The 66,095-nt window shown below is 35.5% G+C and overlaps 1 long non-coding RNA gene across 1 annotated transcript; it reads right to left on the bottom strand.

The window, feature by feature from the left end:
- Positions 1 to 5,371: 5,371 nt before the first annotated feature.
- Positions 5,372 to 26,732, bottom strand: LOC143251517 (uncharacterized). Its single transcript, XR_013028617.1, has 4 exons — positions 26,513 to 26,732; positions 13,118 to 13,152; positions 9,961 to 9,985; positions 5,372 to 5,446 (listed from the first exon to the last, which is right to left on the bottom strand). It is a non-coding gene; the product is annotated as an uncharacterized LOC143251517 (long non-coding RNA).
- Positions 26,733 to 66,095: the final 39,363 nt, after the last annotated feature.

Here is a 66,095-nt window from a genome sequence, read left to right as displayed (position 1 = left end):
AACATGAAACTTTTGGACTAACTGATGTCAGGTTATGTCTACACAATCACCAAATTTTAATCATCAGTTAGAAACAAATATTTTTTTTATTCTAAGTTTCGATTGCTGATAAATCACCGTTTTGAGAAAAATCAGAATGCTACTTTATATGCTGACAGCTGGCTAGAATTTAGTCCTCAGTTTTTGTCAATAGAAAGTCCAGTTTACGTTACCAGGTCGAATTAATTAACTTTTCTTTTTAATTACTTTCACGTTGTATTAATTAAAGCTTATTTTCATTATGTTCAGCTATACATATCTAAAATCTTTAAAAAATATAAACATGTCGTTAATGTGTTTTGATTTCTTCTCTTAACACACTCCACGAAAAGACGTTTCTCTGAGTCCACAATTTCTCCAAGCCCGTTCCCAGGCTGTGGTTTCGCTAGATAGTAGATAGGGACAGTGGAAATCTCGTTAATCCATTCATTAATGGATTTAAATGGCAATTTCATTTAAATACAAAATTATTAGCCTAATATTAATAACCTTTCAAGTTGCTCTGGGGCCTATTAGGCCCCACTCAACAGGAGTGTTAAATGCTGTAGTAGGCTTAACAAAATTCACTTCAAAATTAACGTCTACCGCAACTGAACTGAATGTTGGTATGGCAGCGTTCGGTTCCCCTCTAGAATTAAACTCACAATTTACGTGGTTTTAATTTGCTTTCTCGAGTCACCCTGTTGTTTGTTAAAATCCTGCCCCTACTTTTAATCTCTAATTATTCATTAAGCCTATTCATTTAATGTCTTATTTCCCTTTCTAATTAACAATCCATTTAGGCACCAGCCTTTCCCAGATCACATATAAAAAGGTGTTTAAAAAAGTTAAGTTTCACGTTTATTAAGACCCTAAACACACCATAGATTTTATTTTTTTAATTTCGCGCAAAGCTACACGAGGGCTATCTGCGCTAGCCTAATTAAGCACTGTAAGACTAGAGGGAAGGCAGCTAGTCATCACCACCCATCGCAAACTCTTGGGCTAGTCTTTTAACAAGGAATAGTGGGATTGACCGTCACATTATAACGCCACCACGGCTTAAAGGACAAACATGTTGTGTACGACGGGAATTCGAACCCGCGACCCTCAGATTACGAGTCAAGTGCCTTAACCACCCGGCCATGCCGAATACCATAGAAGGTGCTACTAAAATCATTCACCATATATATCTAACTTGTTTTATCGGGGTAAAATGACGAACCACGGAACAAAAAAATAGTCATTAAGAATGATTTCACGGTGAAATCACCTTCATATGAAGATGAAATGGGGTTAGTAGAAAATTTGATGTCTAGTGTGTGAAACTTTGAGAAATTACGTAAAAATAACTCAAATTAAAGATGAAAAAACCAGCACAAGTCTATTTAAATTGTTCTAGTTCTTACTGTTATACAAAATTCAACCTTTCATAAACTGTAAAAATTCACTCCGTCTTACTTTCTAATGTTATGAATGGGCCGTGGTTGCCGTCTGCAATTCAAAATTATTTGTGATTTACTTAAGATCTGTGTTAAAAACTGATATCACGGCTAATTTTCGTCTGACAACGTTTCGAACATAAGTACCATTACACACGGAACTAACAGTGACAATCACAGTGGAATGTACTTTAAAAGTTAAAGATTATCCTAATAAATAAATCTAGAAGATATCAGCCCACTATCCACTTGTTTCATCACCTGCTCAGTGTTTTATTCGTCTAGAACTAATTGGATCCAAAGAAGTCACGTTTTTTCTCTTTCCTTTAGTTATATAGACGTCATATTTCTAACACAACCGCAGACTGAAGTAAATACATATTGATTTTCATCACTACCACGTGCCTACTGACGTCATTATCTTTATAAAACCCAGTACTCCTCTAAATCCGTTCGAAGTTCATTCGAACGCGAAAATAAATGCAATTGAAACACGCTTAACAAAATAGTTACTGGCATAGAACTCGAAACAAACTACTTTGAAAAGTTTTGTCACTATTCACTTTCACCAAAGCCAACACATATCTGACGTCACACAAAATGTCATAAAAGCGCCACCTTGCAGACAAGAATGAAAACTACTTACATTTTTTTTATAAACTTGAGCAATATGTCTGATCAATTTTTCCGTTCAGATTAGGGTAAGCAGGCTAAACACAAAATGACCTTAAATGTCAGTACTAAAATCCTTGATATCTCACCACAAGATGGCTTACGATTGTTTGTTTGTTTTTGAATTTCGCACAAAGCAACTCGAGGGGTTATCTGTGCTAGCCGTCCCTAATTTAGCAGTGTAAGACTAGGGGAAGGCAGCTAGTCATCACTGCCCACCGCAAACTCTTGGACTACTCTTTTACCAACGAATTGTGGGATTGACTGTCACATTATAACGCCCCCACGGCTGAAAGTGGCGAGCATGTTTGGCGCAATAACGAGTCGCTCGCTGTAACACGCTTGGCCATGCCGGGTCAGACTTACGATGTATATAAAATAAGTTTCCATGTTATACGTACAACTTACACAATACTACGTCACGTTTGCATCCAGTATTATCGACATTCTCAAAGTATCTTCCAGTCCATCCTCTGGGTTTAGGTTTACTTACTATAGAACAGTTTAAAATGTTTCTACTTCGTCTAAACAGAGTTCAGATACGAGCTTAAGTAATTACCAGACAAACAATATCAGCACGCGACGTAGTTCGTTTACCTTCAATAATAGACTAGTACAGAAATTCACGACAAACAAAGTAAACACATTAAGAAGCTGTCATTGAACGACCTGCAGGATAACTGTTTTGTTTTTCCCCTGTTTATACAGCAAGTTTTACAAGTTCGAAAATAAGTGAATGTACCAGTCTTGTCCACGTGCATTCAATACAGCGAATAAAGATTAATTGCGAAACACCAAATACTTTAGATTAACGTAATTCTGCTATGACTCGCCTACTGTTACTGACATTACTTGAAAAAGAAAACCAAAACACAGGGTGCTTGGAGTCGAAATGTTAAACATTTGCTCTAGGTGCAATATATAATGTTTAAATGTAGTTCCAGTTTTTATATCACTATGATATTTAACAACACCGTGCCTTACTACAATTTTCACATGGTTACGATTCAATGTTTCTCCAGCGCAGTGTGTGAGGTAAAATAGCTAAATGGTGTAGATATTAGGTACTAAACACTGTGAAGTGGCTACAGATGTAGACGTGAAATACGAAACAGTTTGTGAAGCAAACTGGAAGAAAAAAATTAGGAACGGAGTACATATGAACTTCAGTTGTCTATAGAAGGAATTTTCATCTAAGCATTTTGGGTATTATTGGTAATTTCGTACAAACTTTCATTACATATAAACAGAAACTAAGTATATTCAGGTAATGAGGATATTAAATGATTTGTCCGACCAATTAACGATGAACAGTTATGGCTTGTAAACGTGTAAGCAAGCACGTGGCTGAAATTATCAGCGGTGTGAATCAATACGATTGGCTGTTTGTTTGCTGCTAAGAGCAAAGAAACACGATTTCGACCGTTACGACAAATGTCATCGTCTCTTAACGACATTTAGTTTAAATTTACACAACTATGCTCATGTAAGATTTGACGTCACTTCTAGTTTTTAATAGTTTTGGTTGTAGTACTTGTATTACACTTTCGAAGTATATAAAAAATTTAAGACTTATTTTATCATGCTAAGAAATGCCACGACATTTTAGAATTCAATCATTGACGCAACAACAAAAAGATGTCACCCACTCACTTCATGTTAAAAGTGATTTGGGTCCTTACATCTATCTTCCTATAACAACAGTTACGATTCTCACTGACTGGACAAACTTCCTTTCAGTTTAGTTGTATGTTGCACACCTTGATACTAATCTTTTATGTTTGTCAGGCCCTTCGAATTTCCTCGTAATTACTTATGTCACGCGTTCTAGTACGTTCTTTGTTTGCTTTTTTTTTGTTCTTTTCTAGAGATGAAATTCCACCGATACTAGTACCGGGACTTATTTGAGCTCCTATGTCGTTTTTTATATGCACACGTAGACTGCTTTTCTTTTGCAAAACAGGTCCATTTCACCCAGCTGGGTACTTCGACTCGTTTCCTTTGGGGAAGCTTTCACCCTTGCTTCTGCCTATTCGCCACTTTCATATTTTCCGAAAAAACAACGTATTCATAACATGTAGCAGTTACCAATCGTCACTACCAACAAGGTTACCATTACGCAATATATTCTGAATAAAAATGAGGTCCCTCTAGTCTCACGCTGCTAAATTAGGGACGGCTAGCGCAGATACCCCTCGTGTAGCTTTACGCAAAATTCAAAAACAAGGAAACAAAAAACGAGGTCCACTCATAAAAGTCAAGTATGCCATACTGAAAACTTGTAACTGCATAAAAATACAACTACCCACTGTACTGTAATACCACAGAGTTGAGAACTGTGAACTTCAAAGTGCCAGACCAATCGTAAAAAGTGTAATTTAATGGTCTGAATAGTGTGTTAGGGAAGTGTCCTAGAACTTCCTGAAACAAGAGTTTTAAACCTGCATGGCCAAACTAACTTGTAATCTGTTACAAGTCTCCTTGTTGTAGCCTTCAATATGTGACATGTGTTTTATGGCTTCTATCAAATTACACCAGTCTTAACTTGTTGTCTGTTTGTCACCTTGTCTTTTCAACTGACACAGTTCGTATGGTTTCCACAAGCCTTATGGCCTAGTTACCCGCAGTAGCAACCTTAACAAACCAGTTGCACAAAGTAAATATCCCACACAAGGAAGTAAAGTATTTTAAAAATCCTGTAACATTATGCAGCCATTCAATAGCATGTAGAGGGCGTTACGTAAACTTGTGTTTTTCAGTTTGTTACTGCGTCTTCTGAAAATGCTATGATAGAAAATTCCTAATTTTATCTCCAATCTGGTTTTCAAAGCCATCGCATATTAAACACAAATTTTATTGGAATATCTCCTAATTAAACATGCAGATTTTCCATCAATTAAAAAACAAACAAACAATGAAACATTTAATACTCTCGTGTGAAAGGTTTCCAAGTAAGTTCTGTACAAGTATTGTTATCTAAAACAGAAAACTTTCACAAAATTTAAAAAAATATATTAAGTAATCTAAAATTATCTTGTGTCGTATGTTTACATGAAACGTCAGTTTAAACACAGATTTTAAAGTACTTTTCTAATTTAAAGAGAAATGTTGAACAAATTTACTGTTAGAAAATAAAGTTAAATATTTTAGTAAATCATAATACGTAAGTACTAACACAGAACTTATTGCTTATCCCAACTAAACCTATTCAAAGGAAAATCAATAAATGTTTATATTACCTGTAGCCACTTGTAGAAGTCTGATCATACTTGCAATGATTAAACTGGGATTTACTGTTGGTTTCACTGTTAGTCCTGTTGAAACGAAATAATGTAACTTATAATCATTTTGCACAGTAGGCAAAGTAAAGTTTGGTATAAACTTTTGGTAAAGTTACTATAAAACTAAAACTAAACCAGTATTATGGAAGTATTGGAAGAGATGCAGTTTCTATTGTTTTTTTAACATACTTTACTTTCATTGGGGAAGTTCGTAAAATGTAACTCTTTGTTGTTGTTGTTTTACATATTTCAACTTTATGTTCTAACAGACACAATCCGTCGTATTTTTCGAAATTAGTTTGAATTGGAACTCCATTTTAGTTTATTTTAAAATTTAATGCAAGCTTGATACTGTATTTATCTTGATCGGAGATTATTCTATATCTACACAACAGTAACTCAAGTAAAATGAGCCACTACACTGCTTAACGCCCCCTACAATTCCGTACCCGTTCATACTCTCGTCCCGAAGACACGTGCCCAATAACGATCAGTTGCTAACTCTCTCTTTGTTAACCTGCAGATGACCTAGGAAGGTTGAAACGTTGTTCTTTGCTAATCAATAAATGTGTTAATACCCATACCAGCCGTTCTGAGATGCATTTTTATTTCAAGTGGGTTTCTCATCACCAAGAGCCACTACACGCTTAGAGATTACGTTAACCCTAACCTTTAAACAAACTAAATCCCAATACATTCAAATTTCTCCTTGAAGAACATCTGAAGGTATTAAATATTTATAAAACCCTTATGACCATTAATTAAAACTGCTTAATTAAAGTCATCTCTCCCCTATAAATCTTTCACAAAAGCAGTTTTCAAAAAAAAAGAAGTAAAATATCACTAATTCATTACATATAATTTCTAAACACACATTCTGTTTCTTTACTATTGAAAACGAACAACAGGCATTGGCATTTTAAGTACAAAAGTACTATACTGCATGCATACAACTCGCATGTAAGGATATTACTCTACAAAAATCAATGAACCCATACACAGTTTATATATACCTAGCTATACTGAGGAAGAGTCTACAATATATTAGCACTCCCACGAAAAGTGGGGCCTATTAGGCCCCACTTTTCGTAGGAGTGTTAGATAAGTGCCATAAGCAGGACTTTTGGCCTCGTGTATATCTACAGATTAACTCTGTTAAGGAATTCACCCTCTAGCCCAAGTTACTCAAAACATACAGTTGTCATGTACATAAAATAGAACGAATCTAAATGTTATAAGCGTTACATTACCCAAAAGAGTTGTTGAAATGTGAATGTCTAACGTAAGCTTAAAGCTCAAATGTCAAAACTGTTTACGTTTTTAAAAATGAACTAATGAAAATTTTATGAAAAGGTATCCAACACCACATACAGCTAAACATAAAAAATTAAAGTTATAACAGTACTAAAATTTTTCATAAACTATTAAAATATTTTAGCTGAAATTAAAACTCAAGATTTGTTCGTTAATTTTCATTTTAAAATTTTAGAAAAATAAAATACATCTACATTATTTTATTTGTTGCTATTTATTAAGACTTGTGATAACTCTAAACTATATTACTCTACAAAAAAAAATTGTTTTGGAAAGAAAACTTTAAATTAATTGCTGCTTTCCTGGAAAAGTAATTAAAGTTCGTTGTTTTGTTTTTTTAATGTACACACGAATATACTTCATAAGAAATTGTGAAATGCTAAAAGTACTTCACATCATGATAAGCCTAAAACCGAAACAAATGTCAACGCTTGGAGCCTGGTATGATGCATCGAATTTGCAAAATCACTGCAATCCTAGGCTATATAAATCATAATTTAGGCCTAAACGTATGTCAAAATAGTAATAATTCTTATTACTTGATAAAACTGTATATGGTTAATTACTAAAAAGGACAGAGCAATATTAAAATTATTATTTTCAATTCAGTTAACGGATTAAATAAATTTAAACTTAAGTTGCCCCCCCCCCCAGTGGCACAGCGGAACGTCTGCGGACTCAGATCACTGGAAACCGGGTTTCGATACCCGTGGTGAGAAAGAGCACAGATACCCCATTGTATAATTTTGTGCTTAATTGTAAACAAACAAAAAAATGATGTTACAGTCTGAATCAAGGTAGTAAATTGTTTACGTGGAAGTCTGATCTCAACCAATAGCGCAAAATTATTTTTATTCCATGTAATTTATTATTTATTTATTCACAAATTAATGTTTAAACGTAAAAAACAACAACAAAAAAACTAACTGAATAAACGATAACACAATCCTCATCGTATCACGAAACGACGTCAAATATTTTGAATATTACTACCTCTGTCACCTATTAGGTATTTCATAAACTATTCTAATTTATTGTAAAAGAGTCCCAAATAATTGCAAATTTCGTGATGACGAGAAACCCACTTAAAGTAAAATATATCGGGACGGCCGGTATAGGTATTAACACTTTTACTAATAAGTGTTAATACCCATATCAGCCGTCTTGAAACACACAATTGCAAGTTTGTTTCAAGTGAAAGACAAAGCTGCACGATGGACTTGCTACCTGTGCTCTGCCCACCAGTGGTATCGAAACCACAGGGTGGAAAGTTCCAAACGAAATTTTGATCACCAATAAATAATAATTGTTCTTTGTCCTATTCCCCCTTGTTGTATTACACGTTCTTAACGCAGGTAAGGCCACTGAAAATACGTGATTGAGTTTCTTACTATACAATTTGTGGCTTGAAATTCAAAATAATTTGACTATTTTTTTCTCCTGAAATTAAAGTATTAACTTTCATAAAAAGAAAAACAATACGCAAGACTTCTGTCTACGATTACAGAAATCCCAATGAAACCCTACGAAGCTGAAAACACGTTTAAAAGAATCAGGAGATCCACGCAAGTTTCCAGGCACGTTTTCAGGTGCGAAACTTTCTGCGGTATGCCCAACACAGGAATCAAGGCCTTATTTGTAGCTTTTATAAGCCTTAAGGCTCATCGCCGAGTTACGAGGGCGGGCGTTTCTGAGAGCAACATTTGTGTTATATACATTTATCTGACTTGTGATAAAACACGCGCTCGTGCAAAGCAGTAGTTGGCATCAAAATAAGTGATATTTAATATTTAGTAGATTTTTTTTTATAAATTAAGGTTATTTTCTCCATACTTCCTTGCTATCTAAATGTTAATTGTTTTATCGCTAGAAAATATGAATTTTCTGTCTGCTGTTGACTGATACAGCAACATATCCAGGATACAAAATACTTTTCAGGCCAAAGCGATTGCTGCTTTAAATTTTCAAACCACTAAAACAGATTGAAACTAAAATATATGCACAGATAAAAGCCCAAAGCCACTGAATTTCCGTTATATTAAATATTAATGGGCACAATAATCAATACCTACTTAAGGCCGTGCACGGCCTAATGGTTAGAGCTCTCATTTCGCAATCTTCGAGTCACAGGTTTGAATCGCTTAATAAAACATGATCGTCCTTTCAGCTATAGGTGTGTTATAATGTAACAATTAATTGCACATTTCACTCAGAAATAATACCCCGAAAGTTGGCGGTGGGTGATGTTGATTAGTTACCTTCCTTCATGCATAATAAAGCCGACTCGTCTACTATAATAAGTCAATTTCAATATCTGAGAAGATTACAAGTTTATGGATATTAAACGTCATTATGGATTTTTGTTGTCCTCGTCTGGATATTCCGCCCACGAAAGTGAATATAAAAAAAAACAGTTACAGTGACCATGTCATTTAGTGACTTAAGACGCTTGAAAACAGATTAATTTGTGTTTTCTTGTAAATCGATGTACTTGCCGTTCACCCATGAAGATCGCGTTGTAAGTCGTGTCAGCAACTTGTTCAAACGAACGAGCAAGTACGTTTGTAACATATTATTAAACCATAATGTATCGTACCGGTGAGAATCGTTAGCTCAATATTTTAATTTTCACAGTTTTCGGACTAACTGTAGACATAATAATACATTTAGGGAGGCTAAGAATGATAAACATGATCCATAACAAATCATTTTTAATTAGAACATTTGAAACAAGTTCAACACCGTTGACTGCTGTAATTTGAAATAAAAGCGAATGTTATTACAATAGCACGTTCGTACGTTTTTCATATCAATAAAATATTTTGATTGTTGCTTCTATAGTTCTGTGTAAACCTCTTCTGATTCCAGAACAATATTATATTATCCCAGATTAAGACCTAGGCTTATTTCTTAGTTCCTTTTGCAAGCATATTTACTAACCCTATCTTTCAGTAATACTAAAACGACCTCTACCCAAAGTGTCAGAACATTTGACAAAACATTCCATACACTACGCTTTTTAACTTTTAACCAAACAATTATCCAAGAATTTATTGAAAATCTGTACAAGTCCTTAGCTCATTTCCAGAAAATTGGAAACATTTTTTTTTTAGAAATACTAAATCTATTACCAAAATCTCAACAAATCATTTATTTGACTTTTGTTATGTAACGTAAAATCTATCACATGTAACACTATAAAAATCCACTTGGTCACTTCATATTGTACTTACCCAGAACCATCCATTACTGAGATGACTGAAAATGAGAGAAAAAACTTATTAGGCCGAAATAAATATTTTTCATGAGGTCTTTTAGTTCATATGTGACACAGCTATAAAAACTCTAAATCTTACGCGCATTGCAAGGGTTTGCATAATCTAATTTAGTAAATTCTGCCAAGTTTGTGTTACTTGAAATATATTTGTTAAAACAGGGGTTTGGGGTGAAGAAATCGTGCTTAAACTAATTAAAACTAAGTCGTAATCCTGGTATACATACTTTACTATTCAGGGTAACTTGTATTCAAGATTCAGTGATGTCGAAAAAACACTTGTAGAGAAATATACATGTAAAAACGGCTCGTTTGGGTCGAGAAAATTGTTTACGTTGTTCAGTCTATACTATGTAAAAACTACACTGACAAACACCACACCAACATTATTTATAAAATACAATGTGATAACTGCCACGACTTCTATATTGGAGAAACAAGTAGAAAAATGGAAACCAGATTTAAAGAACATAAAAAGTCACCTTCACACGTTTTCGAAGTCAAATAAACACAACATAACCATAGAAAACACTCAAATACTAAATAAAGAAATAAACATAAACAAACGCAAAATTAAAGAAGCCTTACTTATACAACTTAAGCCCCAAATAAACCAATACAAAGGAACACCTTTATATCTATATTAAAATATAATATAATGAATGGTAATAAAAAAAATAATATAAAATTGTATATTCATCATCTAAGCCCGCCCTCTACATTCCGACACTCATTACACAATCCCTTTCAAACATGTGGTCAGCTTTCGGTCAGTTACCTCTCTCTTTCTTTGTGAACCTGACGATGACCGAAGAAGGTCGAAACGTTGTTCACTCCTCTACGTAAAAAATTGTCTCAACCCAAACGAGCCGTTTTTACATACATGTGTACAAAATGTTTCCAATATATATATATATTTTGAGATGATGTTTTTTTACAAAAATATCCATAGACAGACGGGGGTGCTAGGGGGCTTTAGTACTCCCCTCCCCCGAAATTTCAGAAAATAAAATTTTTTATAGGTTTTGTTCTTCATTGCCAAAATTGATTTTAATTGCAATATGTTCCCCGCTAAGACAGCGGTAAGTCCACGAACTTACAGTACTAAAATTAGGGGTTTGATTCCCCTCGGTGGACACAGCAGATAGCCAAATATAGATTCGCTATAAGAAAACGCTTAAACACTTTGTAATATGGCGTTTGCTGACAGTCTTTCACATGATAATAGTTGAATATACCTGATTTTAATCACTTCTGATGCAATAAGTCAATTGGATCGCAATCTTTTGCACTCAATAAGCCTGTCCAGCCGTTTTTCTATCACTCAGTTTACCAGCGACTGGTAACAACAATATTTGTTTGTTTTGAAATTAAGCACAAAACCACGCAATGGGCTACCTGTGCTCTGCCCACCACGGGTATCGTAACCTGGTTCCTAGCAGTGCGAGCCTGCAGACATACCGCTGTGCTACTGGTGAGCGGCAACAGTCAGTCTTATATATATATATATATATTTCTAATCTTCTTGTGTGAGACTAGCGAATTGGAGGTTAAGACTGACAGACGATGTATCCCCACCGCAATGTGGGTCCTACTTACGCAGTCACCTCCAAAACCTAGGATCATTTTATAATCCCACATTGTAGTTTGTACCCTATGATCTTTTTTTTTTTAAATGCAACATATTTTGTTTAATTTTAATGTGTTTTATTTCGGCTTAAAAATTTATGGTTATAATATACATATAACATTATCGCATCTCAGAGTTTCTATTTCTTGTTTGTAAAATTACCAAAGAGAACAACATGTTCAGGTCTAGATTTCAAATTTAAGTTACCGTAACTCAACAAAAATCTAACCGGTTACGGGAAAATTAGTCTCGGATAGTACAAAATATATCCGTTCACAAACCATGTGTGCGTTGTGCTCTTAAAACCTGCTATCTTTTAAACATAATTCGTGGCTATAAAATCTTACTTGTTTATATATATAATAAATATCTTTTTAAAATACTCGCTGTGTAAAATCATTAGTTTTTGTGGGTTATTTTTAGATTTAATCAAATAAAACGGGTACAACTCAAGCCCACAAACTAAACCAACATCTGTGTGAATCCGAAAAATGTTCTTTCATCTGTTTTACCAATTATAACGGATGACACGCTAAACAAAATGTTTCATATAATATAAATACAACACACTTCTCTCGTTAAAAAAACGTTTTGAAAAATGTAATCAATCATACTACTACTTACATATTTTTCCCGCCATCTGCAAACTTCAATAATAATAAAGAAAACAATTTGTTTTATCCGCAAACTGTTGAGATGCTGCAAGCTTACGTTCTGACTCTTATCTGTTAGCGTAGCAACAAGTACGAAATCTGCGACAAACCGGGAGCTACGTCATACATGAAGAATACCAGTACAGGGGAGTTTGGTTTCAGACAATGCTTCATTACGTTTCACTCAATCTCCGCGTCATCGCAAACATCAATATTTGACGTTGGGTTTTATATTTCTTTTTCTCTTTCGTTTATTTAAAGTTGTTGTACAGGGAATTTCATTTTAACTTTAGTTAGTTTGTTTGCTTTGGATATCTGTACAAAGTTGCACGAGCTATCTACTCTAGCAGTCCTTTATTTTAAACTGATAACCTGACCGAATTAAAACAGTACAGCAAACTCAAAAGTCTTAAGAGGTCATCATTAGTAATATAACGTTGTTTTTTTTTTATCAACATCTTAAAACAGATGCAAATTAATGAAATAAAAGTAGTTTATAGCCATTTTAACCAAATAATATTTTTATTAACTCTCAGGAATACATACAAAAGTAACGTTAAATAAGATGGAACCATTACTACACGATGGAAAAAATATACCATGTTGAGAATCTATCGCCATATTAGACCAAAGTGACCCACTCGAAACAGTGGAGGCAGCAAAGCATGGGTATTATTACATGAGGATGAAGAAGTATTAGACCAAAGGGACCCAATCATGAAAATAACACCAGTGGAGGTAAAAAGACAATGTTATTAATTTGAATTTAAAAACTAAAATGACAGATGAACATTACCAAAGACGACACATAATAAACAACCAAAAATAATTACCTCCTTCCATGGAGCCTTATCACCGATCTTCATACCTGAAAAAAAAAATAAAAAAATCATATAAATAAAATACGTTTATAAAACAAGTAAAAAAATCCAGTTCCTCAGATAAATGCAACGCCAAAAATTTAAAAAAACTTTACAATTTTTAATACATCGAACAAATATTGAACTCTACATCGATAAAAACGGATTTATTCTCAAACTTCTATTTTTGAAAGCCAAAATTACTCAACAAATTACTATAATTGTGCGTATGCATAAAAATCAGACCAAAAACGAGTTATTTACATGTTCCACGTCAAGGAAGTTAATGTCGTCTATTCACGACTAAATTATGGTTTTCGTACGTAAATCCTGCAAGTCTCCAATTAGTTATTATCACACAAATGCAAACTGTAAACAGCAGCGTTGGTAACAAATAAAATAGTATGAATCTCTGTTTACTAATAACAAGCTCATTAGCAGCCCCTTGCGGTAATATGGGTTATTTATATTCGTACACACATTATTCCAATGCTTTCACAAACAAAATGAGCATTGTACTTCATTTCAAGTTTTAATACTGATACAAAAGGAAGAATCATGTGCACATTACACGTGACCGTCTCACGTATTTCATCACATCTAGCCTGAGCACTGTTCTATTTTAAACGAGTTTCCTTAGCTCCCAAGCAGTTTGGAATGGCTCAGCAAATTTCCTTCAGTGGAAAATTATCTGTCTATTTATTTAGGTATTGAAAAATAAAAGCTCTAACATGAAACGTTTCTTTTCCTACACGCAGTTATAACGTGGAATTCCACACGAATATAGCCATGTTCCATGGTCTTTATCTCCTTATTGGCTCTATGGATGACAGTATTCAGGGTTTCGTTGTTTGTTTGTTCTTTTAAATAATCTCTTATTTATTTTAGATCGTATCATTATTATGACCTATTATTTCATGTTTCATGAACTCAGTAGTTGCCGGATGTATCAAATGTCTTAAATTAATTTAATAAATATTAATTGTTGGAGATTCCGAAACAATGAAAGATCGAATAACGTAATCTTCGTCTTGGATATAAATTTGTGCTTGGCGCACGATGTATGTGCTAAAATTATTTGACTACTATAACACTGCTTAGGGAAAATATATAAATAATACAGACTGGAATAAATTTTCGACCTCTCGCGTACTAAGTATGTACTGTACCACACAAGCCAAAGATAAGAAGAGTTAAGTTTTAAACAGATATATATTTTAAATTGTGTTGTTGTTGTTGTGAAACAAAAAACCTACTAAGTGGAATATCGAGCATGTTGTATTTAAATTTAAAATAAGTGTAAAAAAGAAGGACTGCATAAGAAATTAACCTGCATACACTACAGTTTTTACATAACAATCTTGTCCTTCTGGATTATCGTAACCTTTGACTAAAATATCGATAAAGTGAAGTTATAATTTCTTTTTTTAATTATAGTATCAAGACGCGTAAAAATAATTTGCTTTTGTTTGTCCCTATTTCACGTATTCTTCCCTTCCACAATTGTATCAATTTTTTTTTCCCAAGTATTAACAAAGCGTGCGCCATAAAACACCAAACCAACCAACCACTACCTTCAACAAAAGAAACCAATTATAGCAATATTCAGATTCTGTTTTCCCCGCGAACAAGCACGAACCTTACGATCTAAACACGCGTATGTGCGCACTTTCTTTCAACGTATGTAAACAAACTCAACTTCAGTAGGCGTTTTGTACAAAAACGTATTAAAAGCTTACAAAAGTGCAACGTTAGATAAAATAAAAACATTACGTTTACTTACTGTATTAAGTATAGTTTAGTTAGGGCTAAATTTTACCAAAGCAAAAAATGTACACAAGTTGCAATGTTAACTCTTTATCAAATATAGGCTCTACTTAATAAATGCTTTAAGTAATATTAGGCCTAAGACAATTGGAATTACATATTTCAGTATGTGATTAGACTTCGTTTTGTATTATTCTGGAAATCCTGTATTTAAAGAAGTATTATTACGATAAAGATAAGTAATGTTTCGGGGATCTACGTTATTATGTTTATTTCTTAGCAAACGAAGCATATTTAAACCGTGGGCCTAACTGTTTTTTCAATACATGTTTATGTATAGTGGGTTTCTCGTCATCATGGGCTATATAATCATGTGCTAAACATTATGACTATTAAAGGAAAAAAAAAATCAGAATTTAAGTCCCATTTATTTTCACGAAATGTGTCTTAAAGGCTTCAAAATAATGTTAAAACCTAAAAATAATATACTTAAAAATATTATCTATTCTTAAATAAATCTAGGGATGATGTAGCCTCTTTCAAGACGAATTGGATAAAGTGAATAATTAGATTTATTAAATGTATAATTTGACTATTTTTGCTAATTTGTATCGTGTTTTTCGCCCTCATATAATATATTATTTCAAAAATAATGCCAATGCTAATATATATGGAAATATTCTGGAATCGTTCACATTTTAAAGTAAATTAGATACATTAATTTTAAATCATTTTAAATTTGTAATAACTATTTTGAAATTTGGGGCAAAGTTGCTGGTGGATTTTATGAGGCATAGCTAATTGATATTGTGCCTTATTAGAAAACATTAATTATTGTACTTGTATACATTAGGAGGAGCACGCGCAAGTGGTGTAATACAGTTATCATATATACAAGTAAATACGCTTTATGTGAAGTATTAGGCCAGATGAAACTTCAGCACAGCTATACTTTCTGGTCGAAACACAGTACTGAGACAGCTCTGTTTGTTGAAACATGTTTTAATTTTACGGTAATTGTGCATATACCAGCATGGGCGCCCACAAAAATATTTTAGGAGTGGGTATAAAGTATATATCGAATCAGCTTTTACAGTGCAATTAAATAACGTGTTATATATGCTTAAATGCAAATAAGTTTACAGTTTTAATTTAAAAAAAAAACAAACGAGAAATACTTAATTTAACTACTATGTTAAGTCCACTTTACTACTAACACGTGCAATTTATTCGTAAAATATAAGGTCGAAACGTTGTTCTCTCCTTATCAGTAAAAGTGTTAATACCCATACGAGCCGTTCTGACATACACTACATAGGTTTGTAAGCACATGGGAGCAACATTCTACGACTTCTTTCCCCTAACAAATATTATATGGGGGATCATTAGAAGTAAACTTAATATATCAAATACAATTCAATGCTACTTAACAACTAAAGTTTCAGGATTATACAAAGATGTGTGATGGATAGAAAGTATTATGTGTTCGTATCTCATTGGTCTACACGATACGTGTCTAGACACGCAAGTTTTACCAATGGTTTGTTACAAAGTTCGACAGTCTTGTCAGTAATTTATTACCTATATTACTAGCATTTCTTATGCAGGTACTTAACAATTAAGTCTTTTCATATTCTCTTGTTTGGTCAACAAATTGGCGGGTGGAAAGAGAAGTAAAATGCAAAAGTTAATATCTGTTTTGTTATTGTTAATTTGTTCCGTTACTTTGATTGTAATGTTTTTGATAAAATAAATGAATACATGTACCACTCAGTATGGCTCAGCGATTCGTCTGCGGACTTACAACGCTAAAAATCGGGTTTCGATACCCGTGGTGGAAAGAGCACAGATAGCCCACTGAGTAGCTTTGTGCTTAATTCAAAACAGCAAAAACAACTCTTAACATATCGCTATATCGCCACACCTTTGAAAAATATACAAAATACTAATTCTAATATTTATATGAAATATATAGAAATAACACCGAACTGTCTGCATAAAATGGTTTATATCAAATATATAGAAATAACACCGAACTATCTACATAAAATGGTTCATATCAAATATATAGAAACAACACCGAACTGTTTACATAAAATGGTTTATATCAAATATATAGAAACAACACCGAACTGTTTACATAAAATGGTTTATATCAAATATACAGAAACAACACCGAACTGTTTACATGAAATAGCCGAGCAAGTATTTATGAACTAACAGATCAGACGGATGGCAGCTGATCAACAGCACCCACAGTTAGTTCTTGAGGTACTTCTGTCTAAGTGAAAAGTAAGGTCATTATCATTACGTAACCACAATCTTAAATATTAAAAAAACAAAACAATTTTCGACGATAAAATGACGCGTACTCTGGACAAGGTCAGGTGCGCAAAATACTAGGCCAGGGTCGGCCATAACTTTTGTAAAGTATATAGTTAAACTATATACATAGCACTGGGTTTTTATGTTATGACGGGTACTGAATATTCAATAAAAAGTAATTTATGAATAATGATAATAAAAAGTAAACTACTGTTTCGGTGGTTACGAAACCTACATTTTTAGATTTTTTATTTAACCAGTAAATTTCTGTTTTAGTGGTTACGTAACAGTCAGTTTTATGATTTCTGAGTCTGATTTCAGGAGGATGAATTTATATAAATTTTGAGTAAGGAAATTATTAGAGAACACCGGCATTTGGAACCAAAGTTAAGTTTGAGAAAATTGTTTAAAACATTATACCAAACATCAATTTGACCATCATTCTGCTGAACTGCAAAAACTTGCAACAAGAAAGTTCCGATGTTTATTAAATTGTACTTATAAATTACTATTTTACAAAACGTTTATAATCCATCTATCAATCTCAGAAGATAAACACATTATATTGAATAATTACAAATTCTCAAATAATAAGTTATTAATAAACGTCAGTAATTATATATATCACATTGGGAAACAAATTTTTAAACTGATATTGTGTTTCAAGCAGTATAGTAAAATTAAAGCAACTACTAAGGTAACACAAGTACTGGATATAGAAAAAACGCAACTGTAACACGATATATTGCTGTATTCCAACATAAGGAAATAATAGTAATACTTAAATAAAACTAGAGCTGAGAAAAAGGTGATTGAATGTGACACCCAGACTAAATTTTTTTTTAGTATTTGTTGTTTGTTTTTTTTGGAATTTCGCACAAAGCTACTTGAGGGCTATCTGTGCTAGCCGTCCCTAATTTAGTAGTGTAAGACTACAGGGAAGGCAGCTAGTCATCACCACCCACCACCAACTCTTGGGCTACTCTTTTACTGATGGTACTGACCATCACATAATAACACCCCCATGGCTGAAATGGCGAGTATGTTTGGTATGATAGGAATTCGAACCTCTGACCTTCAGATTACGAGTCAAGTGCAATTAATTTTGTGCCTTTTAGTTATTTTTTATAACATTAAATTTTAAAAACCTGTAAGCTTTGCAGAGAATCAATTTCAAAGATCCTGTCAGAGTCCTCAGGCAAACCAGTGACCCATGGCCTGAAAAGTGCAGCTCCCCCCTCAAAACAAGTATTCTGAAGAAAATATAGCAAATTGAAAAAAAAAAAATTAGTTTGAAAATGCACCACCAATCATTTTAAACCAATAAACTCATGTACAAGCTAAAGGCTATACAAAATAAAAATAATAAAAGTGAAAAATTGTCACTTTCCAAAATATTTCTAGAAGACACTAGAAAAGTTAGTTTGGTAATTGGCATCAATATGCAAGTTAGTTTATTAACCACAAAATTCTAATACATAAGGTTTAGTGTGGCTAGTTGTTAGCACACCGAACTCTAGATTGGAAGATCCAATTTTAAGTCAGGATACACTCAAAAGAGTGCAATAAAAATGGATAACTTCAGATTTTATGCACTTTACAGTATCATACAAGTTTCTACATCTTAAAATGTCTCCCGCGTGGACGATCAAGGAGTAAAGACAATGCGAATGAGCCCCTCCATTTCATGAAAAAAACCAATCCCATAACAGCTTTCTTCTCATGAATCAATTAGAAATTGCGAGATGAAAAGAATACCGAAATCCACAGCACTCATACACCAAAGCACCTACTCAAGTAAGTGTTGCACACAGATAATTCCAAGCAATAACAGTTATGAAGCACATATAGTGTATTATTTTTACATCATAGTGAAAAATATACCAAGTTCATTAGGAACTGAATTAAAGGTTTTGGTATTGTATATTATTTTGTCACTAAGATAATGTTCATTTTTTTCTTTTTTAATAATATTTGTGTTGTGTCCACTATTCTTGCAATTTCTGTGGGTAGCCAAATAACAAAGAAAATCATAAACTAGCTTCCAGAACAATAAAAGAAGTAACTTTCTTTTAGAGATGAAGAAGACAGACAGCAGAATGAATTGTAAGAACATCTCCACTGTTTGTATTGTTGTATCTACTTTATCTTTTCACATTGTATACTTTCTTTTCATCTACCATCTGAAAGTTTGTCTTCAGCCATTTACTATCTTTGCCATCCTATTTCTTTTACATCAATTTGCTTTCCAGCGATGCACTGTTTAGTGCCAGTGTTTTGTTTTGGTAAGGTTAAGTGCTATTTTGAATCAATACCCTTATTGACATAAGGGTGATATATCTTATTGATATATATATATCTTATATATCTATATATCTTATTGACATCTTTGTGATATATCACAAAGAATACATGAGGAAAATTTGTTTGAAAATGTAAAAATTAAAGGTAGGAATTTCTTTGAATACATTAAGTGAAAACAAAGTGTTAGGATGAATGTACATCCCTTCAAGGAATGACGAAGATAGGTAGGTAGGTATTTCATGTTTATTGACAAAAAGCTACTAGGCTATTTGTGCCAAGCAAGATGTAGTATATTATAATGGAATATGGAAATTACGGTAAAAATACATAAAATATGTAAAATTAAGATCCACCAGGAAGACTAAAGCATTAAGTTCAATCTTGCTGTCAGTCACCGGTGTAAAAGAAATCATGATAAAACAGTGTGTAGTCCAATAAAAACCTTAAGTTAAAAAGACCAATGGCTCTTAAAAAATGTAAAAACTTAAGCGAGGTGGCCAGTATCACCTATTACATTGGCAAATGTCAAGGGCAAACCTACCTTAAAAATATGTTTAAAATGGTGTCATTGTTCTTGGTTGTAATGATGGCATGACAATAAAATACGTATGATTGTGACCTGGGTGCCACAGACAACACATAGGTACATCAGTACCAGATAAAAGGAAGTGGTGAGTTAAAAACCTGTAACCAAGTGTAACCTGGCCAAAACAACTTCTTCCCTTTGATCTTTACAGAAACAAGATGACCAAAGAGCTAAAGAAGGCTTGATTTGAAAAAAGGTATTATTTGGTTGCTCACTCCAGGTCGACTGCCAACTGGTGTATAGTCAGGTTTTAATAAGTGGACCATAGTCCATGTACGGAACAGGGACGATGGTGATAGAACCAGAGCAGATTGACTTTGCCATTCTGTCAGCTAGCTCATTTCCACGAATATCAACCATGGCTTGGTATCCAAAAAACTGGACAGAGATAGATGATATAGAGAGATGGGCCAGTTTATCTAAAATATTGATAAAAACAGGATCGTAACTAACATAGAATGATGTCAGGGCCAACAGAGCTGAGTGAATCAATATGATTCAGGGCAAGAGAAATAGCACACAATTCAGTAGTGAACACAGAAACTGTAGAGGGGATTCTGTGTGCAACAACCAAACTGTAACAAAAAATGGTAGAACCAACAGAGTCACCTGATTTTGAACCATCTATATATAAAGGAATGGATGGATTGTTTGAAAGATGTTCAGCAAATAAAGAGTGATATTTCGAATCAGGAACACCGCCTTCCTCAGATGACTCAAAGATATGTCACAGTTCAGAGACTGAACTGTTGATACTACTATGCTATTCAAAGATAGATCCAATTTTTCTGATTGTGCCCGAATACGAAGGCTAAAAGGAACAATGGTAGGTTTTCTATTATAGAAAAGTGTGGCCCACTAAGGATGGAAAGCACAACCCCAAGTAAGATGCTGTGGTAAAGAGCGAAGTTTAGTAGCATACATAAGAGACAGTTGCAAATGGCAAATATACAGAGATGGTTCATGGGACTCCACATACAAACTTTGGACTGGAAAAGTACAAAGGCCCCAGTGCAAAGCCAAAGCCTTTGATGATGGATAGGATCCAGCATTTTCAGTGCTAAGGTTCTGGCAAAACCATAAACCCATAGTCAAATTTGGAACGGATAAAGGCACAATAAATTTTAAGCATGGAGTATTGATCCGCTCCCCAAGAGGTGGAAGAGAGGGCACAGAGGATGTTCAGTGCTTATATACATTTGACACGAAGTTGCTCGGTATGGGAAAACAAAGTTTAATTTACAGTCAAATATGAGACGTAAGAACTTTGCCTCAGGAACAACAGGAAGTACATCATCATCAATACAAAATTCTGGATCCAGATGAATATCCCATAGGTGGCAGAAATGTACACACACAGTTTTAGGGAGAGAAAGTTGAAAACCATTTGCTGTGATCCACTTAAGTACACGATTAATCGCAGTTTGTAGCTGCTCCTCAATAAACCTCATGTTTGATGACTGACATGAAATGTGAAAGTCATCAACAAAAAGACCATTTGCAACTGTATGAGGTAGCTGTTCAGTGACGGCATTAACCTACATAATGAAAAGTGTGACACTCAGAACACAGCCCTGAAGGACTCCAAGTTCCTTTGGGAAAAACAGATGGACCTGGAGTCAGCAGTTCATTGAAAATATTTAATAAAAAGTGGCAAATTACAACGCAATCTGTATGAATGAAGGTCTTGCAAGATGCCATATCTCCATGTTGTATCATAAGCATTCTCTAAATAAAACAAAAGGAATAAGATGTTGTCACTTCAAAAAGGCTTCACTGACTGATGTTTCAAGGAGAATTAAATAGTCTATTGTGGAGCGTTGTCTTCAGAACCCACACTGAGTGGGTGAGAGAAGATTGTTTGATTCAAGGAACCAAACAAGATGAACATTAATCATCCTCTCTAAGGTCTTACTGAGACAACTCATCAAAGCAATTGGATGGTAATTCAAAGGAATCTTTGGATCCTTTCCAGGTTTAAGAATAGGGAGTACAATAGCTTGGCACCAAGCATCAGGAAAAACATTCTCCTGCTATATCCATTTAAAGACAGCCAGGAAAATAGTAAGAGAGGCAAAAGAAAGGTGGCGTAGCATCTCATAATGTATATTATCAGGTCCAACTGATGTACTGCCAGATCCATGAAGCACAAGTTTGAGTTCCACTAGTGTAAGAGGGCATTTGTAGTCATAGGGATGATCAGTCGAAAAGGAAAGAGGCAGATGTTCCACTCCTATTTTTTTAATTGCTAAGAAGGAAGGAGATGAGTTTAAAGATCTAGGTACATGAGAGAAATAATCACCAAAAGTATTGGCCTTGCTCTGAGCATCAGCAACTTTACGGCCATTGAATATTAAGATAGAGAGGGGGCAGAAGTGTACCGTCCACTCACCTTCCGGATCTTGTCCCATATGACTATTGAACTGGTGGTAGAAGAAATGTTGGAGGTGTATTTAATCCAAGATTCCTTCTGGCTTTGACATCTAACTCACTGAGCCTGTGCATGGGTTTGCTGAAGTGCAATGCGATTTGAAAGCGTGTGTATCTACGAAATTTATCCCAAGCACATTTCTGAGCTTTTTATGTTATATAACAAGCAGAATTCCACCAAGGGCTAGGTTTTGGGGATACACTGAGCAGCTGCTTGGACAATACAGTTAGTTACTGCTGCTATGCAATCATCTATCAATGATTTATATAAGATGGCAAGATCAAGTTCTGAGAGGGCAGTGAAAGATGGCCAGTTTGCCTGGTCCAACTTCCAATGAGACACACAGGTCAGGTGGCACTGGCCACATCCAATCTCTCTTAATATGACAGAAAAATTAACACTACCCCGTGGATTGATGTCAACCTCCCAAAAAAAGCAAGTGAAAAGCAAAAAGGATCAGATAGAAAGATTTATAGCAGTAAATGACTGATGTGGTGCATGAAAATAAATGTAAGAGCCAGTATTGAAGAGAGACAGGTTGTGATTTAGGAGCATATGTTCTTTTGCATGACCCCTCACATCAATACTAGAACTGCCCCAGAGGGGATTATACCCATTAAGATCCCCAAAAATTGAAAAGGAGGTTGGCAGTTGCTCAATGAGGGCATCAAGGTCTGAGGAATGATAATTTTTCCAGGGGTACAGAGAGCAAACAGTGATGGTACGACCCAAGGAGATACAAATTTTTCAGCTCCATATTTCCGTCTCTATGAATAAAAATTTGATGAACAGCTCTAACACCTTGGCTGGTGAAACTTGCAAGAATCTCTGATTCAGGAATGGTCTTTAAATCCCTCTCAACTATAACTCCTCTGGAAGAGTTCAAAGTGGAATGAGGAGTAACCTCAATGGGTATATCCCTAATGGCCTTTGATTTAAAGAGGAGTTTGGAATGTTGTGATGAAGATATTTCCACTAAAATGTCCCTGGACCATAATTTTTTTACCAATTTGGGAGAGCCAGCAAGCCCTAAGGGTTTTTCAGTTAAAGAATGTAAAATTAAAAATTGCAGGACAGATTCAAGTTGTGAGTTTGACTGTACAGAGTCATCAATGTGAGGTCGTTTGCCAGTAGTTGGATTTTTCTCTATACTGTCATGCTTTGTTTTGTTTTATTTGAAGGGTATCCACAATAAAAAAAAAAAATCAGTGCCCACTGACCCTGCCCACCATGCGGTCCTATGAGGGGACACACTACAGTGCCATATAAGATAATTGCAGTGATGCCAGGGCTTTATTAGCACTATACCCAAACATCAGTATCAAACATAATGTCCACTACACCTGTTGAGGATGTCCTATGCTGGCACTCACCTGACCCTGGCCGAAATGGACTAGCCGAATGATCTTGTGGGTCCACCACAAGACCACCCATCTACAGGAATTCAAGGCCAAAGTGGTGTGTTAGGGTTGGACCCCTCAACCACCAGGATCCTCTCCTCCCTTTCACAGGTCACCATGCATGGCAAACATGTACAGAAATCCACATCAAGGGGAAATGATAAAGGAAGATTAGTATCTGATGATGTACAGATAGATGGGTAATAAAACTTTCCTTTTATTTCAGTTTTTACTGATGATGATTTAAACAGTATTCCACATCTTGAACAGTTGATGAACGGAAATCATATGACTGCATTAATGCTGAAATTTAAAGAACAAAGAGGCTCCTGCTCCAGATAATATTTTCACAAGGTTTTGAAAGATGTTAAAGATTGGTTAAGTGAGCCACTTACTACTGTTTTCTTGTCAGTCTTTGAATAGTGGACAGGTGTGTGTATTTTCTTATAGCAAAGCCACATCAAAGTATCTGCTGAGGGAAATGAACCCCTGATTTTAGCATTGCAACTCCACAGACTTACTGCTGTACCAACATGAGACCAGTGGACAGGTACCAGAGGATCAGGAGTTGGCTAATATAACTCCTCTTTTTAATGAAGGTAATAAAAATTTTCCAGTAATTTTAAGACACATTAGTGTTAAATCAGTTTTGCAACAAGTTTTGGAAAGTCTGTTAAAAGATGCTTTTCAAAGTCATACAACAAAGTTTGGAATTTTATTGGTTGGATAGTCAGCATGATTTCACTCAATGGAAAATCTTTCCTTACAAACCTTTTGACATTCTTTGAAAAGATTACTGCTTATGTAGATGAAGATAATGATATAGTTTTGATGTATCTGGGTTTTCAGAAAGCATTTGACAAGGTGTCACATAAAAGGCTCGTAAAAACAATTATCTCTGTATGTGTTGGTAAAAGTTAACAAACTGGAAAGCTGGATGGAAGAAAGTAGAGGGTTGTTACAAATGAAGGATGATGCTGATTTACAAAATGATTTAGATAATTTAGTAAGTTAGGGAGATAAATATAAGATGGGTTTTAGTTAAATAAATGCAAGATATTGCATGTAAGTTATCATAATTTCAATTATAAGTATAATATGAATGGAAATAACAGTGTTATGAAAGAAAAGGACCTTAATGTAATGGTTGACCAGTCTCTTAAGGCATACATTGACAAAGCTGGCTTTAAGTTTTTTTTTTTTTAATTAGTAATAATTTTTAGTTTACTTTAGAGGATGGGATAGTTGAGATGGACCAATAGGTCCCATACCGTCCCAGTAGATCATGCTATTATGTTATACATACATTCAGTTAAAAGTATCTGCAAACAGCAGATATTGGGGTCTAGTTTTTCTCTTCCTGCTCAGTAGTTTTAAATAATGGATGGCTACTCCTAAACCTTTGGGATCTGTAAACTTGCAGTTTAGCCCAGGTATCCAAGACGAAATTCCGTTTACGTTAACAGTAAGTGATAAATGAGATTCCTTGGATTCTACATTTACATTTTTAGTTACTGAGTGCAGAATTAAAGCACTATAACAGAATACTCATAACAAACAGCACTACACTTCTGAAATTAGGCAAGATACACCAGTATTAAAAAAAATAACGTATTATATGTGTAAGTTTTAATATCAAATATATGATATACGAATATAAAACTCGCAAGCAACGGGTAGTATTATCACAATCCCAAATCATTGGGGATTTAAAGTTATCTCACGTCCGTAGTTGTACTAAATCCTTAGTAAATTGATACGGTACACACACACACAAAGTAGTAAAAGTAAGCTTAACTTTAAAGACACAAACTAAAAACAAAATCAAATTACTTCTGATTAGCGAGTTATTTTCGCAAGTTTATATCACATAACAACTTGATCACGTTGGCTATACGTGATTTCACTTTACTTTAGGATGCATCCTACACACCTACATCATTCACATTAAATATCGATCTAAGAACGACAGAAAGCAACTTGTACAATACATTTATCAGAAACCCGACCTACTTTTTAGAAACAAATTAAATGCCACTGGAATCATGTATGCAGTTTTTTTACTTTGTTTTAGTTTCAATAACATTATCATTTTTGTAAGCCACACATGGACTGCAACGCCTTAATTGCTACTTTAAGTTTAACCACTTTCTTAACATACTTAAAGTGTCTACTAAAAGCTAACATCATATTTACAAGTATCGCATCAGCCACTAGTCCAATACACCGAATGCTATAAAATCAACATGAACGTCAATATTTCTTGTAATACCTATATACAATAATTACACTTTGTTTTAACCACAAAAGTTATACAATCTGTCAAAAAAACTAATTGAAATTCAGAAAGTCTTGTGGTTTCATGCCCCTGTAATTTGTAAGTGGGGAAGAATTTCATTTTTTTTTCCTAATTCCGATTATTTTATAAAATGAACCAGCAGAAGTACAGCAGTTCTAATGCAGAGTTCAGTTCAAAAGTAATTCTCCCAAACGCCTCCACAAGGGCATGAGATCTCAGACCCACATTCTAAAACAATAAGTGGGCGATTACATACTTGCTTTGGTTTGAATAAACTGGGCAAAAATCCTGACGAAATATGACCAGCAAGCAATACTGATAACTATATCATAAAACCGAACGTAGATAAAACTATAAAGCAACAACGTTAACACTCGTACTAACAAACACCACAATTAATAAGTCATGCGATTGGATAAGTGTACACGTTCTTATACGCGTACCTTAAGCTATCTCGAAAATTACCAGTATGACATAACTGTAGCCTGACCAATGAGGCAAAGTTTTATAGACGGCGCTAGAGGTAAAGCTAACGCAAGTCACGTTGCATCTCCACGTGAACACGTGAACTACACCAACAATGTTGAACTGAACAAACAAAATTAACAATTCTTAAAAGCTGTATCAGCCTTCAGACGTGAATGCTGTGCATTTAAACTAATACATAATTAATTGAAATAAAAGGACTAAACTGTGGTCAAGGTTTAAGAAATAATATTTACTTCAGTATGTCTTGTAGTAAGATACAGTATTATTGAAATAACAACTGGTTACAGTGAGTAAAAAATACAATATCCTGTAAAGAAATACAAAATGAAGATTCGACATTTCACTTTTCAATCCAACTTTTGCTATGGTTGACCTACATCTAATCTTATTACATTATTATATTTAAACTTGTTTAATTGAAACGTTTTACTAAATAAACACTGTGTAACCTAAGCCATTGTGGTTATACTGCAGAAGATAAAAAAACATTTACAACGCAGCCTAAATTAAAAGCACGTTGATTTATGCTTAAAACAATATATACAGGGTGGCCCGTAAGTCCCTACCCATCCATATGTTATTATAAACAACGTTATAATACTAATGACGAGTTGAAGGCAGCTGTTAGCGCGGCATTTGGAACAATAACCCCTGCTATGTTGAGGAAACTGTCTCACAGAACATGGCGTCGCATAATATACAGCGAGAATGAGGGACAACACACAGATACACTGGATACATAAGATATATGGATGGGTAGGGACTTACGAACCACCCTGTATGTACACTCAGCAACATATTACGTCATACGTGTAATAAATGCAAATATAAAAGCTAAAAAATTCGTTTATATATATATTTATACATACATTGCAATGATCTGTTAAAAGAAATACAAACTGACCACCGGGACTAATTACAAACGTATGTCCTTTTACAAATAAAATAGTGAAATTCATTCCACTATCTTCGATAGTAACTCCACTAGGTCACGAGCTATGACATTTTGACGGTTATTTTGATGCCATTAAAAAATATAGGATAATTTATATCATGCGAAAAATTATTATTATTACTTAATTTATTTGTTCTGAAATTTGTTTGTTTTTGAATTTCGCGCAAAGCTACACAAGGGCTACGTCAAACAAAATGTCATAAAAGCGCCACCTTGCAGACAAGAATGAAAACTACTCACATTTTTTTTATAAACTTGAACAATATGTCTGATCAATTTTTCCGTTCAGATTAGGGTAAGCAGGCTAAACACAAAATGACCTTAAATGTCAGTACTAAAATCCTTGATATCTCACCACAAGATGGCTTACGATTGTTTGTTTGTTTTTGAATTTCGCACAAAGCAACTCTAGGGTTATCTGTGCTAGCCGTCCCTAATTTAGCAGTGTAAGGCTAGAGGGAAGGCAGATAGTCATTACCACCCACCACCAACTCTTGGGTTCCTCTTTTACCATTATAACGCTACCACGGCTGAAAGGGCGAGCATGTCTGGTGCGACCGGGATTCGAACTCGCGACCCTCGACTTACGAGTCGAACGTCTTAACACGCTTGGCCATGCCGGGCCCTTCTTGTGAAATATCGAACCAGATAATTTTGAAATTTCAGATTCGTAACGATAGATATTAACGTGAACTCCCCACAATTCACGTACAAAAATACTATTGTTGTTGTTTTGAATTAAGCACAAAGCTACACAATGGGCTATCTGTGCTCTGCCCACCACGGGTATCGAAACCCGGATTTTAGAGATGGAAATCTGCCTGGGGGGCACACAAAAATTCTAATTGCTTCTTATAACAAAGGTTATTTGCACACGGCTATAATGGATTGAGGTTTAGCTAATTTTTATTTCTTTTTAATTAATGTAATTTCTCTTCATTTGTACACTATGATTTTATAGCTTTACAATTACTGGGCATGAAAAGTAAACTAGATCATTATTTTGAGAGAAAATGTATCCGTATCAAAACTGATTTCACTATTAATCAGTGATGTCGAGAAACCCACTTGTTGAGAAATTTATATGCAAAAACGGCTCGTTTGGGTTGAGAAAATATTTTACATAGAAGAGCGAATAAGGTCGAAACGTTGTTCGCTCTTCTATGTAAAATATTTTCTCAACCCAAACGAGTCGTTTTTACATAAATACTTCTCTACAAGTGGGTTTTCTCGACATCACTGATCAATGTTTAACCTTTATATGATTTGAGCTACTCTCTTACCAACGAATTGACCGTCACATTATAACGCCCCCACGGCTGAAAGGGCGAGGATGTTTGATGTGACGGAGATTCGAACCCGCGCCCCTCGGATTACGAGTCGAACGCCTTAACATGCTTGGTCATGCCGGACCCGTACAATATGCAGTTTCTGGTACATAGAATTAGCCTTTGAAGATGTCTTATTACCAACAGCTATAAAAACGTTTCTGAAAGACGTGTGCATAACCAGTTAATAAACCGGTTCTAAAATGGTATACATTAATAAATGTAAAATGATACTTTTCACCTAGAAAACCAGAAATGAGCTGGGTGTTGAAATCAGTACATTTGTTTAAGCCTTGTATTACAAGTGTGCTAAGTTCGTGTATTCTCGTTATGTCCGAGATGCTATGACCGGATTAGCTGAAGCTTTCTGGTTGAGGAAATTGAGTTCTAAAATAGAAGAGGGCCAGGCATGGTCTGGTGGTGAGCACGCTCGACTCGCAACCCGCGGGTCGCGACTACTTATCTCCGTTACCTAACATGTTCGTCCATTCAGCCATGAAAACGTTATATGTAACGGACAATCCTACTTTTCGTTTGGTAAAACAGTAGCTCAAAAGTTAACGATGGCTGGTGTTGACTAACAGTCTTCCCTTCTAGTCTATCGCTGTCAAATAAAGGACGGCCAGCATAAATAACTCTCATGTAGCTTTGCGCGAAATTCAAAACAAAATAGACTCATCTGAAAATAAAACAAAGGATGGAAACGGCTTGAACGGGCAGCAAAGGAAGCTTTATTACAGATATGCAACGTTTCGATAAGTTTATATCATTTATTTTCTCAAGTCTGAACAGCACGTACTTACTCGTGAACTTGTATACGTTTCCATTGTTTCGTCATCAATATATTGTTGAAAACTAAATGACATAAACAAGTTTATTCTTGGCTGATGGTACGTGCTTTGTACAGCATTTTACGTGGTTTAAAAAGCATTTTTTTTGTAATAAAGAAGCCTTCGAATACAGTTGTTGACTGCACATAACTATGTTTTGTAACGTGATCTTATAGTCACAGGTTATACAGTCTGCCTTGTTTGTGATTTAAAGAGAGTCTCATAAACTTGATGGTCGCTTGAAACCCGCAGTTGGAATATCTTGTATTTTGTTTTCTGCACCGTAACTTGTGTGGTCTTTTTTTATGTTCTATATACGAAAGTTTCTATCAGTATTATCTGTTTAGTCGTTTTACTGCAAACTATCTCTCGAAATAATAAAAGAAATCAACTTTTTGTGTATATCTTACAATTTGTTTATTATTGAATTACACAGTTTATTTATTTTTTTATTTCATGTAAAGCTACATGAAGACTGTCTGCGCTAGCCGTCCCTACTTTAGCAGTGTAAGACAAGAGGAAAGGCAGATAGCCATCACCCTCCCCCCACCGCTAACTCTTGGGCTACTCTTTTACCAACTAATAGTGGGATTGACTGTAACATTATAACGCCCCCACGACTGAAAAGGCGGGGCATGTTTGATGTGACAGGGATTCGAACTGATATCTAACCACCTGGCTATGCCGGACCAGCATGCAGATATTTATAGTTACAACGTTTCACCAGTTTAGGCCTGGCATGGCCAAGCGCGTAAGGCGTGCGACTCGTAATCTGAGGGTCGCGGGTTCGCGCCCGCGTCGCGCTAAACATGCTCGCCCTCCCAGCCGTGGGGGTGTATAATGTGACGGTCAATCCCACTGTTCGTTGGTAAAAGATTAGCCCAAGAGTTGGCGGTGGGTGGTGATGACTAGCTGCTTTCCCTCTAGTCTTACACTGCTAAATTAGGGACGGCTAGCACAGATAGCCCTCGAGTAGCTTTGTGCGAAATTCCAAAACAAACAAAAACAATTCACCAGTTTAACCTGGCATCGAAAGGTAAAATAACCATAAATATTGTACTCTGTATGTCGGACAAAAAGTTTCAAGACCATCCTTGTATTGTATCCTTTGATACAGAGCAGCTGGTTTTATAGTTTCTAGTTGCATGAACGTGATGGATGACGTTTTACCAAAAAAAAACAACGAGATTCATTAATGACGTAATCTGTCAATGTCGAGTGAAACAGACGAGTGTAGTTACTTCAACCTTGGAAACCATCGCAACAATAACATCCTAAAGCTAATGTAATATCCAGGTATTCCTTGTATTGTTTTACCTTCTTATTTAACGCGGAAATTTAACTTTTCTTTTGTTTACTGCGATTTTTGCTCAACACGTTGCCAAGAAAGTCGTTGATTTCATTCGTGTTGTGTTTTGTCATTTTTTTCAGGTAACATCTATTACGCCAATGTGAGTTATAGTCATAAACCTGCACAGTGTGAATATGAAGGTTCACAGCGATATCCTTCAATGTTGGGTTAGGTGATGTCTAGAGGCTACAGTCTCTCCCATATCTGAATAACCAATCAGCACCAGCTGATCTGGGTGATCTGACTTTACTCACTCAACTAAGTACCGTGAATTTTATTTAAGTCTGGAAGATTACCTTGAGTGCGTTGTTCTGTTTGGAAATAAGTCTTAGAAAGTGTAACTAGTCTGATTAATCCATCTTTCCAGGAAAAGTGACTGTTCGTTGTATAAAGATACTTCGTTTGGACAAAGGATCTTTCGCTGTGTGCAATTTGTTCATTTCTTAGCATAGAGTCATTTAGTTTTGGGGAACTCGCCATTTCTTTGCAACCTCTCATAGTATGGTAACCACACTTGATTTACTTTATCAAGAAATGGTTATAACAGAAAATGCCACGGAGTGGTCAGGAAGAAAAAAATGTTGGTGCTGTGACCACAGAATATTATTGCAAAATTGCACGACAGATCTCTGTAAGTAAGGCTTAGTAGACTTCTCTCCTAATGTTTAGAGATAAGGCAAAGGATGGCCTACCACTTCTTGTTATCAGTGTCTGAAATGAACACATTTAAGAACTGACAGTTTCGTGTTAAATAATGCTGAAATCAATACTTTATTACCATAAGCTAGGCACCTGGATTTATTAGATATACATTTAGTATATCGTTGGTTTGCAGAACAGAAGATGAATGCTAGAAGTTTGGAAACTCGGTTGAAAGGATATTGTGAACTTCACTTTCTGTGATACTGGACATAATTTCATTGGGAGATATTCAATGGATATTGTATGATCGCTAATGTTTACCACAAGCTTCAACAGTCATTCAATTGAAAAATCAGTGAGTAAAAGGGGATGGTGGCTCTTGCTTTCTGAGCAACAAAATGAGTTTGCTGGGTCAACATGCCATCCGATGTTTCGAGAGAACCACTCATTTGACCTAACTAACTGATAAGATCTGTAAGATTAATGTTGTCTGGTCCTCTTTCAGTGAAGAAGTTGTATTTTTTTTACTGTATACTGATATATGCTGTAGTAACAGCACTAATATAAATTCTAATAGGTGGCGATATTATCTAATATCTTTAAGCCTGAATCAATTTTGTTAATGATTATTCATCTCGTGATACCTGAAAAGAAAAAAACAATGTTTAATTTGATATTTCATAGATGGCAGCACATTATCTCTCACAGTGATTGAGACATCTTATGAAAGGTAACCTGAGAGGGCGACCAAAGTAATTCATATGCAACTCTGAAGCAGCATTACTATATACGAAGTATATGTTACTTAGAATTATATTTCGTGGAGTCAAAGTAAGGATTTGTAGTTTGAGTAAACAATGTTTACGTTATTTATAGTCTTGTTTCTTTACTTTTTACGTTCCCTAATTACAGGTTTTTAAATTATAAATTTTATCTATCCTGTTTACTGGCTTTTTTTATGCTTATCTATAGGCAAAGGATTACTTGATATGGTATCTTATACGGTTCATGATGATTTATTGTAATTATTGGCTATTTGATCGCGTTAGTTGAAAATGTAAATCGTTAAGCTGCAGTTCGACATTGATAATACAGCGAGCGTTTCTAGTTTCTGTATAACTAAATTCTCTGTATATATATAATACAAAGCAATGTTAGAATATATGCCTAGACAAAGATGCAATCACCACTAAGCGCGTATAAAAATCTACCAGTAGAAAAGCAACCTTTTCAAATAAAACATGTACATTTAAATCATCGCTTTACGTAAACCGTCTCTTTTAAAGTAATTATTTTAGGAATGTGTGTGTAATAAAATTTAATATTATGTATATTTGTTTTTTACTCCACCACTTCATACATAATATAGGGATCGGCTCCCTAAAAACGCTAACTGTATAGTGTACAAAGCACTGAGTATTTATATGCTACAGTCATCTACTGTTCCTCTATTTAATAATTATTGGTTGGTAATTCCTGTTTAACCCAGTAGTTAAGTTTTCTAAAGGAACACCAGATATTTGAGTATTATGATATTTTATAGCTTGGGCCGGCATGGCCAAGTGTGTTAAGGCGTTCGACTCCCCGTCGCACCAAACATACTCGCCCTTTCAGTCATGAGGACGTTATAATGTGACAGTCAATCCCACTATTCGTTGGTAAAAGAGTAGCCCAAGAGTTGGCGGTGGGTGGTGATGACTAGCTGCCTTCCCTCTAGCTTTACACTGCTAAATTAGGGACGGCTAGCGTAAACAGCTCTCGAGTAGCTTTGTGCGAAATTCAAAACAAACAAACAATTTTATAGCTTATGTAAAATACATAACAAATCGACTTTAACACCCCTACGACATTTTCAGTACCTTAGTTAATTTTCTATTAAAGGTTGAGGTACAATACACCAAGCTGTACATTTGTTGTAGACAAATAAGAAAAATTTCAAGTGGGCCATTTTGAGCGGATTTTCTTTTCCATTTAAGCCTACTTGGTTTGCACTTTTGTATGTGTATAGTCTTATAAATTAATAGTAAATGTTTTAAAGCGTTGTTTAAACTGAATCGTTACTGTTTAAAAATGCATTTTGCCCGAACATTCTCTTGGGCTTTTGGGAAATTCTTTGTGATCCTTATTTTGAATCATTACTGTGGTTTATGATGATCAAAACCTGTTTATGTTTGATGTTGTGGTTTATGATGATGCACAGTTACTTTTGTGTTTTCTCTTTATGCCATGATTTAGTGCACAATAAATCATGCACGTGGTCTCTTGTATACTTGGGTGTATATTTCGAAATGTTTGTAAGGGATTACTCTAAAATTTTTTGTTTGTTTTATTTTACGTCTGGTTCTATGAAGGCTTTACTTTGTACTTTGATCTTTTTATTATGTAAAAATGTGTTTCATTTCGTATTTTCATATGTGGCGTAAAGGCTTTGTCTTGTATTTTCATTTCATGTAAAATGAGTTATTCAAGTTTATATTTTAAATGTTTGTAAAATGGATGATATATGTGTTGCTTTTTTAAACATATTACATCATTAGTCCCCCGCTAGTACAGCGGTATGTCCACGGATTTACCACGCTAAAATCAGGGGTTTGATTCCCCTCGGTGAGTTCAGCAGATAGTCCGATGTGGCTTTGCTGTAATGAAGCACACACACACACACACGTTTTATCATTATACTTATCTTTCGATTTTGCTAACCAGTGGTTCAGCAGTATGTCTGCGGACTTACAACGCTAAAATCCGGGTTTCGATACCTGTAATTGGCCGAGCACAGACAGCTCATTGTGTAGCTTTGTGCTTAATTCAAAACAGCAACTTCTGATTTCTGTTGTAATGTATATAGCTTTATATTTTAAATTGTTTTTAACGCTATGTTGTTATTTTCACTAAAATGTTGTTATTTGTTTTTTGAGCAAGCATATATACACGTTTTATTTGTTTATGAACAAAATAATTTATGTTTGTAGCATATTTCCTTTATGTGTTCTACTTACAATAGACCCAGCATGGCCAGGTGGTTAGGGTGCTCGCCTAACATTATACATTAAGAGATTTAATTTACAATCTGGTTGTTAAAGGGTCCTTTTTATTGAAGTTTTTTTTTGGTTTTTTTGTGCTTTCATCCTTAATTTGTGTGATTGTGATTTGGTTGTTTTCTTTGTGTTAATGGTTGTATTTTTATTCATTCTCTGAAAAACCTCTTAATTAATTTGGTTGTTAAAGAGTTTGTTTAAACTGAGACTTTTTGCTTATCTTTATTAATGAATATTTTTTTAAGGTTAACAATTAAAACCGTTTATGATCGATATCAGGATGTCAGAATGAGAGGGCGATAGTCATAAAAATAATATAATTCATCATTTTGATTTCCCAGGGATAAACAAAGTATCAAAACTTATGTATTTAACCAATTTATTTTACGCTTCGTTGAAGAAACAACAAACTATATGGACTTGGAGAGTTTGGTTTGTTTTGAATTTCGCGTAAAGCCATACGAGGGCTATCTGCGCTAGCCGTCCCTAATTTGCAGCGTAAGACAAGAGAGAAGGCAGCTAGTCATTACCATCCACCGCCAACTCTTGGGCTACTCTTACAAGCGAATAGTGGGATTGACCGTCACATTATAACGCCCCCACGGCTGAAAGGGCGAGCATGTTTGGTGTGACGGGGATTCGAACCTGCGACTTTCGGATTACGAGTCGAGTGCCTGGACTGGAAGAGAAAAATCCATACTGCATTCTATAAACGGTTCGTAAGGGTATTAAAACTTTAATTTAAAAGAAGCATTTTAATTAAAGTATTAATACCCGTACCAGACGTTGTCCGTATTTTGTGTGTGTGTGTGTGTTAGGGTATTGAGGAAAGGCCAAGGACTACTGAATTCGCTACCTCTTTTAAATTGAAAATTCCCTTTGTTCATGTAAACTTACAGTTTCCCGTGGCATTTCTTTTTCGCCAATATAGGTAACCCTGCTGTCTGATTAGAAACGAGTTGAATAACAGAAGATAATCTTTATTGTTGAAGCAGAAATTCAATGATAAAGAGACTTTTGGAATAGTCTTAAAGTGATGTTGTCGTTTGTTGGCACAAAGCCATACAATGAGTTATATAAACATGCCGGGAAGGGGTGACCAGCTAATATCAGTTTCATAAGCACATTTTACGCACTGTGTTGCGAGTTAAGATATGTAAGAAATTGGGTAACGTGTTCTTAAGGGCGGAGAAAGAGCAGCTCTTACAGAATTATATCCGTGGTCCCCTCCTGTTGTTTAGTGTACTTGTGGTACTTCCATGCTGTAACTGTATTTGTGGTTCCCTCTTGTTGTTAATTGTATTTGTCCCTTCGTGCTGCAGCCTTGGTTTCTTAACTCATTCTGGGAGCATAGTCGCTGTACATACAGCTCTTCTATACAGCGAATAATATAACAAAATGTTTAGGGACAAGAAGGGATGAGGCATGGCCAAGCGTGTTAAAGCGTGCGACTCGTAATCTGCGGGTCGCGGGTTCGCATCCCTGTCGCGCCAAACATGATCGCCCTTTCAGCCGTGGAGGCATTATAATGTGACGGTCAATCCTACTATTCGTTGGTAAAAGAGTAGCCCAAGCGAGTTGGCGGTGGGTGGTGATGACTAGCTGCCTTCCCTCTAGTCTTACACTCCTAAATTAGGGACGGCTAGCACAGATAGCTCTCGATTAGTTTTGTGCGAAATTCAAAAACAAAAAAACAAAGGACTTATTAAATCCAGCCCTTAACATTCGTATAATTGTCAAGCTTCCTCTTAAACTTATTTAAAATTACTGCTTCCATAACATCCGAATGGCATATTTCAAATGAAGTGGATGACACTTATAAAATTGTCTTAGCTAAAGACGGCTTCTACCTTCCCTAAATCTATATTTGTGTCCCCTAATTCTATAATACTCTCTGTTAAATATGAAAACAGTAGATATATCACCATCATTTCCTTTTATAATCTTAAACACTTCAATCAAATACCCTCTAACCCTTTATAATCTTAAACACTTCAATCAAATACCCTCTAACCCTTTATAATCTTAAACACTTCAATCAAATACACTCTAACCCTTTATAATCTTAAACACTTCAATCAAATACCCTCTAACCCTTTATAATCTTAAACACCTCAATCAAATACCCTCTAAATTTTATAATCTTAAACACTTCAATCAAATACCCTCTAACCCTTTATAATCTTAAACACCTCAATCAAATACCCTCTAAATTTTATAATCTTAAACACTTCAATCAAATACCCTCTAACCCTTTATAATCTTAAACACCTCAATCAAATACCCTCTAAATTTTATAATCTTAAACACTTCAATCAAATACCCTCTAACCCTTTATAATCTTAAACACCTCAATCAAATACCCTCTAACCCTTTATAATCTTCAACACTTCAATCAAATACCCTCTAATTCTTCTCTTTTTCTTAAGAGAAAACAATCTGAGAGATTTTAACCACTCTTTATATGACAAACTCTCCATCACATATACCATTCTAATAACCCTCCTTTAAATTTGCGAGTGCAAGACTAAACACAATACTTCAAATGTGGAATAACCAGTAACTTATACAATTAAATTACAACCTCTTTAGACTTGTATTCAACATTTCTGTAGATAAAACCTAAAATCCTATTTGCTCTACCACTAGCAACAGCAGACTGCTCGAACGTCTTAAGAGACTGATCCACCATCACATTAAGACCATTTTATTTCATAACATTCCCATCTAAATTATACTTATGATTGAAATTATGATAACCCACATGCAATGTCTTGCATTTCTTTTTATAATTAAAATCCATTTGCCACTTATTTGGCCAACTCACTAAATGATCTAAATCATTTTGTAGATCAGTAGCATCCTCTACATAACCAGCAACACCCAATATCTTGACATCATCATCAAATTTACGTAATTTATTGACCATTCCTTCATCCATATCATTGGTGCAAGTCAAAAATAGCAATGGTTCTAAGACCGAGCCCTAAAGTACACAACTTGCAACATTAATTCAGTTTAACTGAACTCCATTAATAAAAACTCTCTGCTTTCTTCCATCACACCACACTTCTATTGAGTTAGTTAACTTGTCCCCTACACCTATAGAAATAAGTTTCTTTACAAGCCTTTTATGTGGCACCTTGTAAAATGTTTTCTGAAAATCCAGATACACCATACACCCTTACCCTCATCTACATATGCAGTATAAATTTCAAAGCATGTCAGAAGATTTGTAAGGCAAGATTTTCCTTCAGTGAAACCGTGTTGACTATCCAATGAAATTCTAAACTTTTTTAAACCCCTTTGCAAAGTATCTTTTAACAGGCTTTCCAAAACTTTTCCCACAGCTGATGTAAGACTAATAGGTTTATAACTACTGAGACAACTTCTATTACCTCCCTTGAAAATAGGAGTGACGTAACTAATTTCCAATCTATTGGTACATGTTCACTATTGAAGGACTTACAAAAAAAATTGGCAAGTGGCTCACAAATCCAATAGATGGCGTCTTTTAAAACCCATGGGGAAATATTACCTCATCACTCCTTAAACTTCCAATTTTATCAACATACTAATTCTCCTGATCATATTTTCTGAGGCCAGGTGGGTTAAGGCGTTCGACTCGTAATCTGAGTCCAGACATGCTCGTCCTTTCAGCCGTTGGGACGTTATAATGTAACCGTCAATCCCACTATTCTTTGGTAAAAGAGTAGCCCTAGAGTTGGCGGTGGGTAGTGATGACTAGATGCCTTCCCTCCAGTCTTACACTGCTAAATTAGGGACGGCTAGCGAAGATAGCCCTCGTGTAGCTTTGCGCGAAATTCTAAAAAAAAAAGAGCATATTTTCTGATACTTTCTAATTCAAAAACAAAATGTGTTGATTCACTAGTGAACAAAGCTAAACTAGAAGAATAAACTATTCAATAAAAATATATGTGTATTTATCAATTTGGTCTAAATAATAAGATTTCAGACAGAATGTAACGTTTTGAAAAATTGCAAATTTTCTACGAACCCTTATTTTTTACAACTTATCAGATGTATTCCGTGAAGTCATAGTAAGATAAAAAAAAAAACAGAACTAATAAGAGTAAGACATCTTTGAGCTTAATAGAGGAATTATTTGTAACTAGGTGCAACCCGCAGAACATGCGCAGTAGTCTTCATGCCCTGCACTTTAAATTTTCTTATTCTACCATTTTCACGCATGTCATTTAAGTTACGCTTTCTTGCAGGTATTGTGTTACATCAATGAATCCTGGTCAGTTTGGAAGAAAAAAAAAGTACATGCGCTCAGACAAACAAACTCACGTAGACGTAAATTTATTTAATTAAACTACATATAAAGTAAACAGCAAAGTGTAGTAATGGTATTTATAATAGTGTACGAAGTAGAAACAGTTACCAGTTATGTTTATGATGTCATTTTGGGGACGTAAAGAAACTCCCAGAAACGTATCATAAGATCCGTGGTAAAGAAAAAAAATAGCTTAAAAATGTTTATTATAACTATATATGAAACGAGCTGAAGCTATTACGCAAAATAAATGTAAAGATTTAATGAAGGCAAACGTAGCTGACTTCACAGAAACGTCTGAATGCGTGTTTACACGATGACAAGCATATGATTTTGAACGAGTAGGCCCATAGTAATTGTATTTAGTGTAATACTCATTTTTAGGAAATTGCGCGCGAATTAAGTTCTGTTTGTGCGAAATTCTTTACAAATAAAAAAAAAAAAACAACTGAAGTTGAAATCGAAGTTAGTCGTCATACGATGACAACGACATTTTGACATTGTGTACCGTGCTCGCTGCATCAAAACGTTTGATCACGCAAAACAAAACAACAGGTATGATGATTTTGCATGAAAAATCCAATATGAGATTTGTAGTGTTTGATCGAGAAATTTGTAATGAAAGTTCCACACAAGCAAAACGCAAGCGTGTTATTTATATAGATGTATCTAACTAACGATGTCCCTTCGCCTTGCACTTAAAAAAACAAAAAAAAAACTTTAAAAAATTCTACAGAGGTTGATAATCAGTGTAAATTAGCTGCAACATGTTACTTGTCATCAGTCTTTCATAACAAACCCGAATCATCCAATTTAAGTAAAGACAAACTATTATTCATTGTTCCATTTATTGAAAACATGGAACATTCTGGTCTGTTAATAGGGATAAGTAGTTTCATTAGCTACTATCTCCAACCTTAACATCAAATCTCTAACTGTAAATTACACCTTAGGAAAACTCATCGAAGCACAATTTTTGATAATAACACGGTTTCAGGTAACATTAATAATGACGAACTGAATAAGATCCTTCTCTCTGAATGTCATTATATTATTTTCAATTTTCGTTACATTTACATACCTACTTTACAAAGATAATGGACCTTAATTTCACGGAAAATAACTGGAAGCGCATTTTAAAAGGTTTGTTTGTTTGTTTTTAATTTCGCACAAAACTACTCGAGGGCTATCTGTGCCAGCCGTTCCTAATTTAGCGATGTAAGACTAGAGGGAATGCAGCTAATCATCACTACCCACCGCCAACTCTTTTACCAACCAATAGTGGGATTGACCGTCACATTATGACGCCCCCACGGCTGAAAGGGCGACCATTTCGAACCCGCGACCCTCGGATTAGGAGTCGAACGCCTTAACACACTTGGCCATGCCGGGCCTAGCATAAAAGGTAAATAATATAATACAAGTTTTTTTTTTGTGAATTTCGTAAAAAGCAACACGAGAGCTATCTGCGCTAGCCTTCCTTAATTCAGTGATGAAAGACTAGAGGAAAGACAACTAGTCATCACCACCTACGACCAACATTGTGGCTACTCTTTAACCAACGAATAGTGGAATTAATTGACCGTAACGTTATAACGCCCCACGGTTGAAAGGAGCGAGCATGTTTGGTGTGGGCCCGGCAAGGCCTAGCGCGTTAAGGCGTGCGCTTCGTAATCTGAAGGTCGCGGGTTCGCGCCCGAGTCGCGCCAAACATGCTCGCCCTCCCAGCCGTGGGGGCGTTATAATGTGACGGTCAATCCCACTTTTCGTTGGTAAAAAAGTAGCCCAAGAGTTGGCGGTGGGTGGTGATGACTAGCTGCCTTCCATCTAGTCTTACACTGCTAAATTAGGGACGGCTAGCACAGATAGCCCTCGAGTAGCTTTGTGCGAAATTCCAAAACAAAAAAAATGTTTGGTGTGACGGGGATTCGAGCCCGTAACGCTGCGCGTCCTAACCACCTGTCCATGCCGGGCCTACAGAATACAAGAAAGAAATCTTTAATATGTGTAGAAGGATTACGTTAACAAACTTGAATAAACACAAAAATAAATCAACAAGAACACAAGATTTGAAAAATGAGTCTGTGAACGACAGGATCGAACCAGCCACACCCTTGTGTGCACCGATTCAAGATTTTCAACCAGCCACACCCTTGTGTGCACCGATTCGAGATTTTCAACCAGCCACACCCTTGTGTGCACCGATTCGAGATTTTCAACCAGCCACACCCTTGTGTGCACCGATTCGAGATTTTCAACCAGCCACACCCTTGTGTGCACCGATTCATGATTTTCAACCAGCCACACCCTTGTGTTCATCGATTCAAGATTTTCAACCAGCCACACCCTTGTGTGCACCGATTCGAGATTTTCAACCAGCCACACCCTTGTGTGCACCGATTCGAGATTTTCAACCAGCCACACCCTTGTGTGCACCGATTCGAGATTTTCAACCAGCCACACCCTTGTGTGCACCGATTCATGATTTTCAACCAGCCACACCCTTGTGTTCATCGATTCAAGATTTTCAACCAGCCACACCCTTGTGTGCACCGATTCGAGATTTTCAACCAGCCACACCCTTGTGTGCACCGATTCATGATTTTCAACCAGCCACACCCTTGTGAGCATCGATTCAAGATTTTCAACCAGCCACACCCTTGTGTGCACCGATTCGAGATTTTCAACCAGCCACACCCTTGTGTGCACCGATTCATGATTTTCAACCAGCCACACCCTTGTGTGCACCGATTCATGATTTTCAACCAGCCACACCCTTGTGTGCACCGATTCAAGATTTTCAACCAGCCACACCCTTGTGTGCATCGATTCATGATTTTCAACCAGCCACACCCTTGAGAGCATCGATTCAAGATTTTCAACCAGCCACACCCTTGTGTGCATCGATTCGAGATTTTTAACCAGCCACACCCATTTTGTGCATCGATTCATGATTTTCAACCAGCCTCACCCTTGTGAGCATCGATTCAAGATTTTCAACCAGCCACACCCTTGTGTGCATCGATTCAAGATTTTCAACCATCCACACCCTTGTGTGCATCGATTCGAGATTTTCAACCAGCCACACCCTTGTGTGCATCGATTCGAGATTTTCAACCAGCCACACCCTTGTGTTCATCGATTCGAGATTTTCAACCAGCCACACCCTTGTGTGCATCGATTCGAGATTTTCAACCAGCCACACCCTTGTGTGCATCGATTCATGATTTTCAACCAGCCACACCCTTGTGAGCATCGATTCAAGATTTTCAACCAGCCACACCCTTGTGTGCATCGATTCAAGATTTTCAACCAGCCACACCCTTGTGTGCATCGATTCGAGATTTTCAACCAGCCACACCCTTGTGTGCATCGATTCGAGATTTTCAACCAGCCACACCCTTGTGTGCATCGATTCGAGATTTTCAACCAGCCACACCCTTGTGTTCATCGATTCAAGATTTTCAACCAGCCACACCCTTGTGTGCATCGATTCGAGATTTTCAACCATCCACACCCTTGTGTGCATCGATTCGAGATTTTCAACCAGCCACACCCTTGTGTGCATCGATTCGAGATTTTCAACCAGCCACACCCTTGTGTTCATCGATTCGAGATTTTCAACCAGCCACACCCTTGTGTTCATCGATTCGAGATTTTCAACCAGCCACACCCTTGTGTGCATCGATTCGAGATTTTCAACCAGCCACACCCTTGTGTTCATCGATTCGAGATTTTCAACCAGCCACACCCTTGTGTGCATGGATTCGAGATTTTCAACCAGCCACACCCTTGTGTGCATCGATTCATGATTTTCAACCAGCCACACCCTTGTGAGCATCGATTCGAGATTTTCAACCAGCCACACCCTTGTGTGCATCGATTCAAGATTTTCAACCAGCCACACCCTTGTGTGCATCGGTTCGAGATTTTCAACCAGCCACACCCTTGTGTGCATCGATTCAAGATTTTCAACCAGCCACACCCTTGTGAGCATCGATTCAAGATTTTCAACCAGCCACACCCTTGTGTGCATCGATTCAAGATTTTCAACCATCCACACCCTTGTGTGCATCGATTCGAGATTTTCAACCAGCCACACCCTTGTGTGCATCGATTTGAGATTTTCAACCAGCCACACCCTTGTGTTCATCGATTCAAGATTTTCAACCAGCCACACCCTTGTGTGCATCGATTCGAGATTTTCAACCAGCCACACCCTTGTGTGCATCGATTCATGATTTTCAACCAGCCACACCCTTGTGAGCATCGATTCAAGATTTTCAACCAGCCACACCCTTGTGTGCATCGATTCAAGATTTTCAACCAGCCACACCCTTGTGTGCATCGATTCGAGATTTTCAACCAGCCACACCCTTGTGTGCATCGATTCATGATTTTCAACCAGCCACACCCTTGTGAGCATCGATTCAAGATTTTCAACCAGCCACACCCTTGTGTGCATCGATTCAAGATTTTCAACCAGCCACACCCTTGTGTGCATCGATTCGAGATTTTCAACCAGCCACACCCTTGTGTGCATCGATTCGAGATTTTCAACCAGCCACACCCTTGTGTGCATCGATTCGAGATTTTCAACCAGCCACACCCTTGTGTTCATCGATTCAAGATTTTCAACCAGCCACACCCTTGTGTGCATCGATTCGAGATTTTCAACCAGCCACACCCTTGTGTTCATCGATTCAAGATTTTCAACCAGCCACACCCTTGTGTGCATCGATTCAAGATTTTCAACCAGCCACACCCTTGTGTGCATCGGTTCGAGATTTTCAACCAGCCACACCCTTGTGTGCATCGATTCAAGATTTTCAACCAGCCACACCCTTGTGTGCATCGATTCAAGATTTTCAACCAGCCACACCCTTGTGTGCATCGATTCAAGATTTTCAACCAGCCACACCCTTGTGTGTATCGATTCGAGATTTTCAACCAGCCACACCCTTGTGTGCATCGATTCGAGATTTTCAACCAGCCACACCCTTGTGTGCATCGATTCGAGATTTTCAACCAGCCACACCCTTGTGTGCATCGATTCAAGATTTTCAACCAGCCACACCCTTGTGTGCATCGGTTCGAGATTTTCAACTCTTCCATCATTAAATATAAAATATGGAAGAGAATTACCTTCTCTCGTCTACATTGGTTGCTACTACTATTACCGTGACACTGATGACCGCTGGACCTTCCTGGACCACTCCATGCATGTCATTATCTCATTTATCAGCTAGGTTCAACAACACCGCCCAATCCAGAAGCCAACAAACTATGATGGAAAAATTCCATCAGAAGTGTATCATACGCAGTTCAATATTATTTCCAAGGTAATCGAGATATGACTCGTGCTGTAAATTTAAAAGGAACACCCTTAACGAAATTAAGCGTTTCTCAGCTATCAGTCGTTAGTGGCTGGCTTATCAAACAGACTTGAAGTGACACACCAGAAAGAAAAGACTTTTATTGGACTCTCGAAGATGTGGAAAAGATTACTTAATTTACAGTCCAGGTAAAATGACTGGTTCGTTGGCGCGTGAACAGTTTATAGATGCTACAGTGAACGAAGACATGCGAATTAACTAAAACAAAGAAGGTATACATCATTTAAGAAAGCTGTCTCGCCAGTGATGGAACGTGTTTCAAATACGGTCGTGAATAAAAATTAAATTTACCATTAACAGATTATGAGATTATCAAATCAAACTGAAAAGCAACATAAACTATTTTTGATAGAGGTCTAGCACAATTCAAACGATTACTTAGACAAATGTTAATTCACAGACAAACATGAGTAAAATGAATAAAAAGACATTACAATTGCAACTTAAGTTACAATATTTTCAGGAAGTTTAGATAAAAGTCTTTATTTGAAAATCTGTTCACTCAGGGTAGAGACAGTAAGATAAGTAGCTAAGGTATTTTACCTATAACGTAAGAGAATAAATGAATCCAATATGGTGATCAACTGTGGAAACTTAATAATGGTTTAACACCTGCAATTGTTATATTCGATTTGGTGATGAACTGTGTGAAATTAATAATGGTCCTACACCTGAAATTGTTGTATCCGATCTGGTGATGAACTGAGGGAACTTACTAATGGTCCTACAGATGCAGTTGTTGGATCCTTTCTGGTACTAAACTGTGGAAAATGAATAATGGTTCTACACCTTCAATTGTTTGACCCCATCTGGTGATAAATTGTGGAAAATTAATAATGGTATTACACCTGAAACTGTTGAACCCAATCTGGTTATGAACTGTGGAAAATCAATAATAGGTTTACACCTGCAATTGTTGAGCCCGATCTGTTGATGAATTGTGGAAAATTAGTAATAGTTCTACACTTGCAATTGTTGGATCCGATCTGGTGATAAACTGTGGAAAATTAATAATAGTTTTACACCTGCAATTGTTGAACCCAATCTGGTGATGAACTGTGGGAAATTAATAATGGTCCTACACCTGCAATTGTTAGATCCGATATGGTAATAAACTGTAAAAATTAATAATGGTTTTACATCTGCAATCGTTGGACCCAATCTGGTGATGAACTGTGCGAAATTAAAATGGTTTTACAACTGCAATTCTTGGACTCGATCTGGTAATGACTGTAAGAAATTAATAATGGTTCTACACCTGCAATTGTTGAACCCAATCTGGTGATGAACTGTGGGAAATTAGTAATGGTTTTACATCTGCGATTGTTGGATCCAATCTGATGACGAACTGTGAAAAATCAGTGATAGTTCTACATTTGCAATTGTTGGATTCGTTCTCGTGATAAATTGTAGAAAATGAATAATGGTTCTACACTGGCAATTGTTGGTCTCCATCTGGTGATGAACTGTGAGAAACTAATAATGGTTTTCCACCTGCAATTGTTGAATCCTTTCTGGTGATAAACTGTGGGAAATTAATAATGGTTTTACACCTGCAATTGTTGGACTTGATCTGCTAATAAACTGTGAGAAATTAATAATGGTTTTGCATCTGCAATTGTTGGACTCGATCTGGTGCAGAACTGGGGAAAATTAATAATGGTTTTACACCTGCAATTGTTCAACCCGATCTGGTGATAAACTGTGGAAAATCAGTAATAGTTCTACATTTGACATTGTTTGATCCGATCTGGTGATAAACTGTGGGAACTTAATAATGATCCTACACCTGCAACGGTTGGATCCGATCTGGTGATAAACTGTGGGAACTTAATAATGATCCTACACCTGCAATTGTCTAACCCCATCTGGTGATAAACTGTGAAAATTAATAATGCTTTTACACCTGCAATTGTTGAACTCGATCTGGTGCTGAACTGTGAAAAATTAATTATGGTTCTACACCTGCAATTGTTTGACTCGATCTGGTGCAGAACTGTGGAAAATTAATAATGGTTTTACACCTGCAATTGTTCAACCCGATCTGGTGGTAAACTGTGGAAAATCAGTAATAGTTCTACATTTGCAATTGTTGGATCCGATCTGGTGATAAACTGTGGAAATTAATTATGGTTTTACACTTGCAATTGTTATACTTGATCTGCTAATAAACTGTGAGAAATTAATAATGGTTTTACACCTGCAATTGTTGAATCCTTTCTGGTGATATACTGTGGGAAATTAATAATGGTTTTACACCTGCAATTGTTGGACTTGATCTGCTAATGAACTGTGAGAAATTAATAATGGTTTTACACTGGCAATTGTTAATCTCGATCTGGTGATGAACTGTGAGAAATTAATAATGGTTTTACACCTGCAATTGTTGAATCCTTTCTGGTGATAAACTGTGGAAAATTAATAATGGTTTTACACCTGCAATTGTTGGACTTGATTTGCTAATAAACTGTGAGAAATTAATAATGGTTTTACACCTGCACTTGTTGGACTCGATCTGGTGCAGAACTGTGGAAAAGTAATAATGGTTTTACACCTGCAATTGTTCAACCCGATCTGGTGATAAACTGTGGAAAATCAGTAATAGTTCTACATTTGCAATTGTTGGATCCGATCTGGTGATAAACTGTGGAAAATTAATTATGGTTTTACACTTGCAATTGTTATACTCGATCAGGTGATGAACTGTGGAAAATTAATAATGGTATTACACCTGCAGTTGTTGGACTCGATCTGGTAATGATAGTGAGAAATTAATAATGGTTCTACACCTGCAATTGTCTGACCCCATCTGGTGATAAACTGTGAAAAATTAATAATGCTTTTACACTGCAATTGTTGAACTCTATCTGGTGATAAACTGTGGGAAGTTAGTAATAATCCTACACCTGTAATTGTTGGATCCGATCTGGTAATAAACTATAGAAAATTAATAATGGTTTTACACCTGCAATTGTTGAACCGAATCTGGTGATGAACTGTGAAAAATTAATAATGGTTTTACACCTGCAATTGTTGGACTTGATCTGCTAATAAACTGTGAGAAATTAATAATGGTTTTACACCTGCAATTGTCAAGCTCGATCTGTTGATGAATTGTGGAAAATCAGTAATAGTTCTACACTTGCAATTGTTTGACCCAATCTGGTCATAAACTGTGGATACTTAATAATGCTTTTACACCTGCAATTGTTGGACTAGATCTGTTGATGAACTGTGGAAAATGTATAATGGTTTTACACCTACAATTGTTTGGCCCGATCTGGTGATAAATTGTGAAAAATTAATAATGGTTTTACACCTACAACTGTTGAATAAAATTTGGTGCTGAACTGTGAAAAATTAATTATGATTTTACACCTGCAATTGTTGGACTCGATCTGATAATGACAGTGAGAAATTAATAATGGTTCTACACCTGCAATTGTTGAACAAGATCTGGTGCTGAACTGTGGAAAATGTATAATGGTTTTACACCTGCAATTGTTGAACCGAATCTGGTGATGAACTGTGGGAAATTAATAATGGTTCTACACCTGCAATTGTTGAACCCTATCTGGTGATAAATTGTGGAAAATTAATAATGGTTTTACACCTACAACTGTTGAACAAGATCTGGTGCTGAACTGTGAAAAATTAATAAAGGTTTTACACCTGCAATTGTTGGACTAGATCTGTTGATGAACTGTGGAAAATGTATAATGGTTTTACACCCACAATTGTTTGGCCCGATCTGGTGATAAATTGTGGAAAATTAATAATGGTTTTACACCTACAACTGTTGAACAAAATTTGGTGCTGAACTGTGAAAAATTAAATATGATTTTACACCTGCAATTGTTAAGCTCGATCTGTTGATGAATTGTGGAAAATCAGTAATAGTTCTACACTTACAATTGTTTGACCCAATCTGGTCATAAACTGTGGATACTTAATAATGCTTTTACACCTGCAATTGTTGGACTAGATCTGTTGATGAACTGTGGAAAATGTATAATGGTTTTACACCTACAATTGTTTGGCCCGATCTGGTGATAAATTGTGAAAAATTAATAATGGTTTTACACCTACAACTGTTGAATAAAATTTGGTGCTGAACTGTGAAAAATTAATTATGATTTTACACCTGCAATTGTTGGACTCGATCTGATAATGACAGTGAGAAATTAATAATGGTTCTACACCTGCAATTGTTGAACAAGATCTGGTGCTGAACTGTGGAAAATGTATAATGGTTTTACACCTACAACTGTTGAACAAGATCTGGTGCTGAACTGTGAAAAATTAATTATGATTTTACACCTGCAATTGTTAAGCTCGATCTGTTGATGAATTGTGGAAAATTAGTAATAGTTCTACACTTGCAATTGTTTGACCCAATCTGGTCATAAACTGTGGATACTTAATAATGCTTTTACACCTGCAATTGTTGGACTAGATCTGTTGATGAACTGTGGAAAATGTATAATGGTTTTACACCTACAATTGTTTGGCCCGATCTGGTGATAAATTGTGGAAAATTAATAATGGTTTTACACCTACAACTGTTGAACAAAATTTGGTGCTGAACTGTGAAAAATTAAATATGATTTTACACCTGCAATTGTTAAGCTCGATCTGTTGATGAATTGTGGAAAATCAGTAATCGCTCTACACTTGCAATTGTTGGATCCGATCTGGTGATAAACTGTGGAAAATGAATAATGGTTCTACACCTGCAATTGTTTGACTCGATCTGGTGATGAACTGTGGGAAATTAATAACAATCCTACACCTGTAATTGTTGGATCCGATCTGGTAATAAACTGTAGAAAATTAATAATGGTTTTACACCTGCAATTGTTTAACCAATCTGGTCATAAACTGTGAAAAATTAATAATGGTATTACACCTGCAATTGTTTGACCCAATCTGGTCATAAACTGTAGAAACTTAATAATTGTTTTACACCTGCAATTCTTGGACTCGATCTGGTAATGACTGTGAGAAATTAATAATGGTTTTACACCTGCAATTGTTGAACCCAATCTGGTGATAAATGGTGGAAAATTAATAATGGTTTTACACCTACAACTGTTGAACAAGATCTGGTGCTGAACTGTGAAAAATTAATAATGGTTTTACACCTGCAATTGTTGGACTTGGTCTGCTAATAAACTGTGAGAAATTAATAATGATTTTACACCTGCAATTGTTGGACTCGATCTGGTGCAGAACTGTGGAAAGTTAATAATGTTTTTACACCTGCAATTGTTCAACCCGATCTGGTGATAAACTGTGGAAAATCAGTAATAGTTCTACATTTGCAATTGTTGGATCCGATCTGGTGAATAATTGTGGGAACTTAATAATGATCCTACACCTGCAACGGTTGGATCCGATCTGGTAATAAACTGTGGAAAATTAATAATGGTTTTACACCTGCAATTGTTAAATCTGATCTGGTAATAAACTGTAGAAAATTAATAATGATTTTACACCTACAATTGTTGGACCCAATCTGGTGATGAACTGTGAGAAATTAATAATGGTTTTACACCTGCAATTGTTGAACTTAATCTGGTGATGAACTGTGGGAAATTAATAATAATCCCACACCTGTAATTGTTGGATCCGATCTGGTAATAAACTGTAGAAAATTAATAATGATTTTACACCTGCAATTGTTTGACCCGATCTGGTGATAAACTGTGGAAAATTAATAATGGTATTACACCTGCAGTTGTTGGACTCGATCTGGTAATGATAGTGAGAAATTAATAATGGTTCTACACCTGCAATTGTCTGACCCCATCTGGTGATAAACTGTGGAAAATTAATAATGCTTTTACACCTGCAATTGTTGAACTCGATCTGGTGCTGAACTGTGAAAAATTAATAATTGTTCTACACCTGCAATTGTTTGACTCGATCTGGTGATAAACTGTGGGAAGTTAGTAATAATCCTACACCTGTAATTGTTGGATCCGATCTGGTAATAAACTGTAGAAAATTAATAATGGTTTTACACCTGCAATTGTTGAACCGAATCTGGTGATGAACTGTGGGAAATTAATAATAATCCTACACCTGTAATTCTTGGATCCGATCTGGTAATAAACTGTGGAAAATTAATAACGGTATTACACCTGCAATTTTTGGACTCGATCTGGTAATGACTGTGAGAAATTAATAATGGTTTTACACCTGCAATTGTTGAACCCGATCTGGTGATAAATTGTGGAAAATTAATAATGGTTTTACACCTGCAATTGTTGCACTTGATCTGCTAATAAACTGTGAGAAATTAATAATGGTTTTACACCTGCAATTGTTGAATCCTTTCTGGTGATAAACTGTGGGAAATTAATAATGGTTTTACACCTGCAATTGTTGGACTTGATCTGCTAATGAACTGTGAGAAATTAATAATGGTTTTACACTGGCAATTGTTGATCTCGATCTGGTGATGAACTGTGAGAAATTAATAATGGTTTTACACCTGCAATTGTTGAATCCTTTCTGGTGATAAACTGTGGAAAATTAATAATGGTTTTACACCTGCAATTGTTGGACTTGATCTGCTAATAAACTGTGAGAAATTAATAATGGTTTTACACCTGCAATTGTTGGACTCGATCTGGTGCAGAACTGTGGAAAAGTAATAATGGTTTTACACCTGCAATTGTTCAACCCGATCTGGTGATAAACTGTGGAAAATCAGTAATAGTTCTACATTTGCAATTGTTGGATCCGATCTGGTGATAAACTGTGGAAAATTAATTATGGTTTTACACTTGCAATTGTTATACTCGATCAGGTGATGAACTGTGGAAAATTAATAATGGTATTACACCTGCAGTTGTTGGACTCGATCTGGTAATGATAGTGAGAAATTAATAATGGTTCTACACCTGCAATTGTCTGACCCCATCTGGTGATAAACTGTGAAAAATTAATAATGCTTTTACACTGCAATTGTTGAACTCGATCTGGTGATAAACTGTGGGAAGTTAGTAATAATCCTACACCTGTAATTGTTGGATCCGATCTGGTAATAAACTATAGAAAATTAATAATGGTTTTACACCTGCAATTGTTGAACCGAATCTGGTGATGAACTGTGGGAAATTAATAATGGTATTACACCTGCAATTGTTGGACTCGATCTGGTAATGGCTGTGAAAAATTAATAATGGTTCTACACCTGCAATTGTTGAACCCTATCTGGTGATAAATTGTGGAAAATTAATAATGGTTTTACACCTACAACTGTTGAACAAGATGTGGTGCTGAACTGTGAAAAATTAATAATGGTTTTACACCTGCAATTGTTGGACTCGATCTGATAATGACTGTGAGAAATTAATAATGGTTCTACACCTGCAATTGTTGAACAAGATCTGGTGCTGAACTGTGGAAAATGTATAATGGTTTTACACCTACAACTGTTGAACAAGATCTGGTGCTGAACTGTGAAAAATTAATTATGATTTTACACCTGCAATTGTTAAGCTCGATCTGTTGATGAATTGTGGAAAATCAGTAATAGTTCTACACTTGCAATTGTTTGACCCAATCTGGTCATAAACTGTGGATACTTAATAATGCTTTTACACCTGCAATTGTTGGACTAGATCTGTTGATGAACTGTGGAAAATGTATAATGGTTTTACACCTACCATTGTTTGGCCCGATCTGGTGATAAATTGTGGAAAATTAATAATGGTTTTACACCTACAACTGTTGAACAAAATTTGGTGCTAAACTGTGAAAAATTAAATATGATTTTACACCTGCAATTGTTAAGCTCGATCTGTTGATGAATTGTGGAAAATCAGTAATAGTTCTACACTTGCAATTGTTGGATCCGATCTGGTGATAAACTGTGAAAAATGAACAATGGTTCTACACCTGCAATTGTTTGACTCGATCTGGTGATGAACTGTGGGAAATTAATAACAATCCTACACCTGTAATTGTTGGATCCGATCTGGTAATAAACTGTAGAAAATTAATAATGGTTTTACACCTGCAATTGTTTAACCAATCTGGTCATAAACTGTAGAAAATTAATAATGGTTTTACACCTGCAATTGTTTAACCCAATCTGGTTATAAACTGTGGAAAATTAATAATGGTTCTACACCTGCAATTGTCTGACCCCATCTGGTGATAAACTGTGGAAAATTAATAATGCTTTTACACCTGCAATTGTTGAACTCGATCTGGTGCTGAACTGTGAAAAATTAATAATGGTTCTACACCTGCAATTGTTTGACTCGATCTGGTAATAAACTGTAGAAAATTAATAATGGTTTTACACCTGCAATTGTTGAACCGAATATGGTGATGAACTGTGGGTGATTAATAATAATCCTACACGTGCAATTTTGGACTCGATCTGGTAATGACTGTGAGAAATTAATAATGGTTTTACACCTGCAATTGTTGAACCCGTTCTGGTGATAAATTGTGGAAAATTAATAATGGTTTTACACCTACAACTGTTGAACAAGATCTGGTGCTGAACTGTGAAAAATTAATAATGGTTTTACACCTGCAATTGTTGGACTTGATCTGCTAATAAACTGTGAGAAATTAATAATGGTTTTACACCTGCAATTGTTAAGCTCGATCTGTTGATGAATTGTGGAAAATCAGTAATAGTTCTACACTTGCAATTGTTTGACCCAATCTGGTCATAAACTGTGGATACTTAATAATGGTTTTACACCTGCAATTGTTGGACTAGATCTGTTGATGAACTGTGAAAAATGTATAATGGTTTTACACCTACAATTGTTTGGCCCGATCTGGTGATAAATTGTGACAAATTAATAATGGTTTTACACCTACAACTGTTAAATAAAATTTGGTGCTGAACTGTGAAAAATTAATTATGATTTTACACCTGCAATTGTTGGACTCGATCTGATAATGACTGTGAGAAATTAATAATGGTTCTACACCTGCAATTGTTGAACAAGATCTGGTGCTGAACTGTGGAAAATGTATAATGGTTTTACACCTACAACTGTTGAACAAGATCTGGTGCTGAACTGTGAAAAATTAATTATGATTTTACACCTGCAATTGTTAAGCTCGATCTGTTGATGAATTGTGGAAAATCAGTAATCGTTCTACACTTGCAATTGTTGGATCCGATCTGGTGATAAACTGTGGAAAATGAATAATGGTTCTACACCTGCAATTGTTTGACTCGATCTGGTGATGAACTGTGGGTGATTAATAATAATCCTACACGTGCAATTTTTGGACTCGATCTGGTAATGACTGTGAGAAATTAATAATGGTTTTACACCTGCAATTGTTGAACCCGTTCTGGTGATAAATTGTGGAAAATTAATAATGGTTTTACACCTACAACTGTTGAACAAGATCTGGTGCTGAACTGTGAAAAATTAATAATGGTTTTACACCTGCAATTGTTGGACTTGATCTGCTAATAAACTGTGAGAAATTAATAATGGTTTTACACCTGCAATTGTTAAGCTCGATCTGTTGATGAATTGTGGAAAATCAGTAATAGTTCTACACTTGCAATTGTTTGACCCAATCTGGTCATAAACTGTGGATACTTAATAATGGTTTTACACCTGCAATTGTTGGACTAGATCTGTTGATGAACTGTGAAAAATGTATAATGGTTTTACACCTACAATTGTTTGGCCCGATCTGGTGATAAATTGTGAAAAATTAATAATGGTTTTACACCTACAACTGTTAAATAAAATTTGGTGCTGAACTGTGAAAAATTAATTATGATTTTACACCTGCAATTGTTGGACTCGATCTGATAATGACTGTGAGAAATTAATAATGGTTCTACACCTGCAATTGTTGAACAAGATCTGGTGCTGAACTGTGGAAAATGTATAATGGTTTTACACCTACAACTGTTGAACAAGATCTGGTGCTGAACTGTGAAAAATTAATTATGATTTTACACCTGCAATTGTTAAGCTCGATCTGTTGATGAATTGTGGAAAATCAGTAATCGTTCTACACTTGCAATTGTTGGATCCGATCTGGTGATAAACTGTGGAAAATGAATAATGGTTCTACACCTGTAATTGTTTGACTCGATCTGGTGATGAACTGTGGAAATTAATAACAATCCTACACCTGTAATTGTTGGATCGGATCTGGTAATAAACTGTAGAAAATTAATAATGGTTTTACACCTGCAATTGTTTAACCAATCTGGTCATAAACAGTGAAAATTAATAATGGTATTACACCTGCAATTGTTTGACCCAATCTGGTCATAAACTGTAGAAACTTAATAATAGTTTTACACCTGCAATTCTTGGACTCGATCTGGTAATGACTGTGAGAAATTAATAATGGTTTCACACCTGCAATTGTTGAACCCAATCTGGTGATAAATGGTGGAAAATTAATAATGGTTTTACACCTACAACTGTTGAACAAGATCTGGTGGTGAACTGTGAAAAATTAATAATGGTTTTACACCTGCAATTGTTGGACTTGGTCTGCTAATAAACTGTGAGAAATTAATAATGATTTTACACCTGCAATTGTTGGACTCGATCTGGTGCAGAACTGTGGAAAGTTAATAATGTTTTTACACCTGCAATTGTTCAACCCGATCTGGTGATAAACTGTGGAAAATCAGTAATAGTTCTACATTTGCAATTGTTGGATCCGATCTGGTGAATAATTGTGGGAACTTAATAATGATCCTACACCTGCAACGGTTGGATCCGATCTGGTGCTGAACTGTGAAAAATTAATAATTGTTCTACACCTGCAATTGTTTGACTCGATCTGGTGATAAACTGTGGGAAGTTAGTAATAATCCTACACCTGTAATTGTTGGATCCGATCTGGTAATAAACTGTAGAAAATTAATAATGGTTTTACACCTGCAATTGTTGAACCGAATCTGGTGATGAACTGTGGGAAATTAATAATAATCCTACACCTGTAATTCTTGGATCCGATCTGGTGATAAATTGTGGAAAATTAATAATGGTTTTACACCTGCAATTGTTGCACTTGATCTGCTAATAAACTGTGAGAAATTAATAATGGTTTTACACCTGCAATTGTTGAACCCGATCTGGTGATAAATTGTGGAAAATTAATAATGGTTTTACACCTGCAATTGTTGCACTTGATCTGCTAATAAACTGTGAGAAATTAATAATGGTTTTACACCTGCAATTGTTGAATCCTTTCTGGTGATAAACTGTGGGAAATTAATAATGGTTTTACACCTGCAATTGTTGGACTTGATCTGCTAATGAACTGTGAGAAATTAATAATGGTTTTACACTGGCAATTGTTGATCTCGATCTGGTGATGAACTGTGAGAAATTAATAATGGTTTTACACCTGCAATTGTTGAATCCTTTCTGGTGATAAACTGTGGAAAATTAATAATGGTTTTACACCTGCAATTGTTGGACATGATCTGCTAATAAACTGTGAGAAATTAATAATGGTTTTACACCTGCAATTGTTGGACTTGATCTGCTAATAAACTGTGAGAAATTAATAATGGTTTTACACCTGCAATTGTTGGACTCGATCTGGTGCAGAACTGTGGAAAAGTAATAATGGTTTTACACCTGCAATTGTTCAACCCGATCTGGTGATAAACTGTGGAAAATTAATTATGGTTTTACACTTGCAATTGTTATACTCGATCAGGTGATGAACTGTGGAAAATTAATAATGGTATTACACCTGCAGTTGTTGGACTCGATCTGGTAATGATAGTGAGAAATTAATAATGCTTTTACACTGCAATTGTTGAACTCGATCTGGTGATAAACTGTGGGAAGTTAGTAATAATCCTACACCTGTAATTGTTGGATCCGATCTGGTAATAAACTATAGAAAATTAATAATGGTTTTACACCTGCAATTGTTGAACCGAATCTGGTGATGAACTGTGGAAAATGTATAATGGTTTTACACCTACAACTGTTGAACAAGATCTGGTGCTGAACTGTGAAAAATTAATTATGATTTTACACCTGCAATTGTTAAGCTCGATCTGTTGATGAATTGTGGAAAATCAGTAATAGTTCTACACTTGCAATTGTTTGACCCAATCTGGTCATAAACTGTGGATACTTAATAATGCTTTTACACCTGCAATTGTTGGACTAGATCTGTTGATGAACTGTGGAAAATGTATAATGGTTTTACACCTACCATTGTTTGGCCCGATCTGGTGATAAATTGTGGAAAATTAATAATGGTTTTACACCTACAACTGTTGAACAAAATTTGGTGCTGAACTGTGAAAAATTAAATATGATTTTACACCTGCAATTGTTAAGCTCGATCTGTTGATGAATTGTGGAAAATCAGTAATAGTTCTACACTTGCAATTGTTGGATCCGATCTGGTGATAAACTGTGAAAAATGAACAATGGTTCTACACCTGCAATTGTTTGACTCGATCTGGTGATGAACTGTGGGAAATTAATAACAATCCTACACCTGTAATTGTTGGATCCGATCTGGTAATAAACTGTAGAAAATTAATAATGGTTTTACACCTGCAATTGTTTAACCAATCTGGTCATAAACTGTAGAAAATTAATAATGGTTTTACACCTGCAATTGTTTAACCCAATCTGGTTATAAACTGTGGAAAATTAATAATGGTTCTACACCTGCAATTGTCTGACCCCATCTGGTGATAAACTGTGGAAAATTAATAATGCTTTTACACCTGCAATTGTTGAACTCGATCTGGTGCTGAACTGTGAAAAATTAATAATGGTTCTACACCTGCAATTGTTTGACTCGATCTGGTAATAAACTGTAGAAAATTAATAATGGTTTTACACCTGCAATTGTTGAACCGAATATGGTGATGAACTGTGGGTGATTAATAATAATCCTACACGTGCAATTTTTGGACTCGATCTGGTAATGACTGTGAGAAATTAATAATGGTTTTACACCTGCAATTGTTGAACCCGTTCTGGTGATAAATTGTGGAAAATTAATAATGGTTTTACACCTACAACTGTTGAACAAGATCTGGTGCTGAACTGTGAAAAATTAATAATGGTTTTACACCTGCAATTGTTGGACTTGATCTGCTAATAAACTGTGAGAAATTAATAATGGTTTTACACCTGCAATTGTTAAGCTCGATCTGTTGATGAATTGTGGAAAATCAGTAATAGTTCTACACTTGCAATTGTTTGACCCAATCTGGTCATAAACTGTGGATACTTAATAATGGTTTTACACCTGCAATTGTTGGACTAGATCTGTTGATGAACTGTGAAAAATGTATAATGGTTTTACACCTACAATTGTTTGGCCCGATCTGGTGATAAATTGTGACAAATTAATAATGGTTTTACACCTACAACTGTTAAATAAAATTTGGTGCTGAACTGTGAAAAATTAATTATGATTTTACACCTGCAATTGTTGGACTCGATCTGATAATGACTGTGAGAAATTAATAATGGTTTTACACCTGCAATTGTTGAACAAGATCTGGTGCTGAACTGTGGAAAATGTATAATGGTTTTACACCTACAACTGTTGAACAAGATCTGGTGCTGAACTGTGAAAATTAATTATGATTTTACACCTGCAATTGTTAAGCTCGATCTGTTGATGAATTGTGGAAAATCAGTAATCGTTCTACACTTGCAATTGTTGGATCCGATCTGGTGATAAACTGTGGAAAATGAATAATGGTTCTACACCTGCAATTGTTTGACTCGATCTGGTGATGAACTGTGGGTGATTAATAATAATCCTACACCTGCAATTTTTGGACTCGATCTGGTAATGACTGTGAGAAATTAATAATGGTTTTACACCTGCAATTGTTGAACCCGTTCTGGTGATAAATTGTGGAAAATTAATAATGGTTTTACACCTACAACTGTTGAACAAGATCTGGTGCTGAACTGTGAAAAATTAATAATGGTTTTACACCTGCAATTGTTGGACTTGATCTGCTAATAAACTGTGAGAAATTAATAATGGTTTTACACCTGCAATTGTTAAGCTCGATCTGTTGATGAATTGTGGAAAATCAGTAATAGTTCTACACTTGCAATTGTTTGACCCAATCTGGTCATAAACTGTGGATACTTAATAATGGTTTTACACCTGCAATTGTTGGACTAGATCTGTTGATGAACTGTGAAAAATGTATAATGGTTTTACACCTGCAATTGTTTGACCCGATCTGGTGATAAATTGTGAAAAATTAATAATGGTTTTACACCTACAACTGTTAAATAAAATTTGGTGCTGAACTGTGAAAATTAATTATGATTTTACACCTGCAATTGTTGGACTCGATCTGATAATGACTGTGAGAAATTAATAATGGTTCTACACCTGCAATTGTTGAACAAGATCTGGTGCTGAACTGTGGAAAATGTATAATGGTTTTACACCTACAACTGTTGAACAAGATCTGGTGCTGAACTGTGAAAAATTAATATGATTTTACACCTGCAATTGTTAATCTCGATCTGTTGATGAATTGTGGAAAATCAGTAATCGTTCTACACTTGCAATTGTTGGATCCGATCTGGTGATAAACTGTGGAAAATGAATAATGGTTCTACACCTGTAATTGTTTGACTCGATCTGGTGATGAACTGTGGGAAATTAATAACAATCCTACACCTGTAATTGTTGGATCGGATCTGGTAATAAACTGTAGAAAATTAATAATGGTTTTACACCTGCAATTGTTTAACCAATCTGGTCATAAACAGTGAAAAATTAATAATGGTATTACACCTGCAATTGTTTGACCCAATCTGGTCATAAACTGTAGAAACTTAATAATAGTTTTACACCTGCAATTCTTGGACTCGATCTGGTAATGACTGTGAGAAATTAATAATGGTTTCACACCTGCAATTGTTGAACCCAATCTGGTGATAAATGGTGGAAAATTAATAATGGTTTTACACCTACAACTGTTGAACAAGATCTGGTGGTGAACTGTGAAAAATTAATAATGGTTTTACACCTGCAATTGTTGGACTTGGTCTGCTAATAAACTGTGAGAAATTAATAATGATTTTACACCTGCAATTGTTGGACTCGATCTGGTGCAGAACTGTGGAAAGTTAATAATGTTTTTACACCTGCAATTGTTCAACCCGATCTGGTGATAAACTGTGGAAAATCAGTAATAGTTCTACATTTGCAATTGTTGGATCCGATCTGGTGAATAATTGTGGGAACTTAATAATGATCCTACACCTGCAACGGTTGGATCCGATCTGGTGCTGAACTGTGAAAAATTAATAATTGTTCTACACCTGCAATTGTTTGACTCGATCTGGTGATAAACTGTGGGAAGTTAGTAATAATCCTACACCTGTAATTGTTGGATCCGATCTGGTAATAAACTGTAGAAAATTAATAATGGTTTTACACCTGCAATTGTTGAACCGATCTGGTGATGAACTGTGGGAAATTAATAATAATCCTACACCTGTAATTCTTGGATCCGATCTGGTGATAAATTGTGGAAAATTAATAATGGTTTTACACCTGCAATTGTTGCACTTGATCTGCTAATAAACTGTGAGAAATTAATAATGGTTTTACACCTGCAATTGTTGAACCCGATCTGGTGATAAATTGTGGAAAATTAATAATGGTTTTACACCTGCAATTGTTGCACTTGATCTGCTAATAAACTGTGAGAAATTAATAATGGTTTTACACCTGCAATTGTTGAATCCTTTCTGGTGATAAACTGTGGGAAATTAATAATGGTTTTACACCTGCAATTGTTGGACTTGATCTGCTAATGAACTGTGAGAAATTAATAATGGTTTTACACTGGCAATTGTTGATCTCGATCTGGTGATGAACTGTGAGAAATTAATAATGGTTTTACACCTGCAATTGTTGAATCCTTTCTGGTGATAAACTGTGGAAAATTAATAATGGTTTTACACCTGCAATTGTTGGACATGATCTGCTAATAAACTGTGAGAAATTAATAATGGTTTTACACCTGCAATTGTTGGACTTGATCTGCTAATAAACTGTGAGAAATTAATAATGGTTTTACACCTGCAATTGTTGGACTCGATCTGGTGCAGAACTGTGGAAAAGTAATAATGGTTTTACACCTGCAATTGTTCAACCCGATCTGGTGATAAACTGTGGAAAATTAATAATGGTTTTACACTTGCAATTGTTATACTCGATCAGGTGATGAACTGTGGAAAATTAATAATGGTATTACACCTGCAGTTGTTGGACTCGATCTGGTAATGATAGTGAGAAATTAATAATGCTTTTACACTGCAATTGTTGAACTCGATCTGGTGATAAACTGTGGGAAGTTAGTAATAATCCTACACCTGTAATTGTTGGATCCGATCTGGTAATAAACTATAGAAAATTAATAATGGTTTTACACCTGCAATTGTTGAACCGAATCTGGTGATGAACTGTGGGAAATTAATAATGGTATTACACCTGCAATTGTTGGACTCGATCTGGTAATGGCTGTGAAAAATTAATAATGGTTCTACACCTGCAATTGTTGAACCCTATCTGGTGATAAATTGTGGAAAATTAATAATGGTTTTACACCTACAACTGTTGAACAAGATGTGGTGCTGAACTGTGAAAATTTAATAATGGTTTTACACCTGCAATTGTTGGACTCGATCTGATAATGACTGTGAGAAATTAATAATGGTTCTACACCTGCAATTGTTGAACAAGATCTGGTGCTGAACTGTGGAAAATGTATTATGGTTTTACACCTACAACTGTTGAACAAGATCTGGTGCTGAACTGTGAAAAATTAATTATGATTTTACACCTGCAATTGTTAAGCTCGATCTGTTGATGAATTGTGGAAAATCAGTAATAGTTCTACACTTGCAATTGTTTGACCCAATCTGGTCATAAACTGTGGATACTTAATAATGCTTTTACACCTGCAATTGTTGGACTAGATCTGTTGATGAACTGTGGAAAATGTATAATGGTTTTACACCTACCATTGTTTGGCCCGATCTGGTGATAAATTGTGGAAAATTAATAATGGTTTTACACCTACAACTGTTGAACAAAATTTGGTGCTGAACTGTGAAAAATTAAATATGATTTTACACCTGCAATTGTTAAGCTCGATCTGTTGATGAATTGTGGAAAATCAGTAATAGTTCTACACTTGCAATTGTTGGATCCGATCTGGTGATAAACTGTGGAAAATGAATAATGGTTCTACACCTGCAATTGTTTGACTCGATCTGGTGATGAACTGTGGGAAATTAATAACAATCCTACACCTGTAATTGTTGGATCCGATCTGGTAATGACTGTGAGAAATTAATAATGGTTTTACACCTGCAATTGTTGAACCCGTTCTGGTGATAAATTGTGGAAAATTAATAATGGTTTTACACCTACAACTGTTGAACAAGATCTGGTGCTGAACTGTGAAAAATTAATAATGGTTTTACACCTGCAATTGTTGGACTTGATCTGCTAATAAACTGTGAGAAATTAATAATGGTTTTACACCTGCAATTGTTAAGCTCGATCTGTTGATGAATTGTGGAAAATCAGTAATAGTTCTACACTTGCAATTGTTTGACCCAATCTGGTCATAAACTGTGGATACTTAATAATGGTTTTACACCTGCAATTGTTGGACTAGATCTGTTGATGAACTGTGAAAAATGTATAATGGTTTTACACCTACAATTGTTTGGCCCGATCTGGTGATAAATTGTGAAAAATTAATAATGGTTTTACACCTACAACTGTTAAATAAAATTTGGTGCTGAACTGTGAAAAATTAATTATGATTTTACACCTGCAATTGTTGGACTCGATCTGATAATGACTGTGAGAAATTAATAATGGTTCTACACCTGCAATTGTTGAACAAGATCTGGTGCTGAACTGTGGAAAATGTATAATGGTTTTACACCTACAACTGTTGAACAAGATCTGGTGCTGAACTGTGAAAAATTAATTATGATTTTACACCTGCAATTGTTAATCTCGATCTGTTGATGAATTGTGGAAAATCAGTAATCGTTCTACACTTGCAATTGTTGGATCCGATCTGGTGATAAACTGTGGAAAATGAATAATGGTTCTACACCTGTAATTGTTTGACTCGATCTGGTGATGAACTGTGGGAAATTAATAACAATCCTACACCTGTAATTGTTGGATCGGATCTGGTAATAAACTGTAGAAAATTAATAATGGTTTTACACCTGCAATTGTTTAACCAATCTGGTCATAAACAGTGAAAAATTAATAATGGTATTACACCTGCAATTGTTTGACCCAATCTGGTCATAAACTGTAGAAACTTAATAATAGTTTTACACCTGCAATTCTTGGACTCGATCTGGTAATGACTGTGAGAAATTAATAATGGTTTCACACCTGCAATTGTTGAACCCAATCTGGTGATAAATGGTGGAAAATTAATAATGGTTTTACACCTACAACTGTTGAACAAGATCTGGTGGTGAACTGTGAAAATTAATAATGGTTTTACACCTGCAATTGTTGGACTTGGTCTGCTAATAAACTGTGAGAAATTAATAATGATTTTACACCTGCAATTGTTGGACTCGATCTGGTGCAGAACTGTGGAAAGTTAATAATGTTTTTACACCTGCAATTGTTCAACCCGATCTGGTGATAAACTGTGGAAAATCAGTAATAGTTCTACATTTGCAATTGTTGGATCCGATCTGGTGAATAATTGTGGGAACTTAATAATGATCCTACACCTGCAACGGTTGGATCCGATCTGGTGCTGAACTGTGAAAAATTAATAATTGTTCTACACCTGCAATTGTTTGACTCGATCTGGTGATAAACTGTGGGAAGTTAGTAATAATCCTACACCTGTAATTGTTGGATCCGATCTGGTAATAAACTGTAGAAAATTAATAATGGTTTTACACCTGCAATTGTTGAACCGAATCTGGTGATGAACTGTGGGAAATTAATAATAATCCTACACCTGTAATTCTTGGATCCGATCTGGTGATAAATTGTGGAAAATTAATAATGGTTTTACACCTGCAATTGTTGCACTTGATCTGCTAATAAACTGTGAGAAATTAATAATGGTTTTACACCTGCAATTGTTGAACCCGATCTGGTGATAAATTGTGGAAAATTAATAATGGTTTTACACCTGCAATTGTTGCACTTGATCTGCTAATAAACTGTGAGAAATTAATAATGGTTTTACACCTGCAATTGTTGAATCCTTTCTGGTGATAAACTGTGGAAATTAATAATGGTTTTACACCTGCAATTGTTGGACTTGATCTGCTAATGAACTGTGAGAAATTAATAATGGTTTTACACTGGCAATTGTTGATCTCGATCTGGTGATGAACTGTGAGAAATTAATAATGGTTTTACACCTGCAATTGTTGAATCCTTTCTGGTGATAAACTGTGGAAAATTAATAATGGTTTTACACCTGCAATTGTTGGACATGATCTGCTAATAAACTGTGAGAAATTAATAATGGTTTTACACCTGCAATTGTTGGACTTGATCTGCTAATAAACTGTGAGAAATTAATAATGGTTTTACACCTGCAATTGTTGGACTCGATCTGGTGCAGAACTGTGGAAAAGTAATAATGGTTTTACACCTGCAATTGTTCAACCCGATCTGGTGATAAACTGTGGAAAATTAATTATGGTTTTACACTTGCAATTGTTATACTCGATCAGGTGATGAACTGTGGAAAATTAATAATGGTATTACACCTGCAGTTGTTGGACTCGATCTGGTAATGATAGTGAGAAATTAATAATGCTTTTACACTGCAATTGTTGAACTCGATCTGGTGATAAACTGTGGGAAGTTAGTAATAATCCTACACCTGTAATTGTTGGATCCGATCTGGTAATAAACTATAGAAAATTAATAATGGTTTTACACCTGCAATTGTTGAACCGAATCTGGTGATGAACTGTGGGAAATTAATAATGGTATTACACCTGCAATTGTTGGACTCGATCTGGTAATGGCTGTGAAAAATTAATAATGGTTCTACACCTGCAATTGTTGAACCCTATCTGGTGATAAATTGTGGAAAATTAATAATGGTTTTACACCTACAACTGTTGAACAAGATCTGGTGCTGAACTGTGAAAATTTAATAATGGTTTTACACCTGCAATTGTTGGACTCGATCTGATAATGACTGTGAGAAATTAATAATGGTTCTACACCTGCAATTGTTGAACAAGATCTGGTGCTGAACTGTGGAAAATTATTATGGTTTTACACCTACAACTGTTGAACAAGATCTGGTGCTGAACTGTGAAAAATTAATTATGATTTTACACCTGCAATTGTTAAGCTCGATCTGTTGATGAATTGTGGAAAATCAGTAATAGTTCTACACTTGCAATTGTTTGACCCAATCTGGTCATAAACTGTGGATACTTAATAATGCTTTTACACCTGCAATTGTTGGACTAGATCTGTTGATGAACTGTGGAAAATGTATAATGGTTTTACACCTACCATTGTTTGGCCCGATCTGGTGATAAATTGTGGAAAATTAATAATGGTTTTACACCTACAACTGTTGAACAAAATTTGGTGCTGAACTGTGAAAAATTAAATATGATTTTACACCTGCAATTGTTAAGCTCGATCTGTTGATGAATTGTGGAAAATCAGTAATAGTTCTACACTTGCAATTGTTGGATCCGATCTGGTGATAAACTGTGGAAAATGAACAATGGTTCTACACCTGCAATTGTTTGACTCGATCTGGTGATGAACTGTGGAAATTAATAACAATCCTACACCTGTAATTGTTGGATCCGATCTGGTAATAAACTGTAGAAAATTAATAATGGTTTTACACCTGCAATTGTTTAACCAATCTGGTCATAAACTGTAGAAAATTAATAATGGTTTTACACCTGCAATTGTTTAACCCAATCTGGTTATAAACTGTGGAAAATTAATAATGGTTCTACACCTGCAATTGTCTGACCCCATCTGGTGATAAACTGTGGAAAATTAATAATGCTTTTACACCTGCAATTGTTGAACTCGATCTGGTGCTGAACTGTGAAAAATTAATAATGGTTCTACACCTGCAATTGTTTGACTCGATCTGGTAATAAACTGTAGAAAATTAATAATGGTTTTACACCTGCAATTGTTGAACCGAATATGGTGATGAACTGTGGGTGATTAATAATAATCCTACACCTGCAATTTTGGACTCGATCTGGTAATGACTGTGAGAAATTAATAATGGTTTTACACCTGCAATTGTTGAACCCGTTCTGGTGATAAATTGTGGAAAATTAATAATGGTTTTACACCTACAACTGTTGAACAAGATCTGGTGCTGAACTGTGAAAATTAATAATGGTTTTACACCTGCAATTGTTGGACTTGATCTGCTAATAAACTGTGAGAAATTAATAATGGTTTTACACCTGCAATTGTTAAGCT

The sequence above is a fragment of the Tachypleus tridentatus genome, chromosome 6 (assembly GCF_004210375.1).
Source record: "Tachypleus tridentatus isolate NWPU-2018 chromosome 6, ASM421037v1, whole genome shotgun sequence".
Taxonomy (NCBI): Eukaryota; Metazoa; Arthropoda; class Merostomata; order Xiphosura; family Limulidae; genus Tachypleus; species Tachypleus tridentatus.
This window is presented reverse-complemented; position numbering and strand designations above follow the sequence as displayed.